This window comes from Girardinichthys multiradiatus, chromosome 1 (assembly GCF_021462225.1).
Source record: "Girardinichthys multiradiatus isolate DD_20200921_A chromosome 1, DD_fGirMul_XY1, whole genome shotgun sequence".
Lineage (NCBI taxonomy): Eukaryota > Metazoa > Chordata > Actinopteri > Cyprinodontiformes > Goodeidae > Girardinichthys > Girardinichthys multiradiatus.
Window position 1 is genome coordinate 8132605 of NC_061794.1, and position 72089 is coordinate 8204693.

The 72089-nt window shown below is 41.2% G+C and overlaps 1 protein-coding gene across 2 annotated transcripts; it reads right to left on the bottom strand.

The window, feature by feature from the left end:
* Positions 1 to 3353: 3353 nt before the first annotated feature.
* Positions 3354 to 24317, bottom strand: si:dkey-8e10.3 (serine/threonine-protein kinase SBK1). 2 transcript variants are annotated; one of them, XM_047377230.1, is made up of 4 exons: positions 24153 to 24317; positions 23223 to 23388; positions 6143 to 6345; positions 3354 to 4014 (listed from the first exon to the last, which is right to left on the bottom strand). In XM_047377230.1, the coding sequence occupies exons 2-4, from the start codon at positions 23383 to 23385 to the stop codon at positions 3427 to 3429; spliced, it is 954 nt and encodes a 317-aa protein (XP_047233186.1). In that variant the 5' UTR covers positions 23386 to 23388; positions 24153 to 24317; the 3' UTR covers positions 3354 to 3426. The 2 variants fall into 2 exon arrangements, with proteins under 2 accessions (XP_047233186.1, XP_047233193.1); XM_047377237.1 differs by lacking the exon at positions 23223 to 23388 and having other exon boundaries at positions 24153 to 24314.
* Between the last annotated feature and the right edge of the window lie 47772 nt (positions 24318 to 72089).

Sequence of the window (72089 nt, forward strand, 5' to 3'; positions counted from 1 at the left end):
TGCCAACCTGGATAATTTGTAAGTCAACTGTCCGCAATGGCTTTGCAGAGGGATTTACATTGGCTGTGTAAGTGTTTGCATGGCAGAGGTCAGGTGAAAGATGACCCTGGTTAGTATAATGGCTTAGAAACGCATTTAAAGCATGTGCAGGACAAACATGTTCAGGCTCTTGGCCAAATTTGGTTCTATTCAGCTCGGATAATGACCTGCAGAGAAAACACCTGTGGTGTCCCGTGCTCTGGGACAACTGATGCAGAACATCCATCAGTGGAGGGTCAGCTGCAACAAGTGTCAGGAGATTATTCTGTGAAAAGCTGCTGAACAAGGTCAGTGAAGTAGGTGAAAGGTGCCATTTAAAATGTGGCTCCTGGGGTAATGTCTCTAACTAAAAGTTAAATAAGATATATGTGACTCGGTGTGTAACAATACAACCAGCACATGAGGTGTGATTTTTAGCAATATTCTTTGATAAACTAAGAATAACCAATAATTTGTTTTTGCAAAAAAAAGCTTTCACAAATCAAAAACTGATCTAAGGAAGCTGTAATCAGTGTCCAATATATAAACGGTGAATTTTCCTTTTGGTGTAGTGCCAATAGCTACAAATTAGGTGCCAACTTTAGCATCATGAGTGGCTAATGGTTAGTCAGCAGCAGGATTCTCACAAATCATTATTTTGACTGTCACTCTGTCACAGTTTGTACCCATAATGCTGCCAGATAAGCTATTTAAAACAGCTAGAGGCTTCTTCTATGCTTTTGTACCCGGCTTGAGTGTTGTCAATCAGCCCCATGAGCAGTCTGCCGCCACAATTTGGCAGCAACTCTAGAATTACTTGCTTTTCAAATAAGAAGAACACTGATTCAGGCTGTCAAGTTTAAAGCAGTCGCCTTCACATCAGTGGATCATTATATTTACATTTATTTGGAAAGACGAAGCCTTATGCTCACAGCGACTAGACAGCGCCTCATGAAACAGACTTTGCTTTGACGAGAAAATACCATGGTGGTATAATATCATGAGACCTTGTGGCACAATCTGTTTACATCCCTATGTGACCACAAGGATAACACTTGGACAGATGAAAAAAATGTTTATTCTTTTTCTTGCATTTAAATCTTTTTATGTGTGAACATAGACAATACAACTGATTATAATGAAGTTTACAGTCAAATGACCCATGGTTAATTTCAAAATCATTCATACCATTTTAAAGCTATTTTAAATCTATCAAGAAGTTTCATTTATGGCTTGAGACAGAGACCAGACAGTTTATTTTTGGTGATCCAAAATTTTGAGGTTGGAAGGCCTCCTTGCCATAACCTTAATCTTTATCTTCCTCAACGGATTCTTCATAAAAGATTTATATTTGGACTCTAGCTGGGCTGCTCCAAAACGTTAATTTTACTATTACTCATAAGAAACACGTTGGTCAAATTAAAAGGTTACTTTGATCATAAATCTGCCCAGGGTATAAATGATTTTGGCCATAACTCCATGTTGTTTACATAGAAATATCTGTATATTACAAGAACTATACCAATAAAAATATATTCAAATTTTTTCACCTTTCACTTTTCGATCATATTTACATTTTTTTTCAGATGTTAGTCAAATTTATCTTTGCACTATCTTTTTAACAAAATGTAGGTCAAAACCTGCTGATTGTTTAGATGCTGCTGGCAACATGAGATTAAAAATTTGCTTAAACTAGTTTCACATGCTTGAGACTGCACACTACAAAATGGCACATACAGGATTAGACACCAAATACTCATTTAAAACAATATAATATTGTGATACAGAAATATACATCAGCTATTAAATGGAAGTTGGTTGCATGACCAGGTAATGTTTTTTCCAACAAATAAAACTTGTATTTGTGACATTTTAGAATATATATTCTATTTTTGATTTGAACACTGATATGTCATTGCACTTTTTAAGAAAATAATATTTTTTTATCTTCCATCCTGTCAAATTGCAGATGTTGTTCTATATGACATATGCTGACTGCAGGCTGAAAAACACTTCACTGCAAACACATCACTGCAAACCACATTCCAGGTCTAAACCAAAAGCTTTAATGGCCTAAAGAACTAAAGATTCTACGCAGGGTTCCTATGAAGTCTTGAAAAGTTCCATATTTTATATCATATTCCATTATCTAAAAGATATAAATGTGAATTTCTAAAAAAAAAAAAAAAGGTTTTTTACATTGATTTATATTTAAATGAGGACATTTAGTTTTGGTTTGCCACATCACAACTTGAGTTTTTGTCCAACTCATTGATTATTCTAGTTTTTGAGTAACTAAGAGATAAAAAAAACATGATCGTCATAAATTAAAAAGAATCATTTTACAGCCATTTTGGCTCATTTTCATTTTGGGTTTTAAACTGAACCCAAGGTTCTTTAACTGAGTTTGATTTAGATGCCAAACAAAGCCCTACAATTCCTACTTTTGGAATTCCTACTTTTGGAAAAAGAAGGTACTGGTCACAAACTTACAGGATAAACCAGTCCATATTTTTATAAATATGATAGATTTTAAGCTTGTCCAGATGCCAAATCTTTTATTATCATACGTCTGTAATGTCATAAGGAAACTGTAGGAAAAATCTAGAACACTGAGCATGGAAAAGTAAAACATTTTGAAATAGAAATAATATAGAAACCACATTTCATTATTAGCCTGACAATGCATTCATCATTCTGTGCGCTCAGAGAATCACCAGGATAATATTAAGTTGATTTTTTTTTTTTTTTTATATACCTGCTAATGTTAACAATTAGGACAATAAAACACAACGAAGCCGTTTATGTGTGCTGACTGTAAAGTAGCTAACAGATACTAACTAATCCATTTAGTTAGCTTGTGTCTGTTCACTTCTTCATTGGATTTTGCTTATAGCAGAGACATTTGTAAAAATTGTTTTGAGATTTAAAGGTTTATCTCAAAAAGTGTTTTACATTGTCTTACCTCAGACATTGTTCTGGATAAATGAGCATCATTAGAAGAGGCAGGTTTTCAGAAAAAGAAAAAAAAAAACAGCAACATCTTCATTCAGATCGGTAAATTCACCTAATTACTGATGCAGGAGATTTTTTTAATTTCACTTGTAACAATGTCCTCTTCTATGTTTCACAGTAAGCAGGCATTGTGCTACCTATTAGAAGAGACTAGTTCAACAATCTCTCTCAAATACGGTTCTTATATTTTAGACAATATATATATATTTTTTTTTTATTTCTTCTAGATTTTAAATTCTCGGTTGTTGGTGACAATATCTCTTTGGATTCTTAGATTTCAAACTTCTTAAAAATTGTTGCCATCGCTTTTTTTTTTATTATTTTATTTAATATGAACCATTTTATTTTTCCTCCAAATATTCCCAGAGGCCCATCCCATTCCTTTATCTAGAACTACTTGTTTCCATGGTCGTTCTTCAGCCAGTCCTTTTCCACAAACACTCTCACCTCTCCTACTGCAATCCTTTGTGATGCATCTGGAGCCAGAAGCTTACTGAACATCTCCATAGCTTCTGGAGTGAACCTCCTCCACAAAGGAGGGATTTCCTCCTCGATAAAAGGTTTCTTTTTTATTGTGCACCAATCTGCAAACTCCTGGTAGAAGCTGTCTGAGTCCATGCAGTGCTCCCAAGGGAAGTAACCAGTGAGGATGCAGAAGATAACCACTGCAAAGGCCCAGGTGTCCAGGCTTGGCTCGACACTCAGAGGAGGCATTGTTACTTCTTTCTGGTTATCCAGCAGAGCCACGTTGCAAAGTTCTGGGGCCATATATGGCAAGGTCCCTGTGATGAAGCGTATTAGGGTTCCTTTCTTCTGGGCGAGGCCAAAGTCTGCCAGCTTGACCTGACAACACTGAGTGTCCAGCAGGAGGATGTTTTCAGGCTTGACATCCCGGTGAACCAGGCCATGGCTATGGATGAACTCCAAAGCACTGGAGATCTGGAGGACACAGCGTTTTACAGATGATTCTGGGATTCCCACCTGTATCGAGAAAGAGAATACGCATTATTTTCAGCAGCTACAGTCGCATTAAATCTTTGGTTGTGAAGACACAAAACTCATATGTTTGGATTGAGAATCCAATATGTATTATAATTCATTATTATTTTTTATTTGAAGGTCAAAAAGCAATGCAAATGTCAATGTTTTATATGTTTTCCGTATTTTAACACAGCAACATATTTTTTTAAATGAATTTAATGAAAATTGCTATTTCTGTATGTACTGAATACAGTTTTTGTGAAATTGCTTGACTTTTTCCAGTCTGCTAAAACAAAGCGCTTCAGAGCTTTCTTCTTTTATTTGATTTTTCCAACAGTTTGTCATCATCCCCAGATCTTAAGGGTGTTAAAATCAGCAATCCATTAGTTTAAAAACAGAGCATCAGCTTCACCTAGAGGAGAAACTGAATAAATGCAGTATGAGAACATTCCTTTGACAGCAGTCATAAATACTTATGGAATAATACCTGTTTCTTTCAAAAGTGTTCACAGCTGTCTTAATTAGCTCTTTCTTAATGCCAATAATAAAACAAAAAGAAGAGAAAACATCCTAAGGTAAACTTAGCAATTGATACTTAAATATGGCAAAATAAAAAACTTGTATTCAAATGCTGCTTGTTTTACTGGAAATGACTTATGCTCTGTAAGTTACTGAAAACTGACTGAGCTTTTCACAAACTTACCTCATTGACCATATTGTACACTGGTACAGAGGTAAATGGTATAGCTCTCTCCCCTGTGTTCTGGTTCCCTGGGTTTGTTTACAGTTTGTTCCTCGTCTAGCTCCTTATGTTCCTGTTACTGCTAATTTGGTTCACCTGCCTCTCAGTCTCCTAATCTGTCCACACATGTGTCCTGTTCCCCCCTGATTACCTGTCCTATTGTTTCATGTCCACCTTTGTTTGTATTTAAGTTCATTTCGTCCTTTGTTCCATGCGGTGTCGTTAGTCTTATTTAGTCTGTCTGTTCTTGCTACATTGAAGTTTATGCTGCGATCCAGAAACCAGGACTGTTTATTCATGAACATTGTTACCTGGATCTCCTGTTAAGCCTGCAACGGCATTTGTAAGTTGGCTCACATCATTAAAGAGTGATCATCTCACCAACTGTTTCTGCTCGTCCTGCACCTCTGGTCCACCACCAAATTGAACTATGACACAAGTCTTTGCATTTTTTAAAGCAATGCCTCATGGGTGTATTAGGCTTCTACTTTTTTAACTTCCAGGTACCTGTGCTGCTTTATTACAGTATCTTGTATGTAACTAGAAACGAATGAAGATTAAGATTTAGCTGCTTATTCTTTTCAAATTCTTTAATACATGACACTAGTGGTACAGCTGACATTTTTACTAGCATCTCGGCTAAAGGCGGAATTCAATAATCCTTGCTGCTCCTTGGTTAAGTGTTTGGGTTTAGTAAGGGGGGTGTACATGCAGTTTGTGAAGAGGACCACAAAATATACGTTTTTTGTTCAGCATAATTTCTACGAAATGTTTTAAGTTAGATTAATCCTTATTGTAATCAACTTTATTTGGCCATATCCATCAGCTACCAAAAGGAGGTGACTAATGCTTTTGGCCCAAGAGTAAAAGTGAAATCAACCATCCAAAAAGCTTCAGGATTCTGGGGGTCTTTTTTTCCTCCTCTAATGCTCCTAATTGATGCTAAATGTGTAACTTTACAGGCTCTGTACTTAAGTTTCCTGAATACATTGTTAAGGCAGGAAAGCATTTAAGAAATTCTAAACACCACTGGATCTTTTTATTAAACCAAGGTCTTTGGTTCAGAGATATTGACTGTTTTAAATAGAGTAAGTGTAATATGTAAGAAGTGTGAGTAGGACTGCTCTGTTTTATTCAGAAGCAGATACAATTCTTGTGATTTCTGTTGTTTTTCAAAAACGTTCTGTCAGGGAACAGCACTTTCCATTAATTGCCAGACATCAAGTATAGTTATATTTATTTATTTGTTATTCTGAAAGTTTTAACATAAGCTGTATTACAAGCATTTTTACCCACAGTAAACATTTACCTCAAACTCCTCTGTGTCTAAATACGTCAGAACTCTGTGATCTGTCATAAATCCTGTTTAAACAATGAATGCCTCACTTTTGGTTTGATGACTGCAAAAAGATCCCTCCCAATGACAAGCTCCTGGGCAAAGCAGTAGTGCTCTTTGGACTGGAAGGCAATGCCAAAGAGGCCCACGATGCAGGGGTGGCAGGACAGGTGTAATGAGATGCAGTACTCTCGCAGAAAGCCTTGCAGCTTAGTCGAGGCTTTAGGCATCACTTTCAAGGCCATTGGAGTCCCTGCAGATCATCCACAAAATAGTTCTTACAATCTGCACGTATTATCTTTGTTTTTACCGAAACAAGCACTTTTCATTTCTGCTCCCTTCAGGTATCATAACTCTTAGAGATGTAATTATTGCTCCCTGGGGGAGTTTACAAAAACAGAATAAAAAAAATAAACCTTTAGAAACCATCGTTTGATCTAGTTTCCAACTATGAATCTCTAAGCAGAATATATGTAGGGATTAGGGGGGCTCTATCATAAATAACATCACTATAGAAAGAAAAAAACATTTTTATCATTCTTGTCAGAAATGAGAAGCAGGATGTTTTGCTAAAAAACAAAACCTAGTTTCAGGCACAGATTAGAGAGCAAATAAATATTAAACAAATGTTGATTATAAACTATTTATGCATTTATGTTGGTGCTGAGATGCCCATAATTGAACTGTGAACTTCCAATTACGTTTTACACTTTCATGGCTAATATTTGAACATTTTGTGAACAACGCTGATTAAGTCTACGAACAGTTTACAACCAGTTTGAATTCATCGAGGTGTTTTTGAGGTCATTATATATAGAATTTATAAATGTGCAATGGTGTTGGGACCACAGCCATGGTTACAACATGAAAGTCCGGTACGAACTTTTCTGGAACTTTCAAAATAAATCGCATTAACCTACTTCCAGGACACCCAGGAAAAGGGGTAACAGCGGACCCCCCGTGACGTCACTGTCCAAATAAAAGCACCACTCTTGCTACATCCCATCATAATGTTAACTGACCTGACCCACATGCAGAGAACAACCAGAGACAGATGAGATTAGTGAATGTTTATTTAAACAAATGATCCTGGGAACGGGAAACAAGACTGGAACCGTCTGGCTGCGAGAGAAGAGCAGAGTTACAAACTGGACCTCAGAAAATGCACCAGAACTGATTGTGCAGCTTACAGGTAAGCACAGGGAAACCCGCCGGGGGAAATGGTCATAGATCCAGTGGTGTAAGAGAGAGTGGCTCGCCTTGACCGCCGTGTTTGTTGAGACGGGGCCAACAGAAGGTGCTGGGAGGGTGGACAGGATTCACTTCGCTGGTGGCTCACATAAGAGTCAGCCTGACGGTTCAATTCGGGACTCGGTTCAGACCGATTCTTTAAATCGCTGGTCAACTCGGTCGGATCCAGAGGTAAGGCACCTGGAAGTGTCAGGACAGGCAAAATCAGTGCAAGTTTACAGAAAATTTCAGAAATAACTTTCAAACTACGAGAGTAGATTTCAGGGGAGGCCAGTAGCTGTACCGCAAGGGCAAAACGCTCAGGCAACAAAGTGCAGGCGCGGCCTCTTCATATACTGCCCAGTTGATAAGCCTGATGAGCTGCACCTGTCCCTTCTCCAGCACCTCCAGGCAATGGCACCTGGTGGTAAAATGGTTAGCGGCAGGCAGACACACCACGGATTCTGACACATCCTGTCTCTTCACACAGGTCCCTGCGGAGCTGGAAGGAGAGACACCGCACACTAATGTCTCTTTGCTGGCAAACAGATATAACTCTTCAAACTGGACCCAAGAGTGTCATACGATCATGCGACCATATGCACTAAGTTAAGTACGAATGAATTGCTGTTTGTGTATCCGGTATTCATTCATGAACGGGGGTAATTAAGGTACAAGCATGGCTTGACTTTTCTCTCTGAGGTCTACAGAATCAAACTGTGTTATAGAGAGTTCCCAGCAGAGACCCTGTCTCTACAATGCAGAGTGGAGCAGTTTTCCCTGTCTGAAGGAAGGACAACGGACCGCATCACCATGGTTACAGCTGTAATGTGCAGTTTGGCCAGCCGACAGAGCGAGCCCCACAGCTACGGAGGTTAGCTGCAGCTAACCCTTTGTTCACTGTGGATGTTTTCTTCAAACTTCGTCACCCTAGACAGCTTTTCCTCAGCACGGTTCACCTGAGAGGTTAGGTTTGGGCAGAGAGAGAAGTAGTTTAGAATTAAATAATCTAAACATTTATTTCATTTTATGAAGTTTGGTTTCGTTTGTGTTGAAACTCACCTATCTTAGTGCTAGCAGATTATATGCTCAGCACGTGCTCAGTTTGTGTGTTCTGTGTTTGTGTTATTTTTTTGTTAAAATTAAGACAAACTTTATTTAAAGGGTGATTTTAAACACAGAAGATCGGCCATAATGCGCCATCCATGCTTATGCATTTTAACCCCTTTTATTTGTGGTATTTTAAAAGTATATGTGTGATTCTGATAAGCTATACACCTCTTTTGTTAGCTTTAACCGCTAACAGCTAAGAACACGTGCTTGCCTGCTAAAGATCATTTACCCAAAAAGGTTGTTAGTTTTCAATCTAGTAAAATAACATTACCAAACTTGAAAACTAAGTAAGCACCATTAAGCCCCGTTTCTCCAAAAAGATTTGGTCCTTTTTCAAAATAATATTTCCTTAAATATTATAAATAAATATATAAATATAAATAAAGGCAGCTAACTAAACACTGTTGAGAATTTGTCATCCAGAAGGTTGGTTTTATTCAGCAGATCATTCTTTAAAACATTATTTTAATAAAACATTATTTTAATAAAATAATATTTTATCTGATCTTGCCTTGTGAATGGTTGTCTAAAGGTATGCCAATTATTGCCTAAGTTAGTTCCAAGACTAACTTCAATTCATTTCCAGATTCTTCAAGATAATCATTGGTTCTCAAACATAAATATTGCATGGTAATGTTGCATCACTCATTCGGTCATGATTTTCAACCATCTTTGATCTACTCGTTTATATTGTACATAGCCCATTAGTCTTCCTTCTTCTTTAATTCTGCTTGGTAGTTTAGTTGGATTGTTTTAGCATAGTAAAGAGTTTGTTGACTGAAATAGAGTTTAAATGAAAATTCAACATGGAAGACTCACCACCCCGTCTCGTCCAATCACTCCTCACTGGCTGCTCCAATCAACGGCAGGTCCGCACTCCTCCTCGGGCAATCATCTCCCAGGGCATCATTTTTAAAGATCTTCTGCATGGAAGACACCGCTCTTCTGCTGAGCTTTGACGATCAGCTGCGACTTGTCCGACTAGTTTCTGGCGACCTGCTGGTTCCTCACACTGTTTTGTGACAAATTCCACCCTCCTTCCTCCTCCTCCGGTTGTAGGAGCGTTCGACTAGCCTCTTGCCTTGATGGCCCCTTTTCCCCTCGTCTCAGCTCCGGGCATGTGGAAACGCCTTAAGATCTCCTCCAATCCTAGTCAGCCGAGGTCGCCCTGCCTTCACCCCGGCTCCCGCCGCCATGTCACCCGGCCCGGCTTCTTCAGTGGTTCTTCGATCTCGTCTCTCAAACTGATCTTCCCGCTCCCCAGGCTCCGACGTCTTCTTCTACTTCGGTCATTCCACAGTCTTCCCTGCTTCATTCATCTTGTCCATGGATTCTCTCCAGAGCTTCATATCTTCTTTTACTCAGCTCCTCCAGGAGTTCGCCTCCAATTCTGCCACATCAGCATTTCCTCATCTCCACTCCGCCAATGTTCAACCCGTTCCTTGGCCCCTCCCACTGGCATTTACGATCGCAACGCTCGTCTTGGCTCGTCTCTTATGGTGCGTTCACACCGAACGCGGATTCTGCGAATATTTCACGTCATTTGTGTGCTGTTGCTCGCTTCACATTCCGCGTGAACTCCGAAGCGGAGTTCAACGATTCATCAAATAGGAGGAGCTTCTGTCTGCTGCTTGCTGGTTTCAACTGAACATGACCTAATTACGGTGTTTTACCTGTGGAAAGCCAAAAAAGGCCGCCGACGTCGATGTCCCTGGGTTCACCAGATTCTTCAGGGACAGGAACATTTCAGAGAGTACCACCACCTGCTCCAGGAGCTGCGTATGGATGACGGTTGATTTCAGCGGTATTTCCGTCTATCCAGGACAAAGTTCGAAGATCTGCTGTCCCGCGTTGGGAGACAAATCGGCCTCCGGGACACCAGCGCTGTATCCCCGCTGCTGAACCCCTGTCAATCTGTCTTCGGTGAGTAAATAAATCTCAGCTCAATAAAAAAAACAGACGATTTTTAATGTCCACATCTCCTAAATATAAGATATTTGTTCCTAAACATAACCAGGTCAGGTCCTTTCTGTACTTGTCTCGGTAAAAGTAATTAGTTGAGTCACACAACTCTGGCTTGCCGCACACCGCCACTATGATCTGGTCCTCCATCTTCACTGTCAGCCGCTTCTTCTCAGCTGTGGTCTTTCACCCTACATCACAGACACATCCAGTCCCTGATTGGTTGACGCGACGCGAATTTAGGAATAAGTTCAGATTTTTCAACTCGTCCATCGCTCTCGCTCCGCTCCAGCTTTTATTGGCGCACTTTCCGCACCACGTCCTTCATCTCCTTCGCACCACCTCGCGCCGCTCCACTCCTGAATGCACCTCTACAAAGGGGTAACATGTAAATCAGCCGCTCCTATCGCAGAATCCGCGTTCGGTTTGAATGCACCATTAGGGTGAGATGTATCACTTCATTCTCCTTTCTCAACTGTTTCCTCATTCATATGGCCTTTAAGCATGCTGTGTTTCCCACTCCTCTTTTACATTCAGGTAGATCATATACTCCCATGCATTCTAACATCTCACTTAGGCTCTGCTCCAAATCCTGCAGGGGCAGCTCATTAATCTGGTTTCTCTCATTTTACTATCTCCCGAGGTTGACCACTGTATCACCCAGATAGCTTTAATGCTGTGTTTAAATTATCTACTCCCCACCTTTGTAAGAATCCTCTTTGGTGAGCTTTCGACCGCCTTTAAGCATTTTAGAAACGTCTTCTGCTCTGTTATCTGAGCATTGAATAAGCATGATACCTATTCCCCTCTCATCGTCGACCTACATTTCAAACATGGCTTCCAGATTTTTCTATCATATCACAAATCCTACTCTGCCAAAGCTGCATCCACACTCGCTCAATCAGGAGTTTGCCTAGACTGGTTTATTCTGACCATTGAAATTTTTTTTATGACACAAGCTACCTCTGATTCCTGTGGCTCAGTTGGCCTCATTTCAGTTCTTTACTGTCTGTACCATCTCAATTAAAAAAGAGGGTCTCTCAAACGGATGGTACTCAATCTTTTCGTTGTCAGAGCCTTGCATGTGAACACATCATTATATAAAAAAAAAATTTATATATATATATATATATATATATATATATATATATATATACATATATATACAGAATGTAAATACCTTCAATAACTCTAACAATGTGCTGCTTTAAATCTTTGCCTTATTATTTACCATAAATTGATTATTTACCTTAAATATTTACAACCCCCGTTTATCCTTGACAGTCTTTCCCTTGAGTGCTTTTACCACGTATATTTATTAAATTTGTAACCATTGCCTTCTATATTTTCTCCGTACAATAAATTAAATGCAACGCAAATTATTTTGTCTGTGAATTTACTTAGCTTATTATATTAAAACTAGTAAATCTTCATATTAGCTCCCTCTACTGGGGGGATCTACTTTTAAAAGCAACCTGTTTGCTCCATAGAATATCTAAATATTAATTTAAGCATTCGAACATTTATACCAACCTTCTTCCTTTATTAACCAGGAGCTAAGGAACCATTTACTGTTTTAATATACATCTTATCTATATCTTATCCAGCCTAATCGTGGAGCACACTTTCTTTCTGCATATTGGGTCGGCGCTGTGTTATTCAGTTTGAGACAATTGATTTACAGCACCTTTCCGGACTAAGTGTTTTCAAATTTAAGCATTAACTGCATTATTGCTGCAGCAAAATAATAAACTCTTACTAAACAATCTATGTACAGTCAATATTAGTAACTTCATTTCACGGACGTAGCTCTTACCTTCGGCGAATCCTGGCTGGCCGTAACTCATAACTTCTTCATTTCTGCCTGTCATGTTCCAGGTTTCTAAACCATTCGCTCATGTCCCGTCTCGTTTAAAATTTTGAGGTCTTCCGCCGTTTCTGTCCATCAGCCTACTTTTACCCTACTCCGATTATTCCTCTCTCCCCTTCCTCTTTCGCAATCTGCCAAGCACTGCTGTATCTCAGGTCTAGCTCTTTCTACTTTCAAACCTTGTTCCTTCGCCTGGCAAAACTTTGCAAAACTTTGAAAATTTTACCTTGCTACACGTCATCGTACCTGGTTTACATTCAGTCCTAGCTTTCATTACTCATTGTTTGAACACCATCGTTTTAAGCTCCACTACAGCCGCAGCCTTTTAGCAGGCATCAATTTTCATTGAAGGTTCATCTTTCTGAGCTCACTCCGAGCCTTTTCACTCATTACGCATTATCTTCTCCTCAAAGGCATCTCGAAACATTGCATTCCGCAATGCGCATAATTCCCCAAGGTCACTCCTTTATTTCTCACCTTTTGGATCTGGTTAATTCTGTCCCCTCTCAGCTAGATTCGGTTTGTTTAGATGAGGTTGCTGCTCTGACCTGTCTTTCTGGTCCTCTCTCCTGCAGAACTGGAACGGTATATCTTTCTTTTATGATGACGTCGTCACGTCAGCAGATTCCATTCAGTTTTCATGGATGCAGCTTCGTCCGTGGGTTTTGTGGGGATTTCTTCAGGGTGCATGGTTCGCTGGCATCAGGCCACCTTTCTTTCCCCAATCCGAATCATCAGCCTCTTATGAAATAAACCCCATCACTATTGCATGCTGTGTCTGGGGCAACCAATAGAAAAGAAAACGCATAGCCACTTTATGCGACAATGCAGCTATAGTCGAAGTAATAAATAAAGGTCGCTCCTCTGCTAGTCAATCACGCCCTTCATGCACCGCATCACCTGGCAAGCTGTAACTCACAATTTTATAATTACTGCCCGCAATATTCCTGGTCATCATAACTCACTTATGATGCTCTTTCTCGTTCAAAACTCCAGGTCTTCCATCGTCTCTGCCCTTCAGCCAATGTTCATCCAACACAGTTACCACCTCTCAAAGACCTGATACTAGACTAAACTCATCCCTCATTCCTTTACTCCAATCAGCCAATTATTATTGTAATTCATGCTTGGCTTCCTCCACTCTCAGGTCTTATTTCTTTTCTTGGCCAACTTTTCAAATTGATGTCGCTCATAGTACTCCTCTTTACCCCCTTTGCATTCCTACCATCTTTGCTTTTATTACTTATTGCTTTGATGTCCGGCATTTCAAACTCCCTTATATTAAGAGTTTCTAGCCAGCATAAAGTTATTTTCGAAGGCCACTTTTTGAACGCACTCCAAGCCTTTTCTCAAATCATCCATAAAACTTTATTCAAAGGTCTAAAAATCATAGCATTCCTGAGCCAGATTCCAGGAGACCTATCACTCTTTCCATCTTAAAAGATCTCCTCCTAGTGCTTCGTCCAGGCCCTTCTTCATCCTACCTAAAATGTCTTCTCTCCAGTGCCTGGCTTTTAGCTTTAATGGCTTTCTCAGAATAGGGGAATTTACTACCGCATCAAGCTCATTTGATCCTGCTAGAGACCTAACTATTTCTGATCTAAAGTTCTATCCCAATCATTTTAAAATGTATCTAAAACATTCCAAAGGAAAAGGTCCTTGCTTCATCTTCATTGCTCGTTTAAACGGTCTATTCTGCCCTTTTCATGCCATGTTTAAATTCACCATCAAACGCCACAAACTCTTCCCAACCTCCTTGCCCGTCTTCCATACTCCAGAGGAGTTCCCATGACTGCTTCTTTGTTCCTCAACCATCTGAGACTAATTTGAGTTCATGCAATCTTCCCCCGAGTCAGTTCTCAGCTCACTCATTTCGAATCGGGGCGACCCCTACAGCCGCCTCACTAGGAGTTTGGACAGCTTCGCTCCAACAACTCGGCTGCTGGTCCTCCTCAGCGTTCTCTTTGTATGTCCGTCCTGACCTCCTATCTGCCTTATTAGCACAACGATTTATCAGTTCTTAGGTAAGAACTCTCACAATTACTGGTGGTGGTCGGCCTTATCCAATCCTTTCCTCTGGCTAGATCAATTATTAATCATCCTTCTCTATTCCTGGTTCTCATATCTAACCTTTTAAATTTGCATATTTTATTCTCCTATTTCAATTCATTTACCATGTTTTTAGACAGTTTTATTTTTAGTTTTCTCTCTTTCAGATGCACCTGGATCTTCGCCACTGGCAGGCATATCCAACCAAGCCTTGTCATGCTCCTCATTCAGCCTTTTCAGGCCCATCAGTCTACGCTATTGGCAAGTGTATCGGAATATACCTTGGCAGGCATAGCAATCCTGCCTCTTTAGGCTCATCACTATCTACGCCATTGGCAAGCGTTTCATTCAGCCGTCGGGCTCACTCACGCCTTTGGCAGGCTTTTCATTCAGCCATCGGGCTCACTCACGCCATTGGCAGGCGTTTTCAAACATGCCTTGGCAGGCATCTCAATCCTATGCCTTGTCAGGCATTCATCTAGCCACCTTGACGCCTGACAGGTGCAGCCCATCTTTACCCGACCTGGCATCGGCCATCCACGCATCTTCAGTCATAACTCAGGTAAGCCCATTCAAGACTAATCCATTAAAAAGTTTTGGTCTGAGTTTTTACTCCCGGCTCATCTCAGATCATCCATAACTAATGTCCTTTTTCATTCAGTTCAGCCTCAGGCTGGCCTCGTCCCTTTTGGGGGAAGACGTACCTAATCAAACTCATTTTCATCCTCAGCGTTCACGTCTTCCTAAGGGGTCGGAGCGCCAAAGAAATACTCTTTCATTAATAAACTCTTAAACCGTTTTCTTGTTGTTTCTCCATTATGTGAGTCTTTCCAGGTTGAAATGGAGTTTAAACGAAAATTCAACATGGAAGACTCACCACCCCGTCTCGTCCAATCACTCCTCACTGGCTGTTCCAATCAACGGCAGGTCCGCACTCCTCCTCGGCCAATCATCTCCCAGGGCATCACTTTTAAAGACCTTCTGCATAGAAGACACTTGTTGCAGGAGTTGCCTGAGCTGTGTGTGGTTCGAGGCTCGGTGTGTGTTTTGTGTGTGTGTGTGGAGGATGTTGACGTTGCTCCTCCGGACGGAGGTGGCGCTGTGTGCTGCCGTGGCTGAGGGTCGGGAGTGAAGGATTGACGTTGGTGTTGTTGTGTGTGTGGGGTGGGTAGAGACGGCGACCGGAGCAGCGGTGTATGAGTCTGTAAGCCCTGTGTTTTACGTTCTGCAAAGTCATTAAAAAGAACCCCGAATCTCGTTAACAACTCAGTGTTTTGATGCAGTTTCTTCATGCTCAACTCAGCAATGTATGAGTGAGGGAGTTAACCCCGAGGAAACTAGTAACTTCGGCCCTGGAGAAAGCGTCTCCCCTGTGTCATCAGACTACGGTCAGGGGACAGAAACAGGAAAGGTTAACACTGGCGACCACGAAGGGACTCGTCACGTTGCTGAATGAGTGGTGAGCACTGAGTTGAACATAGGATGAAGTGGCTAACAGTAAAAGTAAACGGGAAGCCGACCGACTGCATAGTTACATGTGTTTTGGCTCGTAGTGGATAAACTAGTTCAAGATGGCTGCTGCCCGTTACCCCCGTGAAAACTACGGGTTTGAAACGTATTATTCCAACCCCTCTATGTTGCTGACCAATGTTTTTGAGAGTGCTGAGGGCATCAGGGAAGCTCATGAGGACGGAGCTGTGACAAAATGTGAACATTATAACCCGTTTCTGTGTGACGAAAATTGTGCTAACACACAAACTAATGGAAGGGAGAGATGTGTTCTGCCTAGCAGCCCTGCTCAGCCCCAGCCTTCCTGCAGAAACCCCTTTATTGATGATAAAAGTCGAAGTTGTCAGCAGGTGGGGACTGGGCACAGCTGGAGTCAGAATTATTCAGCTCCTGCTCTACAGACAACTGTTCGGTTTCCAGATTCAAACCCCTTTTCTTCTGCTCATGTGAGAAGCTTTGTACATAGTACACCAGCACCTTTTAGCTCCACAGCATGTACACCTGCACAGCATACACCCTCCCACGGTCTAAATGGAGCCATAAGCTACGGGCAAACCCCTGTACGCCGCCAGCCCCGATCAAAATTGAGCAAAACCTGTTTTCTGTCTCATCAGCCCCTATCTGACAGTGAAGAGGAGAGTGATCCCAGGGAGAGGGTCCCCACCTTAAGTCCGGGTCAATACGATGGCACCACACCATGGAAGGAATTTCTGCACAGGTTTGAGAGCTGTGCTGAAGCCAACTACTGGTCTGAAAAGACAATGACAGTTCAGCTAAAATTCTGCCTTGTTGGGGCGGCAGGTGCCATTGTTCACAGGAACCCTCGTTCATCCAAATGGGACTACCGCCGCCTGGTGGATGAGCTGGAAATTGCATATGGCCCTTCTTCTGATCACGCAGCTGCAGTTGCTGTTGAACTAAGGCAGCGGGTATGTAAAGCAGGTGAAGCCCTGCATACTTTCAGAGATGACATTTATGGGAAAGTGACTGTGGCTTATGGTGACAGAGCAGAAATTGAACAAGACTTAATAGCTGTTGAAGTTTTCACAAATGGTCTGGGTGATGCAGAAGTAGTTCAGAAGCTCTTAGAACAGCGACCAGCTACACTTGCCCATGCATATGAAATAGCTCACACTTATGAAACTACCAGAAGGGCAGCATCATACGTTACCAGTGCTATGCAGCCAGGAGCCCGTAATTTAGCTGAACGTCGCCCCAGAGCTGCGATGGTTAGGGCAAAAGATAAGACTGAAGCTATTACTAATGCTGCATCTGTAGCCAGCCCTTCATGTGACTGGTATGTTCCACGCACACCCTCAGCATCCAACAGCCGCAGAAATTTTACAAAAGGGGGAGTCCGCTGCCATAACTGTCAGGGTTGGGGTCATATACAGAAGCAGTGTCCTTCTCCCCATAAAATCACTAAAACATTGCCATTTGCTAGGACCTCTTGTGACAACCAGGAGCCCACCGTACTCCACCTTAAAGGCCAGAACCGAGAAATGAGTATTCACATGCGGCTCTTCGAGCTGGAGGTGTGTGCTGTGTTGGACAGTGGAGCACAGAAAAGCGTGTTGCCATTACATTACTATAATGCCATTCACCCTGACATGAGACCTCAACTACAGCCATCAATAGTTGAAACTTTACTTGGCGTAGGGCCCGGGGATGTTCCTGTGCTGGGTGAGGCTCAGTTAGCAGTCAGCATAAACAACCGACAAGTGGATGTTGATTTCCTTGTAGCGGACATAGCAGGAACTGAGGCGCTGCTTGGGTATCCTTTTCTCACACAGGCTGGAGCCCGCCTTGATTTTGGCAACCACCGCATTATCCTTTTTGGTGAAGAAGTGCCTTACTACCAGACTGAAACTAGCCCAAAGTCCCATGCTGTGAGAATGGCCAGGACTGTGGTGGTGGATCCGGGGCAGGAGTATTTTGTGAAAGGCCATGTGCATTTAGGGGCTGTAGCTCATGGGGGCATGATGCTTAGTCCCACCAAAGGGTTTGTGGAGAAGCACAAAGTACTCATTGCCAGAGTCCTGGTTGGTGCCCAGCCTTCTAAAGCTGTCCCTCTTCGCCTCTTTAATCCCGGAAATGAAGCTGTAACTATTAAGGAAGGATCCATGGTGGGGCTACTGCAGCCCGCTGAAGCCGTACAGCCCTCCCATGTCTCTCTGGCTATGGACTCACTGGCCAGGCCTCTTGTTGTCCCCCCGCACCTGGAGGAGCTTTATTTTCAGAGCTCCAGAGAACTCAATGATTGTGAAAAGTTCCCACTCAAACGACTGCTTTGTACTTATGGACATGTGTTTTCCGCAGGGCCGGCTGACCTAGGCCGAACCAGCCTTGTCCAGCACGACATTATAACCCGACCGGGTGTCCCAGTAAAACAATCTCCGCGGAGAATGGCAGGGGAAAAGCAGCAACACGCGGACCAGCAGATCTCAGACAGTCTGCAGAGCGGTCTTGCCAAGCGTAGCCATAGCAGCTGGGCCTCACCTATCGTTATGGTGCGCAAGAAGGATGGAACATACCGTCTCTGCATTGACTATAGGGCTCTCAATGACCGCACCATACTGGATGCATACCCCCTGCCCCGTATCCAAGACACGCTGGACACCCTTTCCACTGCAAGATGGTTCAGCACATTAGACCTTGCTTCGGGTTACTGGCAGGTGGAATTAACGCCAAGAGCACGCAAAGCAGCTGCATTTTGTGCCAGGACAGGCCTCTTTGAGTGGAATGTTATGCCGTTTGGACTATGCAACGCCCCAGCGACGTTCCAGCGGCTGGTGGACCGCGTTCTGGCTGGCATGCAGTGGGAGACCTGCTTGGTCTATTTGGACGATATTATTGTGCTGGCTAAGGACGTGCCAGAAATGCTCCAGCGGCTTGGCCAGGTGTTTTATAGACTCCAACAGGCTAACCTGAAATTTAAACCTGCCAAATGCTGTCTTTTCCACCGCCAGGTTGCCTATCTTGGCCACATAGTGTCTGAACATGGTGTGGCCACTGACCCCAGTAAGGTTCAGAAGGTTCAACTGTGGCCCACACCCAGGTCTATTCAGGAAGTCAGACAGTTCATTGGCCTGGCCTCATACTATCGCCGGTTTGTGAAAGACTTCGCTTCTGTGGCTGACCCCCTCCACAACCTCACTAGGAAAAATGCTCGTTTCCGATGGCAGGCCGAGCACCAGGCTGCTTTTGATGAACTAAAGAGTCGCCTCACATCAGCCCCCATCCTTGGTTATCCATTGGACGATGGTGAGATGATACTGGACACTGATGCTTGTGACACAGGCATCAGCGCTGTGCTGTCGCAAATGCAGGAGGGCGTGGAACGTGTGTTGGCTTATGGCAGTCGCAAGCTGGCAAAGGCCGAACAAAACTACTGCACAACGAGACGTGAACTCCTTGCTATTGTGGATTTCACGTCTCGTTTTCGCCAGTACCTCCTTGGACGGCCTTTCAAAGTGCGCACCGACCACAGCAGTCTGCGATGGCTTACAAAGATGAAGGAGCCGGAAGGACAATTAGCTCGATGGCTCGAGAAGCTTGCAGAATATGACTTTCAGATTGTCCACCGTGCAGGTCGAAAGCACACCAATGCTGATAGTCTGTCCAGGAGACCATGCCGCCAGTCATGCCCATGCAAAGTGCAGGACCCCGCCACACAAACTAGGGGCACCAGTCTTCGGGCTGTCCAGTGCGAGATAGACTCTGACATCTGCTCCCAGTTGCTGAGTCCAGTGGGGGTAGAGGGACCTACACCTACTACTATGGTTTGTCCAGTGGGGGTAAGTCAAAACACCTCTACCAACCCATACACTGCATCACAAACAATTCATACTCACACAAACAGGTTGCCCCAGAACATTCCCACTGATAAATGTACTATAAAGCTAACTGAGAAAGTATATCTGACTAAGACTTTTGATACTGCTTCTTTGTTTCATGGCTGGACCATGGGGGAGCTGAGCCAAGCCCAGGTGGCCGATGTGGACATTGCTCCCATATGCACCTGGATGGGGGCCAGCAATGAACGCCCCCCATGGACTACTGTCTCGCCATGCAGCCCAGCCACCAAGACATACTGGACTCAATGGAACCGACTTTATTTTCGTGATGGGGTCCTGGTCCGTCGATTCTATTGCCTTGATGACACCAAGTTCTACCCGCAGATTGTGCTGCCACGCAAGCTTCAACCAGAGGTGATGGGCCAGATGCATGAAGGGCCAGTGGGTGGACACTTTGGTGTAGAGCGAACCTTGGCCAGATTAAGAACTCGATACTACTGGTACCGTAGGAGGGAGGACGTTGCTCTCTGGTGCCGAACCTGCACCAGTTGTGCATCCAGGGCTCGACCCCGGAAAACACCACAAGCTCCTATGGGGACTGTGCGGGTAGGGGCTCCTATGGAGCGCATTGCACTGGACATTATGGGACCTTTGAATGAAACTGAACGTGGAAACCGCTATGTTCTTGTGATACAAGATTATTTCACGAAATGGACAGAAGCATTTCCAATCCCAGATGAGCGAGCGGTGACTGTCGCTGGTGTTGTTGCAGCTGAGTGGGTGTGTCGCTACGGAACACCCCAGGCGCTGCACAGTGACCAGGGATGCAATTTTGAGTCTGAGGTGTTCAAGGGGATGTGTAGTTTGTTTGGAATAAACAAGACTCACACAACACCTTTCAGACCCCAGTCAGATGGCCAGGTTGAACGTTTCAATGCCACCCTTCAAAAAATCCTGGCCTCCACAGCAGAACGTTGTCATTGGGACTGGGACCTGATGATCCCATATGCTGTCATGGCCTACAGGGCGACTAAGCACAGTGCCACAGGTTTCACTCCGAACTTCATGATGTTCGCCCGAGAAGTAAGTGAACCAGTTGACCTGGTTGCTGGCCTGCCCCCTGACTCAGACAATCAACCTTCGCCCCCTGAATACGTGCAACAGATGCGTGAACGGCTGGAGCTGGCCCACCTCATCACCAGAGAAGCTCTGGGTGAGTCAGTCATACGTGCGAAGAGACAATATGACAAAAACTGCTGCCACACACGGTATAAGATTGGGGATCCTGTGTGGTATCTCATTAAAGGAACACGTCATGTCAAGAACAAAGTCCAAAAGTTTCTTCCATCATATGAAGGACCCTTCTTCATTCTTGGACAACTGGACGACTTAGTTTACCGAATACAGAAGAGCCCAAGGTCCAGAGTGAAGGTCGTCCACCATGACCAGCTGAAGCGTTACCTCTGTCGTGAGCCCCTGGACAACACCTGGGTTCTGGACCAAGTTCAACAGTGGGAGCCTATGGAGGTCCCACCACCAACTTTAGAGGAGGAGCAGGCGGACAGTGATCTAGGTCTGCGCAGTTTGTTCTCCACTGATATCAGCCAAGGTTTCAGCTCTTTCCAGCCGCCTGTCCCAGTTGCAGCTAAACCCAATTCAGATGTGTTTGTCTCATCCTTCCCTTCCCATGTAAATTCTGAAAATGGTGGGAGGTTCACACCATCTGGGCCAGCTGGAGCGACAGTCAAAGCGTCAGCGCAAAACACCAGATCGGTATGGTGAATGGATCGCATAGCTTGGTTCAGCTGCAATGGACAGTTCCAATGGAAGCCACAGGTTTAGTTTAAGTTCTTGTAATTCCAGTTCTCTGCAATGTAGTTAAACGTGGTTTAACAAAGTTTTCTTTTTCACTGTTCATTTGTTGAAAAAAAATGTTTGAGGAGCCAATTGGTTTATCCGTAAGCACATATTTGTTTGTATTTCCACCCAGAGTCAGGGCGATGGGGGGTTATTAATGCCATGCCCGGTCGCCATAGAATAGTTACTATCATATAATTCCTTCTCTATGCTATAGCGCTTAAATCTTTCATTTGCACATAAAGTACACCTTAAATGGGCTAATCCTGTCACTTAGGTATGTTTGATGCTATGCCCCATATTTTCTTTTATGTAATAATGGTTGACACAGACATCTCTTGTGGACTTATAGGGATTGTGTACCAGTTTAAGCATTACAATGCTGGAGTGGAATTATTGTTTAATTGCCATCCAGAGTGGGGGTAGTGTTGCAGGAGTTGCCTGAGCTGTGTGTGGTTGGAGGCTCGGTGTGTGTTTTGTGTGTGTGTGTGTGGAGGATGTTGACGTTGCTCCTCCGGACGGAGGTGGCACTGTGTGCTGCCGTGGCTGAGGGTCGGGAGTGAAGGATTGACGTCGGTGTTGTTGTGTGTGTGGGGTGGGTAGAGACGGCGACCGGAGCAGCGGTGTATGAGTCTGTAAGCCCTGTGTTTTACGTTCTGCAAAGTCATTAAAAAGTACCCCGAATCTCGTTAACAACTCAGTGTTTTGATGCAGTTTCTTCATGCTCAACTCAGCAACGTATGAGTGAGGGAGTTAACCCCGAGGAAACTAGTAACTTCGGCCCTGGAGAAAGCGTCTCCCCTGTGTCATCAGACTACGGTCAGGGGACAGAAACAGGAAAGGTTAACACACCGCTCTTCTGCTGAGATTCGACCCTCCTCCATCCCTTCTCCACCATAGGCTCCCGACTCCTTCCATACCAAGGCCTACGCCACCACCAGGATCGGATCCCAGAGGGGGAAGACGTGCCTAATCATAATCATAAGATGTTTATTCAAACTTATTTTCATCCTCAGCGTTCACGTCTCCCTCAGGGGTCAGAGTGCCAACGAAATAATCTTTCATTAATAAACTCTTTAACCGTCTTCTTGTTGTTTCTCCGTAATGTGAGTCTTTCCAGGTTGAAATATGTTTGACTTTGAGTTGACTTATTTTTGTTAATAAATTCTTGTATTTTAAGAAATTGTGTGAATTCATTCCATGTGTGTGCAGAGTTTTGCTCTTCAATGTCAGAGCTTGGCTCATCCCTTTCGATTTTGTCCCAATACCATCGCCTTAATGGGCTGGTATTCACAAGACAACACTTAACAGGCCAAAATATTATTTAATAAAATATTAATGTTAAATATTAAATAATATATTCATATTCATAATTAAACAATGGCAATGTAATTATATAAATAATATATATATATATATATATATATATATATATATATATATATATATATATATACTTTTTTTAAGTATATATGTTTTGAAGATTGGAAATTTTCATTTACATTCATTTACAAGTGCTTCAAGTATATTTGCTAAACAGCTTTGAAATTGGTCAGTGATTATTCAGTTCAAACGAATTAATGCTTTTAAAGAGATTCAGAGTAAAAAGATCAAGTAATGGGTACATGAAAAAGCTTGTGCCAAATTTAACTGTTAAGAATGATACATTTTGTAATATATTTGCATTTTGATTGGAAGAAACTGCTCTCTGTTCGCAGAGGCTGTAATAATACCAAATCATACCCCTAAAACGATGCGTGACCAGCAACACTTTGCCATATTTTCCCCGGCCGATCTCCTTGATGATGTTAAAGTGTTCCTGGATTTCCAACTGGCCGATGCTCTGTGCCGTCAGCTCCATCAGCTCATCGATGAGGCTCCCATCAGCGAGACCCAGCTCAATCATTTTCTTTGAAAACCAACAAATGAATGATTTTTGTTTGTTCGCATAGAGGATAGGAGACTAAAAAACGTCTTGCTTGTCTATGTACACTTTTAACTGAGTGTGATCTCTTTCAGAGAAACGTCTCACTGAAACAAAACAAACATTTTCCTCTAACTTCTGGCTATACAAAATGAATCAGGCAGTACAACAATATTACAAATATATGAGCTTCATGTAAATCTGCTTTAAAGTGCAGGTTTTATTTAAATGATTAAAAATATTTTTTCTCATTATATACACTTACTGTTAATACTATTAATTCTGAATTCTGTAAGCTTGTACTGGGGGATGATGGATGATCATGTAGCCTACTTGGTGTCATGTACACAGTTGACTTGTTTTGTCCTATAATGCAAATATAGATGTAAATGCTTTACATGTACAATTTAAACTAATGACCTACAGTTAGGACTGATAATGATATTAGCACAAAATTATATAAATCTACAAATTTTTTTCATGCTGAAACTGATTCTGTTGATACTGTTAAATTAATGTGTTTACCCACTTAATTTGTTTAGTTTTAACATTACATTTCTGAATATTTGATGTTTTTTTTTTAACAAAATTGCCTTTATTAGTTGCATGTTTTAAATTAAACCCCACAGATTGGGATTTTTAGCACTTATCTTGTCAGTGGCAAGTTATCCAACTTTTAGCTGCAATTGTTAAATTAATGCTAACAGTGAACAAACAGTGACAATCACTCAAAACCTCTTAATGCTTACCTTTTCTCAAGACTGCTTCCAAACACAGTCACTGGAATCTGAATAGCAAGCAGTACAAATGAACAGAAAATATTACAGCTTACACTAACATGAGAAACTATAGCTAAAAATATACAAATGCTGTCCTCTTTGTGTGCTCTCCACTTCTGCTACTGCTGCTGCAAGATAGGATCTAAACGTTCTGTACTGCCCATCTCACTGCTGTGCTTTCAACTGCTGCGACACATCAGAGCCAACTTTAACAGCTGATTGCAAACTGGCTCTGCAAAGGACACACATACAAATCCACCCACACATACAGGTCCTTCTCAAAATATTAGCATATTGTGATAAAGTTCATTATTTTCCATAATGTAATGATGAAAATTTAACATTCATATATTTTAGATTCATTGCACACTAACTGAAATATTTCAGGTCTTTTATTGTCTTAATACGGATGATTGTGGCATACAGCTCACGAAAACCCAAAATTCCTATCTCACAAAATTAGCATATTTCATCCGACCAAAAAAAGAAAAGTGTTTTTAATACAAAAAACGTCAACCTTCAAATAATCATGTACAGTTATGCACTCAATACTTGGTCGGGAATCCTTTGGCAGAAATGACTGCTTCAATGCCGCGTGGCATGGAGGCAATCAGCCTGTGGCACTGCTGAGGTCTTATGGAGGCCCAGGATGCTTCGATAGCGGCCTTTAGCTCAACCAGAGTGTTGGGTCTTGAGTCTCTCAACGTTCTCTTCGCAATATCCCACAGATTCTCTATGGGGTTCAGGTCAGGAGAGTTGGCAGGCCAATTGAGCACAGTGATACCATGGTTTCCTGCACACGCCTGTGGATGTTTCTACTCCAGACTCAGTCCACTGCTTCCGCAGGTCCCCTAAGGTCTGGAATCGGCCCTTCTCCACAATCTTCCTCAGGGTCCGGTCACCTCTTCTCGTTGTGCAGCGTTTTCTGCCACACGTTTTCCTTCCCACAGACTTCCCACTGAGGTGCCTTGATACAGCACTCTGGGAACAGCCTATTCGTTCAGAAATTTCGTTCTGTGTCTTACCCTCTTGCTTGAGGGTGTCAATAGTGGCCTTCTGGACAGCAGGCAGGTCGGCAGTCTTACCCATGATTGGGGTTTTGAGTGATGAACCAGGCTGGGAGTTTTAAAGGCCTCAGGAATCTTTTGCAGGTGTTTAGAGTTAACTCGTTGATTCAGATGATTAGGTTCATAGCTCGTTTAGAGATCCTTTTAATGATATGTTAATTTTGTGAGATAGGAATTTTGGGTTTTCATGAGCTGTATGTCAAAATCCTCTGTATTAAGACAATAAAAGACCTGAAATATTTCAGTTAGTGTGCAATGAATCTAAAATATATGAATGTTAAATTTTCATCATTACATTATGGAAAATAATGAACTTCATCACAATATGCTAATATTTTGAGAAGGACCTGTATATGGAGATTCAAATTCATCTACAGACATTCCAGTTTGATCCTTTTGATACAACACAGCAAAATTCAGATTAAATTGCCAGTTGGTAAAAAGTTTTCTGACGAAGTCCAGCTGATTGCATAGAGATACTGTTTTGGTAAATCTTGAGTGGCGAAAGTGGAAAGGAAAAGCTCCTTCTTAATGGAAAGAAGCCTCCAGCACACTGATGGCCGATGGGTGCTCACATTGAGATACTGACTGAGAGTTTTTAACCATCCAATCTATCCATCTAGACCTGCTTATTCTTGTCAAGGGAGGGCTGGTCCCTATCTCCAGCTGTCATTGGTTGAGAGGCACTGAGACAGATAGATGCTGTTTGATTAAAACTTAACATAACAAATCTAACAAACTAATGTATTATATATATACATTAGGTTCCCCAGGTTGACACATTCTAGCAAAACTATTCATACTCCTTGGACTTATTCACATTTTGTCAAATTACATCTTCAGACTTTAATGTATTTTTTTTGTGAGACCAAAATAAAGTAGCATATACAGTAATTGTGAAGCAAAAGAAACACGATACATGGCTTCCTATATCTATTACACATAGAATTTTAGTTTAGTATGCATGACAAAGTTTAGTATGCATGGCAGCATTATGGTGTGGAATGCTTTTCTTCAACAAGGAGAGGGAAGTTGGTCAGAGTTGATGGGGAGCTGGATGAAGACAACATAGGCCAATCCTGGAAGAAAACCTGTTAGAGGCTTAAAAAGACTTAAGACTATGGTGGAGGTTCACTTTCCCATAGAACAACAACTCTAAACTTATAGCCAAAGCTACAAGTGCTTTATCAAAGTGTATTAATGTTTTGGAAATGCCTATGGTCCAGGCCTAAAACCAATTCAGAGTCTGTGAGACTTGAAAACTTCACAGATGCTCTCCAGCCAATTGGACAGAGCTTAAAATAAAAGTCTATATGCACAAAGTCTTGTATCACAGTGCTTTCACACCAAACGCTTTGTACCATGCCAGAATCCAACTTCTGTAGCGGATCACGCCGGTGTGAGCCCATCCCGGACCTTAAAACAGACCAGCAAACCATACCATGGCACAGTTACAACTGCTGGTTTCGCCATGTCTATACGGACCCTCGAGTGGTTTGCTTACAGTGTGAATGCATGCCATGCTGGCATACCAAAAGCAAGGAGAGAGGAGGCAACATAACAGCAGTGTCGTGAGGCGACATCTTTGGACTTTGTTGTGGTTTTATGTTTTGACTTTAGTTTGGTTTTGTAGTCATGGTTGTTTGTTTTTTTCCTGCTTCCTGGTGTTTGTTGTTTTCTCTCCCTTCGCTCCTAGTTCCTTGAGTGGTTTCTTTTCTATTACTTGTTATGGTTTTCTTATGATTATGACTTTTATTATGTTTGTTGTTTTTCTAGTTCCCTTGTCTTCCTTGTAGTTTCTAGTTTAGTTTCCCATTTAGTATATCTGTGTTTATTTATGTTTTGGTATTTGTTCACCTGTGCTCTTTGTTTACTAGTTTATTTTCTCTGTTCCTCCTTGTCCTGGTTCCCTTTCTGTGGTTTAGGTTTTGTTTATTTACAGTCAGGGTTTCTTTATGGGTTCTTTGTTAATTATTAGGTTTTGGTGTTTCTTCTATCCCCTTTAGTTTCTCATTTTGCTTTAGTTAATGCTATTCTAGGTTCTTATGTTTCTTTTGGTTTATTATCTTAGTCCATAGTTTTGCTTTGATCTGTTTTCCCTGATTTTTGTTATTTATAGTTTTGTTTTTGTAGTCAGGTTCCTTTGGTTATGTTACTGTCTAGCTTCCCTCATGTTTTCCCCTCTGGATTTATGTTATGGTTTAGATCTCGTGTTTCGTTTAGTTTCTAGCCTTGTCACCTTAGCAACTATTCACATTCCTTCAGTTCTCTACAGCCTGGTCCACACCTGAATTCCATCTCCCCTGATTTCCTATCTCTCATTCTCATTGGTCCATACTCCACTTCCCTCTTTTCATAAGCTCTCTGTTTTTGTTTGTTCCTCGCTGGTTCCTTCCGTTCGAATCCCTGTTCATATCTCCGTTCACCTACCTTTGTCTATGTACTTTGCCTACTATGCCCCTGCAGTATCAACTTTGTAAGTTTTTGGATTTCTTGTATCTGCAGTGATTTTCCTACATTCTTGCTATGTTGGAGAACCTTTGGATTATTCTTTGAATAAAGTAAGAAGACTCCTTTAAACATGCTGCTGCCTAGCTCTTGTCTGTGCTTTGGTCACTCTAAACCTCAGAACGCGACAAGCAGTGCATTTGAGTAGAAGAAGAAGTAGGAGAAAAGCATAGCAAGAGCACAAATCCAATAACAAAAGAATTTGAAAATGTCTCGTGGGGCTACATGGAGTAGTAAAGAAGTGCAGACACACAACTACATCTGAGTGCCAAAATAGCAACAGAAACCCCGATGAGACGGACTTTCTCCTTCGTGATTTTTTTTTTCTCGATCAGCGCAATACTGCCCCTGAAACAATTCTTTGCAACTAAATGACTTTGTTTGGTCCGGTCTAAAAACTCTGTGTGAAAGCAAACCGGGCCAACTGAAGGTGTGAATTTTCTCACTTTTACTGATCCCTGGACCATTCCCTGGGCCAGACCAGCCGTGTGAATGCATCCTTACAGTGAAGCTGTCACTGCAGTAAAAGGAGCAAAAACATTTAGAAAACGATGTATCCTTCACCTTCCACTTCACAATTATGCACTACTTAGTGGAACTGGGATATTTCTTATGCTTATAATTCTCTCACTCAAACTCACACATCTTGAAATGCTTTAATTGTACCTGGAAAGACCCTATTTCTTTTTTTCTGCTTCTCCAGAACATTTGACATTTTGACCAGTGCTTCAGACAAACACAACAAACCATGACCCGGGTTAAGCAGTGACAGCTACAGCTACTTCTCCTGTTTCAGTCTGCAGCATGGTGCGACATACCTTTACTTAGTTAGGCATTTTATTTCAAACATGTAAAAGAGCAGAAATAAGCTAAATAATCCCCCAATAAAAATAAATCGTCATAAAACCCAGTGCAAAACAAAATGAAAAACTGTAACAATATGGCTGTAGAAGGAGTGGGAAGAAGTACAAACTTAACATTTTAGGTCTTCCTTAAGTTCAAACTTCATCCAGTGTTGCAGATGATTCGAAACTTTACTCTGACTGTACTGTTTTATTGTAAATGACTGACATTCCCAACTTTCCCAACGATTCCAGCACCAGCTCAGAGAGATTATTACCTTCATCTGACTTGGATGCCGCGAAGGCACTCAAGTAGTGCCACTCAAGAGAAACAAATCCTTTAGCATGTCACCTTCATTCTAGGAAGACTTAATGGGGTGTTGTTGTACCACTGTGTGAGTGAAAGTGTGCGTTAATCCATGCTTGAATTGCCAGTAAGTCACTCAACACTGTGGCCATACCATAGTGGTTATTTTTGGGGGGGATCAAGCTTCTAAGCCAAAAAAATGATTCAAAGAAACGGATACATTGGTGTGTTGACCTTTGTAAGGCAGCAGAGGTTTAATGAGGAGTGAGGAACTCTTGGATTCGCTTCAAAGTGCAGAGGTCATTTTGTTGCAAATAACTGCTTTAATTTCTCTATGTTTTTGGACAAGAAATTAAAATTAAATTCCCTACTCGATGTAAACATAGAGCTTTCCCTATTTGAGATAAACAAAATGTACTGCAGCTAGATGTAGTGTCTCTTAAAACTCCTAATACACACTTCCAGCTACTGTTGCATAGGCTTACAGCAAGAGTGAGTAATTGTAGTCATGTAGTGGAGTGTGTTTTGAGATTTGTGATCATCAAGTTACGCTGTCACCACAGACATGGGTTAATGTCATGCTTGAGATCTTTTTCTTCCAAGATGGAGCTGAGCAGTCTTCTCGGCGCCAGAGACAGAGTCCGCATTCCAACTTCTTGTCTCCTGACATTACCACTTCTGTCCTCCTTGTCCCAAAGGATTTCAGTTACAGGGTTGTGAGAACTGAAACACCAGTTTAGTGCAGGCTGAGATTATTTATTTTGGTGACATTTTGAAATAAGTATTTATGTAAAGCTCAGTTCCTAGTTAATGAGTATGTGTGAAAGGATATACAAAAGTTCTGATGCACTTTTCTGATCCCTGATATGCCTCTGGGCTGTTAGTTGTAGTCAGCCAACGTTTTGAGGCAATGTGTGGAGCACACCACTAAGGTCTCTTCCAAACAGTATTGATGTGACTCAGCTGATTCCTAAACAGTAGTTTGTTGAGTGCAAGGACAGAGTCTTGCATCGCTGAGCTGCTTCACTTTGTGTTAATTACCAAAGAGGAACAGGAACGGCTTCACCAGAATATCTTTTTCGAGCTTACCAATGTAAATTCCCCAGAAAGTCTTTTTATTTTCCAATATCTTACACACCCAACAGAATGTTGCAAAGATTCCACTTCTTTCAAACCAGATACAGATTGTAACAAAAAAAAAAAAAAAAACTTACCAGAATGTGGGAGGTCTTTCTTAGATTTTTTGTGTCTCCCTTCCTCCTCTTATCCCCTCAGTTCCTAATATTTCATTTGATCCATTTCTGGTCTCCTGTTCTCACATCTATAACATCTGCTCATCACGCTGTGTAGCATAAGATAACCATCAGGTCTATTTGATATTACTATTACCTGTCCATGTAATCTACTTTCTCCTTGCTATGTGCCTACAGAATGGTTGTTACGTAGATTCGTAGTTAGCAATTTCTGGATCTCTCACCTGCGAAAATTGTTTAACCTACAATTAAGAAACCTTCAATAATAACCTCACCTTAAAGTCAGTTGAGGTCCTCTGACCTCATTCTTCCTTCCTCCAGGCATTTCGCTAGGATGCTGACTGAGTATATAGGCTCCACTGGTTAACCAATTCATTAGACAGATGCTGGGCAGTCAGGATGCTTAAATTATTTAATATTTAATTAAATTACCATTCAGTCTGTCAAGTATTGTCCTGGGAATACCAGCCCAATATGGCGATGGTATTAGGACAATGGATGAAAAAGTGATCCGAGCACTGGTATTATTGAACAGCAAACTCTGCACACATATGGAATAAACTCACAACTTCTCCCTAAAATATAAAAAAATATTAACAAAAACAATTCAACTTCAAGTTGAACATTTTCCAGTTAGTAAACTATTTACTTGGCTAGAACAATTCAACTAAAAGTTCCAAGCTAAATGAAGGAATTAAGAAAACTAATAAACTATTTACAAATGAAGAAACAAGAAAACCAATAAAATCGATGCAATATTACCATTCAGGGTTATCTATGTTTGAGAATATAGGGTTATCTTCAGGAATTCAGAAACAAGAACAAATCAGTTTTAGAACTTATTTCTGAAACTGAGTTGTTTTAAAATTAGTCTTAGAACTAATTAAGAACAATAATTGGTCTGTCTTCAAACAATCAATTTCAATGCAAAACATATTTTAAAGAATGATTTACTGAATTCAAAAATCAGCCTTTGGATAATTAATTCTTAATGTTGTTTAGTTAGCTGTCCTTTTATGGACATGTAATTCTCAATGGATAAGTGATTCTTAATGTTTTATCTAGCCATTACATGGGGTAATGGACTACTAAAATGGACTACAAGACAATGACGAGTCGGATGTAAATATTTGACCTGCCTGGCACTACCAATAGCCTTTAGCGGTTGTAGCTAAAGGAAGGTTTATAACACCAAGCGATCTAGCTTGTAACCCAGGCTCTGTGACCTGTTAGCACTCAAATGGTTTAGCTTAATAAACAATATTTCTGAAGGAGGTCCAACGGGCCCTGGTTTGAGTAGCAGAGATGGCCTGGTCCAGCCACATGGTGAGCCCAAATGTTGCAGTTACTCTCAGCAGCAGCTGTGGGGGGTATCTCTCACTACCCGAACTGGCACGATGGAAGAGTGCGATACTGCAGTTCCTGTCATCTCCTCTCAGGCATGCTTCACTCGGCATGATTAGAAATAATAACTCTGGCTCAGGTTCTTTTTCTGCAAAAGCTCAGAAAGAAAGGTTGAAGACAGGTTGTCTTAATTCCCCTGTTTGCATGAATGCTGGATTATTCAGACAGTAGATCATACTTAACTTTTTGGTTGCTCTTGATTGGCGGGTACTCGAATGAGATCAAAGTCAACTCTGCATCCAAGTTTTAAGAATCAATTTGGCTTGTCAGGAAGTCGGACATTCACGCGCATTTGCCTCCTTTCCCCCTCTCCACCCCTGGGAGAGTCGCATGAGAGAAGTGGAGCGGGCAAAGGATTTGGATATTAGCTGCATGACATCACTGGGATTCCAGCTGACTCCTCCTTCCTGGGCTGGGCTCGAAGTGGGTCAAAAACTGTATTTAAAGGTGCTGAGAGGTTCCTACTAGCTATCAGGATGTCCACAAAATGCAGTTAAAAGCCTCCATCTAATTCAAAATGCTGCAGCAAAAGCTCTGATGAAAATTAAAAAGAGAGATCATATTTCTCCTGTTTTAGCTTCCCTTCATTGGCTTCCTGTTAAATCCAGAATAGAATTTAAAATTCTCCTCCTCACATATAAAGCCCTTAATGATCTAGCTCCATCATACATCAGAGATCTGACTGTTCCATATGTTCCTAACAGAGCACTTCATTCTCAGACTGCAGGTTTACTGGTGGTTCCTAGTCTCTAGAAGTAGAATGGGAGGCAGATCCTTTAGTTATCAGGCTCCTCTCCTGTGGAACCAGCTCCCGGTTTTGGTCCGTGAGGCAGACACCCTGTCTGCTTTTAAGGCTAGGCTTAAAACTTTCCTTTTTGATAAAGCTTATAGTTAGAGTGGCTTAGGTTATCTTCCTTATTTTTTCCCTCCGCCTTCCTCCCTCCCTGTTGGATGGAGTGAAGGGGGGGTCAGGTTTAGCCTAAACCGGCTCAGTTATGGTTGAGGTGCAAACACACCCTCCATTTCTGCTACCTATATGACCCCTTCTCTTTTCCAGTGGTTATAATGAGTCTGACAAAGAGAGGTATCCCAATCCTTGTGGTTTTTTGTATAACAATGGCCATCAGTGGGCTCTAGATGGACAAACTTTATCAGTTTATTATTTTACGGGATGGCCGGGCTCTGGCACTCGGTGGTTTGGTCTGGCCTCCCCGGCGGCTACGCACCGTTCCGGACCCTTTGTAGGGTGCCTTGAGATGACATTATTGTAAATAAGCGCTATATAAATAAATAAACTGAAAGTATCTCTGTAGTTTTGCTGCCATAGGCTTAGGCTGCTGGAGGACATAATGACCACTTTCACCCTACATTCTCACACTACTCTCCAATTTTGCATCATTTGCTGTTATTTCAGTTTTTAACTTTATGTTCTCTCTCTTATCTCTTCCTAGAAGCGACACCTGGCCTGACTCTGTGTCTACCTGTGACACCTTTCTGGAGAGGGACATCGTCCAAGCTTCTGCTGGCAACAACTTAATGCTCACCTTCTACAGATGATCCATTTGGCCCTGTCTTTCAGTGTTTAACCCTTTCTCTCTCCTAGACATGGCAATTGACTGAGCTTTTACTTTGACTAATTATACAGGTCCTTCTCAAAATATTAGCATATTGTGATAAAGTTCATTATTTTCCATAATGTCATGATGAAAATTTAACATTCATATATTTTAGATTCATTGCACACTAACTGAAATATTTCAGGTCTTTTATTGTCTTAATACGGATGATTTTGGCATACAGCTCATGAAAACCCAAAATTCCTATCTCACAACATTAGCATATTTCATCCGACCAATAAAAGAAAAGTGTTTTTAATACAAAAAACGTCAACCTTCAAATAATCATGTATAGTTATGCACTCAATACTTGGTCGGGAATCCTTTTGCAGAAATGACTGCTTCAATGCGGCGTGGCATGGAGGCAATCAGCCTGTGGCACTGCTGAGGTCTTATGGAGGCCCAGGATGCTTCGATAGCGGCCTTTAGCTCATTCAGAGTGTTGGGTCTTGAGTCTCTCAACGTTCTCTTCACAATATCCCACAGATTCTCTATGGGGTTCAGGTCAGGAGAGTTGGCAGGCCAATTGAGCACAGTGATACCATGGTCAGTAAACCATTTAATAGTGGTTTTGGCACTGTGAGCAGGTGCCAGGTCGCGCTGAAAAATGAAATCTTCATCTCCATAAAGCTTTTCAGCAGATGGAAGCATTAAGTGCTCCAAAATCTCCTGATAGCTAGCTGCACTGACCCTGCCCTTGATAAAACACAGTGGACCAACACCAGCAGCTGACACGGCACCCGAGACCATCACTGACTGTGGGTACTTGACACTGGACTTCTGGCATTTTGGCATTTCCTTCTCCCCAGTCTTCCTCCAGACTCTGGCACCTTGATTTCCGAATGACATGCAGAATTTGCTTTCATCCAAAAAAAGTACTTTAGACCACTGAGCATCAGTCCAGTGCTGCTTCTCTGTAGCCCAGGTCAGGCGCTTCTGCCGCTGTTTCTGGTTCAAAAGTGGCTTGACCTGGGGAATGCGGCACCTGTAGCCCATTTCCTGCACACGCCTGTGCACGGTGGCTCTGGATGTTTCTACTCCAGACTCAGTCCACTGCTTCCGCAGGTCCCCCAAGGTCTGGAATCGGCCCTTTTCCACAATCTTCCTCAGGGTCCAGTCACCTCTTCTCGTTGTGCAGCGTTTTCTGCCACACCTTTTCCTTCCCACAGACTTCCCACTGAGGTGCCTTGATACAGCACTCTGGGAACAGCCTATTCGTTCAGAAATTTCTTTCTGTGTCTTACCCTCTTGCTTGAGGGTGTCAATAGTGGCCTTCTGGACAGCAGTCAGGTCGGCAGTCTTACCCATGATTGGGATTTTGAGTGATGAACCAGGCTGGGAGTTTTAAAGGCCTCAGGAATCTTTTGCAGGTGTTTAGAGTTAACTCGTTGATTCAGATGATTAGGTTCATAGCTCGTTTAGAGACCCTTTTAAAGATATGCTAATTTTGTGAGATAGGAATTTTGGGTTTTCATGAGCTGTATGCCAAAATCATCTGTATTAAGACAATAAAATACCTGAAATATTTCAGTTAGTGTGCAATGAATCTAAAATATATGAATGTTAAATTTTCATCATGACATTATGGAAAATAATTAACTTTATCACAATATGCTAATATTTTGAGAAGGACCTGTATGTGCTCTCTTTCAGACTCTATCCTTGAAAACTGGCTCAAAGTTTATCTGTTCTTTCTTTCTAGACAAAACTACTAAAGGAGCTACATCCACTAACATTTACTTTTCCTTCCCATAGAAAGTACTCCTGGATCAGTGCTTCTGTATTCTTTGTGTCTCTGCTCTGTTCTCTCAAACCCCCAGTCGGTCGTGGCAGATGGCCGCTCACACTGAGCCTGGTTCTGCTGGAGGTTTCTTCCTGTTAAAAGGGAGTTTTTCCTCTCCACTGTCACTACATGCATGCTCAGTATGATGGATTGCTGCAAAGTCAACGCCAGTGACTGTCCACTGTCTCTACATGCTCATCCAGGAGGAATCACTGCTACAAGTCTCTGACTCAATGCAATCTGCTGGGTTTCCTTAGATAGAAAAACTTTTTATCCAATTTGAAAACAATAGGAAAAATCTATTTGGTGAGTACTTAAAGCATCTCAAAGTCAAGACTGCCTTTACACTTAAAACAAACAATCTAAATCCAGCCTTGTTCGAATAGTCATAGAGGTCCTGGAGACAGTTAGGGAGCATAAACGGGTGTTTGAAGTACTATTCATACATATGGGTAAATATGGCTTAATAAACAAAAACAGGCAGATGTGAAATAACAAGAGCATATTGTTTTGTGCCCTGTGATCAAATGGCGACCCGTCCAGGGTGCACCCCACCATTCGTCCAATCACCGGTGCAGGTAGGCAAGCTAGTATAGACAGTGACGATGGATGGATGGATGGATGGATATTATTTAGCATCTTTTCTTCTGAGAAAACGTATAAAATATGACAACAGACTTAGTTTAATTCTCCTTATAAAAACTGTCCCCGATGTTTTGGGATTTTGTCTGGATTATGCACTTTTTCTTGACATTTGGTCTTTAAATGTTTTAAAGAAAGTTGTTGCTCGTACTTGAACCAGTTGCATATTAAAACATAGATATGGCATCAGACTCCAAGCATCACCAGCTGTTGTGGAAAAACAGATTTATTAATCATCAGAAGTGATTATGACTGTAATAAAATTCCTGGACATGAGAGACTCCTTTATAGTCAAACTCTTGGTGACAGACAGTTCGCCTTGTACCTTGGTAATTTATTTAGCACTCTTGCACAGACACATTAAAGTCCACAAAAAGGCATGAAAAGCATCCATGCAAATATTTTCACTCACAACTTTAACATTTCGAGCCGGATTCCCCAGCTGCTGATTACGTTTCCCGACAAACACCTGCCTTGCTGATTATTCACTAACAGTTGGCATGATGTTGTTTTTGTATCCATGACAACTATATAATCAGTTGTTTGTGAGTATAAAAAAACTGATCAATTATCCACCAGAGAATAACCAAGATTTCCATTTGTAAAACGAAGGATGAACTGAAAGACAATATCTTTCATGTAACATCTTGCCATGTCCAAATTTAAAGACTTTTGGAATTTGGCCTCAATTTTTGTCATGTGTGCAATATAAGGTCCAATTCATGGTTCACAGTCTCCTTGACCGTCCGCTCAACTATGATGCCAATGCTCTTTAGAAGTCTGCAAAGGTCCACTAGGTTCCTCTGGGGCTGACAGCTTACAAGCGCAGCACATTGCTGGCTGTGTACTGATAATACATGCACCATAAGTAAAAACCTTAGCAAAAAGAGAGAAGTTAGTTTTGTGGAAATTTTGGGTTAGGGTAGTTACTAGCATTTACGTTCTTTCATTTTATTATTCAGTAACATCACAGACCAAAAAAATGCCAATATGTAACATCATAACAACGAACATTTGAATCCACTCTCTGCAGTCATTCTCCAAAGCACAAATAATTCCTCTTAAGAAAATAATACTGCGAATACAGTCTGATAGGTAAACCAGTGGGACATGTGTGGGAGACCTGTGGTGCTCATGCCAACATGTCTGGAATCCATGGTGGCCTTTCTGATCAAGCTGTACATGCTACACCCTCAAATGTGTAATAATGTGATGTAGGGGTGTCATTTTCCTGCCTCTGTGTCTTTCCACAAATTAAGACACATATACAATCATATGACTGGAGTATTAACAATCTATTCTGATTTATCATCAAAAAAGGAAGAAAGGTAAAGTTGTCTGCCAGTATGACCTCCTGGAAGGATTTTTTTTTTCATCCCATGAAAACTAAAACTATATATTAAATATTGTAAAAGACTTGTGCTGTCTTTAAAATTTGGTTTCACATGAAACCGGCCTCTGATCTATTACTGTGACGAGTTGTTAGAAGGCCTCCTGAAAAATAAATTTCAAAACACTTGGACATTTCAGTGCTAGATCTATTTTGTTGTACTTTACTGAAAATTTAAGTCAGAATGAAGATCATCATAAGTTTACTAAGCCTATATGTGTCTACCACTTGTGTATGTAAAGCATTTTAATAGTCATAGGGAGGGAGGGGGCACTGAAGCTTAATATAGAAAGGTTAGTATGCGGATGGAAAAAAGGAATGGAGTTTACAACAGCATGAGTGTTGATAGAGAAGGTGAGGACAGCCTGTCTGGGTATGATTACAGATTGGCATGCAGCTTTATGGTTGGATCTGACAGGCTGATGGAGTTGTACATATGAACTCATAACCATTTGCTTACTGAAGGTTTATATTTTCCCCGACAGCAAATGGACAACATCCGTCACTAACTAACTAAGTAAAGTTATATTGCTCTAAAGCTATATTGCTCTAAGGTTTTTGGACTTTTAGCTTCTGCAGTGGAAAGTATTTTACAAGCCGTTTTCATATTTTTGGCCAAATTGTGAAACTAATGATAAATGATCAGATCTATTAAAAAGTAATTCTAGACTTAAATACCTTCTGGAGCCACTCATTGTTACAATTCTTTAAATAGATGGCTCTGCCTGGTGTGGGACTGACACCCAGCAGGATTTCTGGGACCTGTCTTCTCCTGAGTGATGTATAGCAAGTCTGTGATTCTCATGGTCATTGATCCAGACATTTGGGATGCTCTGGAACTTGGATGGAGCTGAAAGGAGGAAGTAATTTGATATCTGATTCACTGAATCACTTCTAAATTCAGAAATGGAAAAGACGGAGAAACATATGTGATGTCTACCTGCCTCTATATTTTTTGGGCTTTACACATTGCTTTACAACATTTTGTTTCGCAGATTTAATTTTACATTCAGTTTTCAAGCTGCAGTGGGTCCTTCTAGTGGGTCCAGATGTTACAGTGAACTATGGAAAAACATTACCTGAAGAGGATAGTTGTATTGGTGGGGACGTTTTAAAGTTAATGAAGACATTTGACACCATAGTCATGTTATCTTACTTATATCAACACCCTGTGATCATTCTGAACAATTAATTATTTGAAAAAATCTGATTTATCAAACCAAAAGCTAAGTGTGCTTGTTGATGGAATCAAATCCGGACCTGACTGCACTTTGGGTAATGTATACCTTGCATTTTATGTTTAATCATTTTCAACAAGGACTGAACAAATGGTAATATGCAAAGTAAGAGTAAATTTTACACATGCAAATATGTCCAAAAAGCATCTTCGAATTTCTCAATAGCACTGAATCAAACACAGGAAAAGCTTTTTAATTCTTGTATATTGTTGAATACCCATATTCCTGTGCTCAGGATATTCTTGAAAAATTCTATTCTAGACTCAACTTTATCCTTCAGAAGTCATACTAAAGATGCAAAGACTGTACCAGATAAGTAACAACTAGATAAGACCAAATTTAACAGTTTGTGCTGCATGTTGCATACTTATTTAATGAAATTTATTTCAAACTAATTATTTTATCACCACTTGGTTACTTTCCAGAAAGCTATGAAAGCATTTCATAAAAAGCATTTGCGATTTCACTATTGCAGCATTTTGCAGACACACATATAATGAGTTTTGACAAATGCTTGATATGCTAAACATGTTTGTTTAATGTATGAAACATTGATTCTCAAAGTCAAAGCACCAATTTTTTAAGTCATCCTTTCCTAGGTTTGAGTGGAACAGACCTGAACACAGAACAGCATGCTGATATTAATAATTACAATGATTAAAGCAAAGTGCTTGGTTTATAAAGTACAGTAAGGGAGCAATTCCAAGTGACACACCATTATTAGAACCACAAAGAAAATATGTTGTAAACCAAACTATAGCCTAGCACTATAGCAAACATTTCTCTGTGCAAAGATCTTTGAGATGTGGGTTTGCCTACTGATACAATTTTGTAGCCATATGTGATGAGTCAGTAAGTGTTTTAGCCAAATTTACTATTGTTTAAGGTGAAATCTTGTTTCAACATTAGGAGTTGGGACAGAGAAAGCTGTCAGTAATCTCTGATGGGCCAAAATATTGGTCACAGTCAAAAACAAATATAAAAATACAAATGTCCACTGACCATTATTACTGCTAACTGTTAGCAGAGCATACACTAAATTTCTGATGATGCAGTGCAATTTATAAGTTCATATCTAAACTGTTTTTATTTTACAAAATTGATTGTTTTTTTACTTTTACATTAAATGTGCTACATTTCTACTAAAAATCACTCTATTTTTGCTCTACAAAAATCATAAAATGAATACAAATAAATATTTTTATCATGATTTGCCTGCTCATCTGTGTTTATTAGCCTCCCTCCTTCCGTTGCCCAGCATTCTCCCTGTCCCTCCATGCTCCATATTTCTACGGATTAGCACCCCTTGTTCATTGATCCATTCTCCAACCATCCTCCACCACTGCCCATGTTTGTGTTTCTTGTTCCCAAGGCTCTGTGTAAGTTGCCAGTTTCTATTATTAAAGAACCAGTGCTTTCCTCATCTTCTTCGTTATTCCATACACCATACACCAATACAGATTTAGCTTAAACTAGGGCTTCTTCATAATCAAGATCACCATCACTAGTCGTCCCAATCATTCTCATCTTCTTGTGTGTTGAACTGCTGGACAGCCTCTGAAACAAAAGGTAGGATAGGAAGATATAAATAAACCTGGAAAGATAGCAACAAAATTATTTTGAATTTCATACTTGTGTCTCTTGCTAAATACCGACTTGATTTTGGTTAGGTGCTATTGGCTGTTTAATGCAAAGTCGACTTCTGCAGGCCAGGCAGGCTGCTAGAAACACCAGCAAGACCAGCAGCATGATTTCACTGGAGACTGAGGATATCAGCAGTAGTGAAGAGGCTAGGAAAAAGAACATTTAATCAGCTTATTGAAAAAACCCTATTAGATCAAGGTAAGTATGCTGCCATGTTACACTGAAATGAGCTAATAATCATCTGCTAATCAACTCCTCTGTTCTATGCCCAGTGAATTGTTAATATCAGACATTGATAACATTAGTAAGTACAAAATGTAGTTTTCAAATGATGATTTAATTTAGTAAGAGGAAAAAACTACCAGACCAACTAGCTCCACCTTCTTTGTTAAAATATGTACTTTACAAAGATATTTACTTTACTTTCACTCACTCCCAGGCCTGGCCTATATACCGAAAAAATCACTAAAATAAAAACCAGACAACACGAAGTAGGCTAAAAGATCTAAAATAAATAAAAGCTTTTGGGACTCCAACAAGCAAAGTGACTCTATCTACAAATGGAGAAAATGTGGAACCATGGTGAACCTTCCCAGGAGTGGCTGGTATACCAAATCAAAAAATCAGTTTTAGGCTGAGGGGGTAATTACTTTCCCACATGGAAATTAATTCTAAATTTGTTGAAGTTTTTTGTTTTCATTTTAATAATAAACTCATTTAAAAAATGCATTTTGTATTTTTTTGGTTATCTTTGACATAATGTCTTTGAAAGTGCAGGGATCTATGATTATTGATTATAAACTTTTATTCAATTCAATTCAATTCAGTTTAATTTATATAGCGCCAATTCACAAAACATGTTGTCTCAAGGCACTTCACAACAGTCAGGTGCATACAGGGGTTGGACAATGAAACTGAAACACCTGTCATTTTAGTGTGGGAGGTTTCATGGCTAAATTGGACCAGCCTGGTAGCCAGTCTTCATTGATTGCACATTGCACCAGTAATAGCAGAGTGTGAAGGTTCAAATAGCAGGGTAAGAGCAAGGTTTTGCTCAAAATATTGAAATGCACACAATATTATGGGTGACATACCAGAGTTCAAAAGAGGACGAATTGTTGGTGCACGTCTTGTTGGCGCATCTGTGACCAAGACAGCGAGTATCCAGGGTAATGTTAGCATACCACCAAGAAGGACGAACCACATCCAACAGGATTAACTGTGGATGCAAGAGGAAGCTGTCTGAAAGGGATGTTTGGGTGCCAACTCGGATTGTATCCAAAAAACATAAAACCACGGCTGCCCAAATCACGGCAGAATTAAATGTGCACCTCAACTCTCCTGTTTCCACCAGAACTGTCCGTCGGGAGCTCCACAGGGTCAATATACACGGCCGGGCTGCTATAGCCAAACCTTTGGTCACTCATGCCAATGCCAAACGTCGGTTTCAATGTTTCAAGGAGCGCAAATCTTGGGCTGTGAACAATGTGAAACATGTATTGTTCTCTGATGAGTCCACCTTTACTGTTTTCCCCACATTCGGGAGAGTTATGGTGTGGAGAAGCCCCAAAGAAGCGTACCACCCAGACTGTTGCATGCCCAGAGTGAAGCATGGGGGTGGATCACTGATGGTCTGGGGTGACATAGCATGGCATTCTCTTAGCCCAATACTTGTGCTAGATGGGCGCGTCACTGCCAAGGACTACCGAACCATTCTTGAGGACCATGTACATCCAATGGTTCAAACATTGTATCCTGAAGGCTGTGCCGTGTATCAGGATGACAATGCACCAATACACACAGCAAGACTGGTGAAAGATTGGTTTGATGAACATGAAAGTGAAGTTGAACATCTCCCATGGCCTGCAGATCTAAATATTATCGAGCCACTTTGGGGTGTTTTGGAGGAGTGAGTCAGGAAACGTTTTCCTCTACCAGTATCACGTAGTGACCTGGCCACCATCCTGCAAGAAGAATGGCTTAAAATCCCTCTGACCACTGTGCAGGACTTGTATATGTCATTCCCAAGACGAATTGACGCTGTATTGGCCGCAAAAGGAGGCCCTACACCATACTAATAAATTATTTTTGTCTAAAACCAGGTGTTTCAGTTTCATTGTCCAACCCCTGTACATTCCAATTAATCCTAACCACTGAACAGTGCAGTCGGAGTTAGCTTTTTATTCAAATTGGATACAAAATGTTTCTATCTAAGGAAACCCAGCAGATTGCATCCAGTCAGTCACTTGCAGCATTCACTCCTCCCGGATGAGCATGTAGAGACAGTGGACAGTCACTGGCGTTGACTTTGCAGCAATCCCTCATACTGAGCAGGCATGTAGCGACAGTGGAGAGGAAAAACTCCCTTTTAACAGGAAGAAACCTCCAGTAGAACCAGGCTCAGTGACTCTAGGAACCACCAGTATACCTGGAGTCTGAGAACGAAGTGCTCTGTTAGGAACATATGGAACAGTCAGATCTCTGATGTATGATGGAGCTAGATCATTAAGGGCTTTATATGTGAGGAGGAGAATTTTAAATGCTATTCTGGATTTAACAGGGAGCCAATGAAGGGAAGCTAAAATAGGAGAAATATGATCTCCCTTTTTAATTTTCATCAGAACTCTTGCTGCAGCATTTTGAATGCACCTAGCAAGAGAACTATACTTGGTGAACAAAATTGCAAAAAGGCATTACTTTCACAATTTTGAAACTGTACCTCAATGGTTCACAGCCCCGGTCCTCAGGGACCCCTTCCCTGTGAGTTTTAGATGTGTGTCTGCTCCAGCACGCCTGATTCAAATTCTGACATGACCTCCTATACAGGCATTAAGAATGGAGGGTCAAACTGGACAAAATTAAGACAATAAAATAATCATTAAATAAATAACTGTTGTGAAGTAAAAGTAACATGTAAGAAATTTAACATTAAATGTGCCATTAAATTAAAGGTACCATGTATTTATTTAATACATCATTAGAAACAATAAATGTACCATTATATCATGAAATGGACTATGATGCAATTAAATGTGCCACTGAATAAATAAGTATAATTTTAAAGGCGACATGACATAATTAGTGGTACACTTAATATTTAATGATGTATTAAAATAAATTGTACATTTAATGGTACATAAAAGTTTTTTCTATTTCACTACGTATTTATTTAATATCTTCCCTTGATGAAGCCTTTCTACGGAGCCCACGAGGGGACATGGGGAAATTTCCCCAAGCCATACTTTTGCGTTCGCTCGCAATACTTTTTGCGATCGCGCAATAGTCTTTGCGTTATCTCGCAATACTTTGTGGGATAGTTTCCAAACCAGATAACTGCAAAAATGGAACAAACACTACACCCATTTTTGAGATTTATTGAGTTTTATTTTGAAATCGGCCTTAAATAAAATGATCTTCAATCAGACTTAAAGACAGTTATTATCCACACAAGCTGTCAAACTACTGAACTCTGGACAATAATACTGCAGGAATCCACATCTGTGACACTTTATTTGCTTATTACTGCTGCATGATGTGTACTTTTTTTTTTCTTGTACGCCATTAGTGCTTTTGTTTTTATGGTGAGTTGAACGGTTCTTCTTATCCTAAGCATTTCATCGCATTGTTGACTGTATGTTAACCTGCATATGACAAATAAACCATATCAATGCCATATCAGTGCTGTTTGTTTTGTGAGCAGTTTGTCATCTGTGCTGCTATTCCAAAATGCACAGCTTTATCGAGGCGATTAACAACTTTTGCTAGCGAACGCAAAAGCATTGCGTGGGGACTCACGGACACGTCCCCTCACGGGCTTCCGTACCTTGCCTCTTAAATCTTTATTACACATGCAAGCAATTTTGTTGGTCAGATGAGAATTGACACATGATGGTACTTTTCATTTGATGAATGAAGAGATGCAGGGCTGATTCAATCCAAAATTTGCCTTACAAGTGTCCCTTTATCACTGGTGAACTTGATTACGACTAAACACGTTTTACAAGTAGCATACTGCGTGTTAACACCGCTGCATTCAACTCTCCTGAAGTTCGGCAATATTTGCGACTTTCCTGTCAGCTGTATGAGTTTAATAGATAACTCCTTACTTCTGACTTTACATTGCAAATCCAATTTTATCACGTCCAGTTCTCCACCTGTGTTGGCTCCCTCCATTCTGAACGCAGGTGGAAAACATCGATAGGAAGCACTGTTGGCTTGTGGGTCGTGTAGTTCGTTTGACTCGCATTATACAGGGGTTGGACAATGAAACTGAAACACCTGGATTTAGACCACAATAATTTATTAGTATTGTGTAGGGCCTCCTTTTGCGGCCAATACAGCATCAATTCGTCTTGGGAATGACATATACAAGTCCTGCACAGTGGTCAGAGGGAATCTAAGCCATTCTGAAGACAGGACAGACTGAATGATGGCAGTGTAGAAGATGACCAGCAGCTCCTGTGGAAGGTTGCACTTCTTGAGTTGCCTCAGGAAGTACAGTCTCTGCTGGGCATTCTTTGGAACAGTGTCTATGTGTGAAGACCATCTCAGGTCCTCAGAGATGGTGGTTCCTAGGAACCTGAAGTGGTCCACAGCTGCTACGGTGTTGTTGAGGATGGTGATGGGGGTGTATGGGGGTGGTGTTCTCCGAAAGTCCACCACCATTTCCACAGTCTTGAGTGGGTTGAGTTCCAGGTAGTTCTGACAACACCAGTGTACCAGCCGATCCACCTCCTGTCTGTATGCAGACTCATCACCATCCTGTATCAGTCCAATGACAGTGGTGTCGTCTGCAAACTTCAGGAGTTTCAAGGACGAGTCCGCTGAGGTGCAATCATTTGTGTACAGTGAGAAGAGGAGTGGGGATGGAACACACCCCTGGGGGGCACCAGTACTTATAGATTTGCTGCGGGAGAAGATGCTCCCCAGTCTCACCTGCTGCTGTCGGATCATCAGGAAGCTGTTGATCCACTGACAAGTGGAGGCCAGAACGTTGAGCTGGGTGAGCTTCTGGTGGAGGATGTCTGGTATGATGGTGTTGAAGGCCGAGCTGAAGTTCATAAACAGGATCCTGGCGTACGTCCCTGGGCGGTCGAGGTGTTGCAGGATGAAGTGTAGACCTAGGTTAACAGCATCATCTGCTGACCTGTTTGCTCGGTAAGCAAATTGCAGGGGGTCCAGCAGGGGGCCTGTGATGTCTTTCAGGTGCTTCAACACCAGCCGCTCAAAGGATTTCATGACCACAGACGTCAGGGCAACAGGCCTGTAGTCATTTAATCCTAGGATGGTGGGTTTCTTGGGCACCGGGATGATGGTGGATCATTTGAGGCAGGAGGAGACCTCACACGTCTCCAGTGATTTGTTGAAGATCCGGGTGAAGATCGGAGCGAGTTGATTTGCGCAGGCTTTCAGGCATGATGGGAAGACATTATCAGATCCTCCAGCTTTCTTTGTTTTCATGCGCTGAAAGAGCCTATTTACATCTTCCTTGGAGATCTTTAGTGTAGGCGGAGGATCTGAAGGTAGGGGGTTGGTTGTTTTACAGGTCAAATTTGTTCCTGAATGTGATGTGGAGGAGATGGTTTGAGGTGTGAATGGCTTCTTGTCATGTCTGCAGTAGAAACCATTCAGACGGTTGGCCAGGCCAGGATTCTGTTCAGGAAGGGTGGGGGGCCTCCTGTTGGCAGTCAGGTTTCTCAGACCAGTCCATACAGCTGAAGCATCACCAGTAGAAAGGCTGTTCTTCAGCTTCTCACTGTAGCTTCTCTTGGCTGCTTTGATCTCCTTTGTTAGTTTGTTCCTGGCCCGCCTGTATCGCTCCCACTCTCCACTGCTGTGAGCTTCTTCCTTGTCCTTGCACAGATTCCTGAGATGTGGAGTAAACCATGGCTTGTTGTTCCCAAAGGTGCAGAATGTCTTGGTCTGCACACACATGTCCTCACAGAAACTGATGTATGATGTTACCACATCAGTTAGTTGGTTTAAGTCTCGAAAACAGTCTAGTCTGTGCATTCAAAGCAGGCCTGTAGCATCTACTTTGATTCCTCAGTCCACTTCTTAACAGTGTGAACCTTGGGTTTGAAAGCTCTTAGTCTCTGTCTGTAGGTTGGGTGAGGTGGATAAGAGAATGATCCGAAAAACCCAGAGCAGCTCTGGTAACAGCATGATATGAGTCCTTTAAAGTTGTGTAACAATGGTCCAGTGTGTTTTTGTCTCTGGTGGGACACTTAATATGCTGTCTGTATTTGGGGAGTTCATTGGAGAAGTTTGTACAATTTAGTTGTACAATTTGTATTTTATTTTTTTTTGCCATGCAATTTCTCACATCGTGATTCACAGACGTTCACATCCAAAATACAAGCTCGGATGTTTTGAAACATATCTACCTTCATAAAGACTGGGTCTTGAGAGGGTGTTGCGTTCAGCTGAGTGCATCATTCAAGGCAAGCTCTCTGACCTGCAGTCCATATACAGGAAACATTGGTGCTCTTGGGCCATAAGGATAGTCAGACACTAGTCAGCCCAGTGATTGTTTTTTTCTGTTACCATCTGGGAATAGTTTTCATGTTTTGAGAACCTAAACAGAGAGAATGAGAAATGGCAACCATGTCTACTTTATACAATGTATTTATATATAACATGTATATTTTAGATCAAATGTATAGTTTGGTTCCTTTTAATTGTGGCAGTTACAAAAAGCATTTTCAATGCCAGTTGTACAATATATGACTATGCATGTGACAAATATACTTTGATTGGTTAATTCAGATGATATGTTTGCTACTAAAATGCTAGTTTACTCATTGCTTTTAATTCAAATTCAATTCAATTCAAAAATACGTTATTAATCCCAAAGGGAAATTAAATGTTGTTGTAGTCCATTATGCAGGTTTCTTCAAAAAGCGGTTGTAGATGCTGATGAATGTGGGCAGGAAGGATCTCCTGTCGTGGTCTGTCTTAGAGAAGATCTGAAGTAAGTAAGTAAAAGTTTATTTATATAGCGCCTTTCACAGACATTAAATGTCACAAGGTGCTTTACAGAAGTGCACAATTATACATTAAGATAAAACAATAAAGGCACAAAAAATGTAATAAAAACCATCACTATGAGGGTAGTGGTAAATATAATAGTCACAAGCCTATAGTAGCATAACTACATCCAATGCACTGGAACTGTTAAAAAGATTTGCAAAAGAGATAGGTTTTAAGTTTTCTCTTAAAAACTTCCACAGAATCAAGAGAACATAACGAGAGTGGGAGATTGTTCCAAAGCTTTGGCGCAACGGCCTGGAAGGAATGATCTCCCCTAGTCTTAAAACGGGTGTAAGGGACCTTAAGAAGATTCTGATCCAATGACCTTAGCCTTCGAGAAGGGATATACGGACACAACAGGGCTCTAATGTATCGGGGAGCCTGACCATGGAGAGCTCTAAAAGTCAGAACCAGGATTTTGAAATTAAAGCAAAAAACCACTGGAAGCCAATGGAGAGATTTTAAAATTGGAGTAATATGAGCTCTTCTGTTGGTGCAAGTCAGCACCCTAGCCGCCGCATTTTGGAGCTTGGAAGGAGCCTCTGAATGAAGACACTCTGTTGTTGTACAACAGTCTCACAAAGAGGATGCTCAGGGTTCTCAATAATGTTCTTCATTTTATAAAGAATCCTTCTTTGCACAAAGATCACACTCCTTGGGACACAGAGGCTCCCGAGGAGTCCCCAGAACAGAGCCAGCCGTCTTTATCAGTTTGTTGAGCTTTGTTTAAGTCACTGGCCCTGATGCTGCTACCCCAGCAGATGATGGCAGAAGAGATCACACTTTCCACAACAGACTTATAGATAATATGCAGCATCTTGCTGCTAACACCGAAGGTCTTAAGCTTCTGCAAAAAATACAGTCTGCTCTGTCCCTTCTTGTAGACAGCTTCATAGTTGCATCTCAACTCCAGTCTGTTGTCCAGGTGAACACTGAGGTATTTATACTCCTCCACCCCCTCCACTTCTTCTCCCTTAATGGAAATAGTGTTTGAACTATTCCTGTTTCTCTTAAGATCTACAATCATCTCCTTTGTGTTATTCAGGTTCAAGATGAGTTTATTGTTTCCACACCATGCCACAAAGCGGTCCACCAGCTCCCAGTACTCAACTTCTTTATCTCTGATCCATCCCACAACTGCAGAATCATCTGAGTATTTCTGCAGATGACAGGAGTCTGTCTGGTACTGCAAGAATGAGGTGTACAGATGGTGAGAGTACAGTCCCCTGTGGTGCTCCTGTGCTGCTGACTACCTGGTTAGACTCATAACCCTTCAGTCTCACAAATTGTGGTCTGTTTGTCAGGTAGTCTTTGATCCAGGAGATTGTTGAGGCCTCCACCCGAGTCTCTTCTGGAGTTTCTGACAAAGCAAATCAGGTTGGATTGTGTTAAATGCACTGGAGAAATCAAAGAACATGATCCTTTCAGTGCTGCTGGCTTTGTCCAGATGACAGTGGGTTTGTTGAAGCAGATGTATGATCTGCTGGCATCTTCAACTCTGCAGCGATAACCAAACTGATGAGGATCTTCATAGTTTATTGTTTGCTTATTCAGGTTGGCCAACCGGAGTCTCTCTAGGACCTTCATGATGTGGGATATCAGTGCAAGAGGTCTATAGTCACTGAGGACTGATGGGTGAGTTTTCTTTGGTACCGGAACAACATAGGAGGTCTTCCACAACACTGGAACCTTCTTCTGGGCCAGGCTAAGGTTGAAGAGGTGCTGCAGAATCCTATGGAGCTGTTCTGCACAGGCCTTCTTGAGACAAACAGGTGAAAGGGGGAGGCAAAGGGAGGATCAGCATCTTCTCATTTGGTTGAAGGCAAACATTTAGAAACAGAAGAGTCCATGGCTGAGGTGGAAGATAAAACACTTGAGGTGTTACTGGACAGCTGTGGGTCCTGTGGGTCAAAGGAGGGTGGGATGTCTGTTTTGCTGTAAGCATGAGAGGAAAATGCTGAGCTTGTTTCTGAACTGAACCTATTGAAGAATGTGTTTAGTTCATTGGTTCTGTCCAGACCCCCATCGTCTGATCATCCTTCTGCATGAAGCCTGTGATCTTCTTCATCCCTGACCACACATCTCTGATATTGCTCTGCTGGAGCTTGCTCTCCAGCTTCTTCTTGTACACCCCCTTGCTGTCTCTTATCTTGACTTTAAGTTGCTTCTGTAAACTCTTCAATAATTCTCTGTCTCCTTCTCTGAAGGCTCTTTTTTTCTTGTTAAGCAGGTCCTTCAGGTCACTGGTGATCCAGGGTTGAGGTAGCATCTCTCCATTCTAGTGGGGATGGTGTTATCCACACAGAAGTTTATATAGTCTATGACACACTCAGTCACGGCATTGATGTCATCTCCATGTGGCTGGCACAGTGCATCCCAGTCTGTAGCCTCAAAACAACCTTTCAGGGCTTCTTCAACTTCCTGTGACCATCTTCTTACATTTCTTTTTATTACAGGTTGCCTCTGAACAACAGGCTTATATTTCAAGAAGAAAAAAAAAATTGTGATCTTTGCCTAGAGGAGATCTTACTTTAAAGACTTATGAGCCCTTGACATTTCCATAAAAAAAATCCAACATTTTGTTTTCTCTAGTAGAGCAGCTGCCAAACTGCTGAAAAGTTGGAAGTGTAGCAGAGAGTGAAGCATGCTTAAAAATAAGATATTGCCTCAAACGCATTGGGGTGTGTGGCTGTAGTTTAGCAACAACTGAGCTGATGGCATCACATGCAGTGTTGGCAACAGCTAAAGGTAGAACGTAAACTGTTGGTGAACTAACTGGTGAACTCTCTGGGTAAATAATATGGATGAAAACCTACTGCTAACAGTTCAATATCTGGACAGCAGAGAAGACACTTCACAGTAACATGTCCTGGATTACACTATCTGTTGTTCACAAGTCTTGCCAGTACACCTCCATCTCTCACCTTGTCTCTCTTCTCTTTGCTCCTGCTCTGCATCCATGGTGGCTCCATTTCAACTCATCAGGGATTTGGGGTTGTAGTTGATGTATTATTTGAGCTTTGCGATATTATTCAGCTATTCCCGGCTGTACAAAAAACAACCCTGTTGCCATGGTGGCACATTATAACAAATGTCCAAAAGTGAAAAGGTATCTGCTAAAATCCTTACAGCTGCACAGCATCCGACACCGGAGAGAATAATCGACCAAAAAATATCAATTTTATCCACCACAAGAGGAATTTGTGTTGTTAAAAAGAAATAATCAGAATAAAAAGTAACAGAGCCACTCCAACCTGCTGGCCCCTTAAGCGGCAGGATTCTAGAAGAATTGTGCCGTTCAAGAAGTTATCAACCTGCATCAGGCCAGAGTCTTTGCTTTACAACTGCATAGTTAATTTACAATAATTACTAAACACTGATTAACACGGGTCGGCCAGTCCATCCGCAATGGACTGGTGACCTTTCCAGAAAAAGACTGACTGACTGACTGATTAACACATGTATTTTTCTTTTACTATCATAATAATCAGGTAAACTCATATTAGATATCTACAGCACAAACAGAAAATGTATTTAGTAAAATGTTATTTAATAGTATAAATAATCTCAGATAATCAGTCTGAAAGTTCAGGGAATTGATACCTTGACTGTCTATATAAAGCCCCTGGTTCGTGTAGAAGCCAGACCGGTCTGTAAACAGAGCTCTGCTGCTGCCAAAACCTGGAAAGCACATTTGAAAGTAGGCTCATAATCTTGATGAGCTGACTGAACAAGAAAGTTTTGATGTATACTTTGTTTTGCTTAAAAAGGGTAGTACAGATATATATTAATATTACATAACATATGGATTTAATTCTTAATTCTTATTTAAAAAAAATTTTGCAAAACATGTTTAACATGTGCAAAACATAATCCACAAGGAAATTTAAGAGCACAAAGGGGACAATTTCCAAAACCAAAATACCATTTTCAAACAATTCAACCGGATTTTATTGAGCTAAATCACAGTGAAGGGAAAAAGTTCTGTTTAGTCATTATAGACGCATTTTCTAAACGAATAGAACTATTTCCAACTAAACATTACAAGCACCTTCAGGGCTAACACCCTATGAAACGTTATTTGGAAGACCATACAGATTACCACAGTTACAAAATAAGTGGGAGTTAGATGAAGAAACTAACCTAGCTGATTATATGAGGAGTATGTTAGAAAAGCAACAGAAACAAATTCAAACTATTGAGGAATGTTCTATTTCCCAGCAGGAAAACCAACTAGTGGAACCAGGAGACTGGGTATTATAAGGAGTGTAGAAAAGAAACATTGGTATTTCACCTAAGTGGGAGGACCCATATTAGGTATTACTAACCACTCCTACAGCAGTAAAAATAGCTTAGAGATCAATCTGGATACACCTTATACATTGTAAAAAGGTAATTTTGGTTGAAAGCTCCGCCAGGGGAGGTGATTTACAGACTGATAATAGGGTGGACCCAGACATTTAGAGGCTGGAGAGACCCGAAAGTCAGTGAAGAAAATTAAGACACTGGAACCACTTAGAGGAGTCAAAATTTCAGCCAAAATGACTTTTAGATGGATGAACAATGCTTTTCGTTGCTGGGTATTTTTTTTTTTCTTTTCTCATATTGATTTTTTAATTTTTCTGGTACTTCTGGGAACCAGTCAAGATAACCTAACTATGTGTACTAAACAAACTTCTTATACTTATGGCATTCAAGTGTGCGTGAAATCTAAAACCATAGCTGTGGTGCTGATCCACTCATTAGCTTGACCAAATGAGGAATGAAAGGGCAGGATTATAGAAGTTATAAATGGTACTTAACTAATGACAGAAGAGACACCTCATGGTCCACGATAGTAGCTGATGAAGGAAACAATTGGACACCAGAGTGGGGCACTACTGATTATGCTAGTCATCAAAAGAAGTTGTTTAAGCTCCATAAAGCTGATAATGCAATCCAGGTAACAAAGCGAAGAGAGTAAAAATTATGTTAGGAAACTTAACCACAGATGACTAGTTCCAGGTTATTACTGGAGTATCAGGAACAAATAATAACTGGTCATTGATGGTAGAGCAAGCGGCTAACATGACTAAAAGAGATTGTGTTGTGTGTATGGGTCCCAGGCCTTTGTTACAAATAATTCCAGCTGTGATACCACAACCCTGTGTGATGGAAGTAATGAATCAAACTAATCCTAATGAAATGTGTCAGCACTGGGATTCTGTTTTTCCTGTAACTACAGCAGATAAAAACAAAACAGTATTCCATAAACGGGTCACCACTGGAAACTACACATGTATAAATATGACAGAGAGAGGCAATAAATTGGGAAATCTCATTGCAGTATGGTGTACTACAATTGTAAAATTAAATAAGTATTTTAAACCAGTCTCTAGAGGAGACATTTGGTGGTGGTGTGGTGACGACAGGTTGTTTGATCGATTGCCTTCAAATGTAACGGGACTCTGTGCTCTAATTACTTTATTGTTACCAGTTTTAGTATTTTCTATGTTAGTAGATGAAGTAACAGATGGACTATCTAGTGTAAACCCACACGATTGGCGTAATAGAAAGTGCAGAGCAGTAGCTTGGCAGACTGAGGGAGACTCTACGTACATAGATGCTATAGATGAAGATAAATTAACTGATCAAGTAGCTGCAAGATTTGAATCAAGTATGTGTAAGTGGTGTACAATGAACAAAAATGTAGACAGGATCAACTATATTCACTACAATGTGCAAAAACTAGGAAATTGGACAAAGCGGGTTTGAAACTGTCATGACTAATTGGCTTCAACTTCCCTGATGGCATTCCAGAATAGAATTGCTTTGGACATGTTGTTAGCTGAAAAAGGAGGAGTTTGTGTCATTTTTGGAGAAGAATGCTACACATTCATACCCAACACCACTGCTGATGGCAGCCTAACTAAAGCCATAGAAGGTTTGAGATCTCTAAATGGCAAAATGAAGGAGCATTCTGGAGTAGACACCTCGATGTGGGACTCCTGGCTGGATGTGTTTGGGAAGTATAAAATTTTAGTATCATCAGTAATAATTTCCTTTGCAGGGTTTGCTGCAATTTTGACATTGTGTGGATGTTGTTGTATTCCCTGCCTTCGTTCTCTGCTTAACCGTCTTATCACCACAGCTATTTCTCCTATGGAAGACAAAGTTACCCAACTCTATCCGTTATTTAAACAGCAGGATGATGAAGATGATGAGGATGCGACTGACCACTTTTCTGACCTGTACCCAGATCCATATCTATATGAATCTGTGATTTAAATGTCAGTAAGTACCTCTGACCATAATTGTCTTTGTACACATGAAAATAATCTTACAGTTAAAAAAAATCCGAAAGAAGTGGCTGTTTAAGTGATATGAGAATATGAGCAAATATAAGACAAACAGTGGGGAATTGTTGGAATAATTGTATATAGTTTATATCTTTTATCTTATATTTTTCCTTCTGTTTCATTTGACTATTTGATTTTATAACCTTTCATGATGTTTGTGTGAATAAAGGATGTATGAGTTGTCTGCAGGCAACCATCAAAAGTGCAGCTGAGGGGGAAGCAGTCCGCAGCTGAGGAGGTCATAAAAGATGAAGGCTGATCGTGCTGAACGGACAACGCACAGATCCTAAGATTGGAGGAGACTGTGGAAGTGTGTTGTTAAAAGATAATGGTGTTTATGACCTGTTTACGATGCAGCTGTTTTTCCCATCCTTAGAGACTGTTAGGGTTTGAAAACTTTTGTATTGTTTATCACTCAAGTCTGCTCTAAGTGCTTTTCCCTCCTACATGCCACAGAAATGGATATGGGGGAGACGAGTGAGTTATGCTTTTATCAGCAACATCTAAGGGCTGTTCGTACCAAGTCCTCACTCCCTCTCTGTTTAAAATCAAGACACATGAACCCTAATTTTTCTAAGCGCTAAGATAAGAAAAAGTCGTTCGTAGTGTCTCGCCGTAAGGAGACAGCAATTGGGTCGGTTTTATTTCGCCGGAAGGAAATAGCGATAAATTTAGGTAGGATTTCGCGCAAGGAGACCAGAAACGACTAGGTAATTCCGTCGTAAGGGAACTGGATAATTTGGTTGGTAGCATTTCGCCGGAAGGAAATGAAATTAAATGTTGCATAGTAAGGGAGCTCATAAACTAAGCTAGGTCGACCATACATATTGCTGAAGGGACATACATACAGGTCCTTCTCAAAATATTAGCATATTGTGATAAAGTTCATTATTTTCCATAATGTCATGATGAAAATTTAACATTCATATATTTTAGATTCATTGCACACTAACTGAAATATTTCAGGTCTTTTATTGTCTTAATACGGATGATTTTGGCATACAGCTCATGAAAACCCAAAATTCCTATCTCACAAAATTAGCATATTTCATCCGACCAATAAAAGAAAAGTGTTTTTAATACAAAAAACCTCAACCTTCAAATAATCATGTACAGTTATGCACTCAATACTTGGTCGGGAATCCTTTGGCAGAAATGACTGCTTCAGTGCGGCGTGGCATGGAGGCAATCAGCCTGTGTCACTGCTGAGGTCTTATGGAGGCCCAGGATGCTTCAATAGCGGCCTTTAGCTCAGCCAGAGTGTTGGGTCTTGAGTCTCTCAACGTTCTCTTCACAATATCCCACAGATTCTCTATGGGGTTCAGGTCAGGAGAGTTGGCAGGCCAATTGAGCACAGTGATACCATGGTCAGTAAACCATTTACCAGTGGTTTTGGCACTGTGAGCAGGTGCCAGATCGTGCTGAAAAATGAAATCTTCATCTCCATAAAGCTTTTCAGCAGATGGAAGCATGAAGTGCTCCAAAATCTCCAGATAGCTAGCTGCATTGACCCTGCCTTTGATAAAACACAGTGGACCAACACCAGCAGCTGACATGGCACCCCAGACCATCACTGATTGTGGGTACTTGACACTGGACTTCTGGCATTTTGGCATTTCCTTCTCCCCAGTCTTCCTCCAGACTCTGGCACCTTGATTTCTGAATGACATGCAGAATTTGCTTTCATCCGAAAAAAGTACTTTGGACCACTGAGCAACAGTCCAGTGCTGCTTCTCTGTAGCCCAGGTCTGGGGAATGCGGCACCTGTAGCCCATTTCCTGCACACACCTGTGCACGGTGGCTCTGGATGTTTCTACTCCACTCTCAGTCCACTGCTTCCGCAGGTCCCCCAAGGTCTGGAATCGGCCCTTCTCCACAATCTTCCTCAGGGTCCGGTCACCTCTTCTCGTTGTGCAGAGTTTTCTGCCACACTTTTTCCTTCCCACAGACTTCCCACTGAGGTGCCTTGATACAGCACTCTGGGAACAGCCTATTCGTACAGAAATTTCTTTCTGTGTCTTACCCTCTTGCTTGAGGGTGTCAATAGTGGCCTTCTGGACAGCAGTCAGGTCGGCAGTCTTACCCATGATTGGAGTTTTGAGTGATGAACCAGGCTGGGAGTTTTAAAGGCCCCAGGAATCTTTTGCAGGTGTTTAGAGTTAACTCGTTGATTCAGATGATTAGGTTCATAGCTCGTTTAGAGACCCTTTTAATGATATGCTAATTTTGTGAGATAGGAATTTTGGGTTTTCATGAGCTGTATGCCAAAATCATCCGTATTAAGACAATAAAAGACCTGAAATAGTTCAGTTAGTGTGCAATGAATCTAAAATATATGAATGTTAAATTTTCATCATGACATTATGGAAAATAATGAACTTTATCACAATATGCTAATTTTGTGAGATAGGAATTTTGGGTTTTCATGAGCTGTATGCCAAAATCATCCGTATTAAGACAATAAAAGACCTGAAATATTTCAGTTAGTGTGCAATGTATCTAAAATATATGAATGTTAAATTTTCATCATGACATTATGGAAAATAATGAACTTTATCACAATATGCTAATATTTTGAGAAGGACCAGTATGTCAAAATACTAACTGTGTGAGTGCTGTTGTGTGTGTTTGGAGGACCGAGCATTTTGGAAGCATCATAGCAAGATTCTGCTAGTCCTGTGTTTTCTTTTTCATCCGACCAATAAAAGAAATTTTTTTTTAATACAAAAAACGTCAACCTTCAAATAATCATGTACAGTTATGCACTCAATACTTGGTCGGGGATCCTTTTGCAGAAGTGACTGCTTCAATGCGGCGTGGCATGGAGGCAATCAGCCTGTGGCACTGCTGAGGTCTTATGGAGGCCCAGGATGCTTCGATAGCGGCCTTTAGCTCATCCAGAGTGTTGGGTCTTGAGTCTCTCAACGTTCTCTTCACAATATCCCACAGATTCTCTATGGGGTTCAGGTCAGGAGAGTTGGCAGGCCAATTGAGCACAGTTATACCATGGTCAGTAAACCATTTAATAGTGGTTTTGGCACTGTGAGCAGGTGCCAGGTCGCGCTGAAAAATGAAATCTTCATCTCCATAAAGCTTTTCAGCAGATGGAAGCATTAAGTGCTCCAAAATCGCCTGATAGCTAGCTGCATTGACCCTGCCCTTGATAAAACACAGTGGACCAACACCAGCAGCTGACACGGCACCCCAGACCATCACTGACTGTGGGTACTTGACACTGGACTTCTGGCATTTCCTTTTCCCCAGTCTTCCTCCAAACTCTGGCACCTTGATTTCCGAATGACATGCAGAATTTGCTTTCATCCGAAAAAAGTACTTTGGACCACAGAGTAACAGTCCAGTGCTACTTCTCTGTAGCCCAGGTCAGGCGCTTCTGCCACTGTTTCTGGTTCAAAAGTGGCTTGACCTGGGGAATGCGGCACCTGTAGCCCATTTCCTGCACACGCCGGTGGCTCTGGATGTTTCTACTCGAGACTCAGTCCACTGTGTTTAGAGTTAACTCGTTGATTCAGATGATTAGGTTATGCTAATATTTTGAGAAGGACATGTAATTTGAAGAATTAGTTTTGCATCCAGAATCATTGGTGATTTATTAGATTGAAAGTTTTCCCTGGTGCCATTAAGCTAACTGACAGTTCAAGATATGCCAAAAGTAAGGAATATATTTTTGATAAAGAATCAGAGTTATGATTTCATACTTGACAGGAATTATTTATTAGATTAAATTTGTAGTGTATGTGTCAAAATTACATTGGATTTCCATTAATCTAATACTTATCTTCATACAAGACAAATCAGGATGATATGTGACTTAATTCTAAGTAAGATATTGATGAACTGTACAATGACTGAAGTTTGTGTTTTGTTGTTAATGGAACTGAATTGCAGTTAAAAACATCTGGATTTTATTTATGTTGCTTTCGTTAAATTCATAGAGACACATAGTTATGTCAGAATTCATTTATTTGGTTCTATGTAATGTGATCTTGGTTACTACAACATTCTTGTTTAAACCTTTTGCTGGATTGTCACATGGGTTGGAGCCTGCGCCAGAAGAGGAGAATGTCAGAATAAAGTAACATGGACATATTGCCAAGATCATTTTCTTCCACATCTTTGTGTGAAGGTAGGATGTTGTTTTACTGTCAAAACCTGTCCACTGTGTTTTTTCAAGTTTCACAGACTGTGAAGGCTGCATTACCAGAAACAGCCACTTCCACCCTCCAGCGCTGGAATGGCCCATGTCAGATCCTACTAGTCACCCAGGAAAGCTGCAGGAAAGCTCCAGCTTCCCCAGCTTCATCTGGCTTCCAGGACACAAGTCATCTTCCAACTGGATATTCCACGGACCGAAAGGTGTGAGGACAGCGCACCACCACAAGACAAAGAACTGTAAGCTGATCACTGGCGAGTGATTGAAGAGGTGGTTGAAGAACACTGTTTTTACAAGGGCACAATCTCTTGGGCAGTGCAACGTTATTTCAGAATCTACTTAAGGCCATTGCATTGCCTGAAAGTTAGAAATCATAAGGTCATTTGCCTCACTGCACACACACCACAGTGAGAGACACATAGGAAACATACAGGGAAGATCTCTACACATTGCACATAACCTTTCCCTGGATGATGGACTGGCGATGTCTGCAACAGAGAGACAGTCAAACATGCGCCATGATAATATTATCCTTAATTTCTTAACATTTGGTGGCTACTAGGCACTCCTTTGCCTGGACAGCAAGGGTCAGCCAAATTCTTTTCTCCCGCTTTGACAGCAAAACTAACTCTGAGGAGGAAATCTCGGATATTTTTACCTAACTGTCATGACACCACACTGAACCCAAACCCAAAGATGACTATGAAGACACAGAAAGGTTTATTTTACCGAGCTACAAAATAAAGACCACTACTCCTATGATGACATGTTGTAAATGAAAATATATTTGACGCCTGAGTGTACTCATAACTAACTCGCCTCCCACATATCCCTTTCTGTGGCATGTAGGAGGGAAAAGCACTTAGAGCAGACATGAGTGATAAACAATACAAAAGTTTTCAAACCCTAAGAACCTATTGAAGAATGTTGTTCAGTTAATTGGTTCTGTCCAGACCTCCATCGGTCTGATCATCCTTCTGCTTGAAGCCTGTGATCTTCTTCATCCCTGTCCACACATCTCTGATATTGTTTTGCTGGAGCTTGCTCTCCAGCTTCTTCTTGTACACCTCCTTACTGTCTCTTATCTTGACTTTAAGTTGCTTCTGTATACTCCTCAATAATTCTCTGTCTCCCTCTCTGAAGGCTCTTTTTTTCTTGTTAAGCAGGTCCTTCAGGTCACTGGTGATCCAGGGTTGAGGTAGCATCTCCCCATTCTAGTGGGGATGGTGTTATCCACACAGAAGTTTATATAGTCTATGACACACTCAGTCACGGCATTGATGTCATCTCCATGTGGCTGGCACAGTGCATCCCAGTCTGTAGCCTCAAAACAACCTTTCAGGGCTTCTTCAACTTCCTGTGACCATCTTCTTACAGTTCTTTTTATTACAGGTTGCCTCTGAACAAGAGGCTTATATTTCAAGAAGAAAACAAACCAAATTGTGATCTTTGCCTAAAGGAGGTCTTGCTTTAAAGACTTATGAGTCCTTGACATTTGCATAAAGCAAATCCAACATTTTGTTTTCTCTAGTAGAGCAGCGGCCAAACTGCTGAAAATTTGGAAGTGTAGCAAAGAGTGAAGCATGCTTAAAAATAAGATATTGCCTCAAACGCATTGGGGTGTGTGGCTGTAGTTTAGCAACAACTGTGCTGATGGCATCACATGCAGTGTTGGCTACAGCGGAAGGTGGAACGTAAACTGTTGCCAAAATAACACTGGTGAACTCTCTGGGTAAATAATATGGACGAAAACTTACTGCCAACAGTTCAATATCTGGACTGCAGAGATGACACTTCACAGTTACATGTCCTGGATTACACCATCTGTTGTTCACAAGTACTGCCAGTCCACCTCCTTTACATTTGCCGCTCCTCTTTAAATCTCTGTCTGCTCGTATGGTTAAAAAGCCCGGCAGAGAGACGCTGGAGTCGGGGATATGATCCTGCAGCCATGTCTCAGTAAAACACATAATACTGCATGCCTGGTACTCTGGCTGGGTCCTTTGTAGGGCTTGGAGTTCATCCAACTTGTTTCCCAACGATCTCACATTGCCCATCATAATCGACGGAAGAGATGGTTTGAACTTCCTCCTTCTCTCTCTTCTCTTAGCTCCTGCTCTGCATCCACGGCGTCTCCTTTTCAACTCATCAGGGATTTGGGGTTGTAGTTGAAGTATTACTTGAGCTTTTGAGATATTAATCAGCTGCACCCAGTTGTAAGAAACAACCCCGTGGCCATGGCAATGCAACATAACAAATGTCCAAAAATAGAAAGTATTAAAAAAAATCCTCCAAGCTGCACAGCATCCGACACCGGACTGGACAGTCATCCCAAAAAATTCAACTGTATCCACCACAAGAGGAATAGTTCCCAAAAAAAGAATAAATCAGAATCAAAAGTAACAAAGCTACTCCAACCTGCTGCTACCTTGAGCGGCACAATTCTAGATCCAACAGGATTAATTGTGGACGCAAGAGGAAGCTGTCTGAAAGGGATGTTCGGGTGCTAACCCGGATTGTATCCAAAAAACATAAAACCATGGCTGCCCAAATCACGGCAGAATTAAATGTGCACCTCAACTCTCCACCAGAACTGTCCGTCGGGACCTCCACAGGGTCAATATACACGGCCGGCCTGCTATAGCCAAACCTTTGGTCAATCATGCCAATGCCAAACGTCGGTTTCAATGGTGCAAGGAGCGCAAATCTTGGGCTGTGGACAATGTGAAACATGTATTGTTCTCTGATGAGTCCACCTTTTGTCAGGATCTGTGCTTTGTCTGTTTGTTTGGTGCTGTTACTGTGCTTAGCCCCTAGATGGCATGGAACCTGGAGGAGAGGTGACAGGTGTTCATCATTCCTTTGATCACCTCCTGAGGAGTATATTAGGAGGAGGCTCACTGCCAGAGTGTTGTCCCTTAGTGGTACAGCTCAAGCCACATTACCTTGTCTTGTTCCTTGCCTTGACTCTTAGTAATTTGTACTTGTTACCTTGCAGGATTACCAGAACCTGACCTTGTCTTTTCGTGGGGAACTCTGCCTGGATTTACCACTTCTGGAAAGAAGCTATCAAGCTCCATGAACAAAGACGCAAACCTCTTGGACCTCACTGGTTGGCAGCCTCCTGTATTCTTCGCTCCTTGTATACCATTCAAGAACCCTGTCCACCCTCCTCCTTCCACTGTACCTACTTCTGAAAACCCTGGACCATCTTATCATCCTGGCACACCATTATCCACCATCATCTGTCTCACGGGTAAACAACTATTTGGTCTCTCTTTTACAGTTGGTTTCGCGGTTCCACTTTCCCTGCCCACGTCACTACACTGTAAATAAACACCTTACCGTAAAACTCTGTCTCCTGAATTGCTTTCTGCATGTGGGTCAAATCCGTTAAAAACCATTATGACACCTTTACTGTTTTCCCCACATCGGGGAGCGTTACGGTGTGGAGAAGCGCCAAAGAAGCGTACCACCCAGGCTGTTGCATGCCCAGAGTGAAGCATGGGGGTGCATCAGCAATGGTGTGGGCTGCCATATCATGGCATTCCCTTGGCCCAATACTTGTGCTAGATGGGCGCGTCACTGCCAAGGACTACCGAACCATTCTTGAGGACCATGTGGATCCAATGGTTCAAACATTGTATCCTGAAGGCGGTGCCGTGTATCAGGATGACAATGCACCCATACACACAGCAAGACTGGTGAAAGATTGGTTTGATGAACATGAAAGTGAAGTTGAACATCTCCCATGGCCTGCACAGTCACCAGATCTTAATACTATTGAGCCACTTTGGGGTGTTTTGGAGGAGCAAGTCAGGAAACGTTTTATTCCACCAGTAACACGTAGTGACCTGGCCACTATCCTGCTAGAGGAATGGCTTAAAATCCCTCTGACCACTGTGCAGAACTTGTATATGTCATTCCCAAGACGAATTGACACTGTATTGGCCGCAAAAGGAGGCTCTACACTATACTAATAAATTATTGTGGTCTAAAACCAGGTGTTTCAGTTTCATTGTCCAAGCCCTGTATGAAGAAGTAAGAAGTGAGCAAATCCACTTTCAGAAGTTCTAATTGATTATGTAGGCCATTGTTACCTGACAGACTCCAAACATTATTGAACTTTGGAAACAGCATTCCCTGCAGGGTCCAATATGGGTCCAACTGTAAATATGCAGTGGTTTGGCTCATAAATAGCACTCTGCACCACATCAAACAATGCAGGGTTCACACAGAACCAGTTTATTAATTTGGATTGTATCATCAGATTGAAATATATTTGTTTTTTGTGCCTACATACTTCCTTTGCTTTTATGCGTCTCTACAATTTTGTAAAAGTAGGCATTTATCACCTTGGGGCAAGTAAATTAATAATATTTAGTTTACTATATTAACTTTAAAATGCTTTATAGTGCAAAATGAGTGAAGAATTATATTACTTAATAATTAAACCTACCTCACTCTCAAGTTCCATATTGGAGCTTGTCCTGTTAATGTCCCAGTAAAACAACTCTTATGGTCCAATTCTGGACAAAAGGACATGGACAGCTTTGCCCTTCCAAGCCTTTCTAACCTCTTGAAAATAAAATCTTAATAAATTAGGTTATTAAACAGCAGTACATACATTATGTGGATGAGACAGTATAATATGTCATTAAAAATTAAGTAGTAATAATATGTAAAATGTTCATGATGATTAATCATTATATTTCTCAATAAGATGACAAAGGAGTGATCAATAAGAGCTTTCCTTTTTGACACGTGTCTTACGTAATAGTACTCCACCTATGGCTATGAGTTGAGTTCATCCTTTCCAGCTGCTAACTCAGAAAACAGCTGAAAGATCTAGCACAATGCAGCATATGCACACAGGTTTTTATGATTTAATCGTCTTGAAAAAGTGGAAAAATGAACAATGTGTAACAAGTCTGTATCCTCCTGATTACGATTACAGTATCTTGGAGAGTCTATGATTCAACAGGTTTTTCTCCAACAACAGCCGTCATAAAGCAACCTAGAACTTGGAATGGTGAAGAAAATGCCCACTGATTGCAAAACAAAATTTGACTGGCTAATTAAACCAGAATTTACAGGAATCAAATCATAATTCACATCATTATTCAGTTTAATGTTGAAGTCACTCAGACAAAAAACAGAATATCTCAAAAGTAAATAAGCCCTGCCCAGTCCCAGTCAGACTGGTTTCTGGTTGGCTTATTTTTCCCCTAAAACAAAATCACGGTAAAGTGCTGATCTCAGACAGAAAACTCAACTCACGCTTATTTCACATCATTATATTACAGAGACAATTCATTTTAATTGTTTTATTTTATTTTTAAAAATTGGTGACATAACTCATTTTATTAATGTATTATTACACGTTATATTGTTGTTCCTATAGGGCCGCTTTGGGGCTTCTCTGAATACCATGAAGGCCCTCAACTGTCATGATTTGTGAATGAGAAGCTGTCCCAAAACACAGACAGAAATGTGGGAGCAGCACGGTGAGTAAAGTATTTCATGAACATAAAGACAAAACTTAAAGCTCACCATGAGGGAACAGGATGTAGAACACAGGAAGGAAAACTGGCATGTAACATGGGAGAGCAATGGAAGTCAACAGAATAATCCAGCAGAGAAAAATAAAGAAAACATTAGCTTATATACTGAGGTAGGGGAGGAAAAATGGCAAGCAAACCAGAAGTTCAATCAGATGAGATGTGGAGCAGCTGTGGCAGAGAAGCTGAAGGTGGAAGACTAATTAACACAGATAAGCTGAACAGAGATACAAGGAAGCTACACATCAAAGGGAAAAGATAAACATAGATCTAACAGGAAAAATTTTAAATGTAAAAATACTGCTGGAATAAACTGCAAAATAATTTAATAAGTAAACACCTAACAATAATAAGCACAGAAAATGAACTGAAGAAGGCAAGATCCAAAGAACATAATAAACATTAAGGAAACAATCAAAATACATGCAAATAGAGGCTCGAGTGTGGGCACCCTCAAATACCACCTTGTCTTCACAGAATCATTATTAGTAATTAGAGTAACTTCCTGTGATTTGGAGGTTAAGATACAGTTTTAGAGTATCCTACCAAGTATCTGAGTGCCTTTGTGATATGATCCTTAGAAGTTTGGATGCATGGGTTTCTTTGGTGTCTCTGTTTTCTTCATTTTATGCTATCTAAGGTGCTACCATTTTAGTTCATTTCTTTGTGTTTAGTTTCTTAGTTAATTCTTGTGTTCTTTGTACTTTTAGATTTATTCCCGTTAGTTCTCTGTAAGATTTTCCTCGTGGGTTTCTGGGTTTCTCTATGCATCTGTGTACATGGAAATGAAAGCTGTTACAAGGAATTTAAGCTTTGTTCACTTTCATTAAATAAATTGCTCTTATTTTGAACACAATTGTGAAACAGTAATGGATGAGACTTGTACTTTTTACTTAAAATATAACCAGTTGTCACGTCTGTTTTATACACCTATTTAAGAGCTTCTCTAACTCCATTCAATGAACTTCCTCTTCTTCTTGTGAAGAGGAAGTTCATCTTCTTCTGCATTATTTTCTATGTTTTTTTTTTACTGCACTAGTGGTCTTCATTTTTCTAATTTCCTCGACAGCAAGCTGACAGGAAAGGGGTGGAGAGAGGGGTAAGACATGCAATAAAAGTCACTGGGGAGTTGAACCTGCAACAGCTGCATTGAGGACCAAAGCCTCTGAATATGGGTTGCGTGGTTTACCCCTGTGCCACCACTGTGCCTTTCTTCTGCAAAATATTTTATCATAGTTTTGTTTTCTATTTGCATTAATAAATGGGCTGTGTCAAACCGCTCAAATCTATGGTGACTGGAATGGAAACGCTCTTGGAATCATGTATACACACCCTCTATTGTATCTGGTTTTGTTGGTGCATATGTTGCCTTTTTAAGTTTAAGCAAATGCTGCACTTCAGTGGGAAATCCATCCAAGTCTTTGGGCATGAGACCCCTGATTAGTAAATTCACTTAACTACCTTGTGGGTTCCTTTGTGGGTTTTTTAAACTAATTTCTTTTCCTTTCTTGAATAAATCTTCTCACAGAAAAAGAAGTAGACATCTTGTCTACTACAATCAGTACTAGTTCAGCCGTTTCCATTACTATGTTGCTTTACTCACAATATAAAAAAGGTATATAACTGTATTTTTACTGATTTTAATAAGACATACAGTACTGACCAAACGTTTGAACACACCTTCTCATTCAAAGAGTTTTCTTTATTTTCATGACTATGAATATTGCAGCTTCACACTGAAGGCATCAAAACTATGAATTAACACATGTGGAATTATATACTGAACAAAAAAGTGTGACACAACTGAAAATGTGTCTTATATTCTAGGTTCTTCAAAGTAGCCACCTTTTGCTTTGATTACTGCTCCGCACACTCTTGGCATTCTGTTGATGAGCTTCAAGAGATAGTCACCTGAAATGGTTTTCACTTCACAGGTGTGCCCTGTCAGGTTTAATAAGTGGGATTTCAAGCCTTATAAATGGGGTTGGGACCATCAGTTGTGTTGTGCAGGAGGTGGATACAGTACACAGCTGATAGTCCTACTGAATAGACTGTCAGAATTTGTATTATGGCAAGAAAAAAGCAGCTAAGTAAAGAAAAACGAGTGGCCATTGTTACTTTAAGAAATGAAGGTCAGTCAGTCCGAACAATTGGGAAAACTTTGAAAGTGTCCCCAAGTGCAGTCGTAAAAACCATCAACCGCTACAAAGAAACTGGCTCACATGAGGACCGCCCCAGGAGAGGAAGACCAAGAGTCACTTCTGCTGCGGACAATAAGTTCATCCGAGTCACCAGCCTCAGAAATCCCAGGTTAACTGCAGCTCAGATTAGAGAACAGGTCAATGCCACACAGAGGTCTAGCAGCAGACACATCTCTAGAACAACTGTTAAGAGGAGACTGTGTGAATCAGGCCTTCATGGTAAAATAGCTGCTAGGAAACCACTGCTGAGGACAGGCAACAAGCAGAAGAGACTTGTTTGGGCTAAAGAACACAATTAATGGACATTAGACCACTGGAAATCTGTGCTTTAGTCTGATGAGTCCAAGTTTGAAATCTTTGGTTCCAACCACCGTGTCTTTGTGCGGCGCAGAAGAGTTGAACAGATGGACTCTACATGCCTGGATCCCATGGAGGAGGAGGTGTGATGGTGTGGGGGTGCTTTGCTGGTGACACTGTTGGGATTTATTCAAAATTGAAGGCATACTGAACCAGCATGGCTACCACAGCATCTTGCAGCGGCATGCTATTCCATCCGGTTTGCGTTTAGTTGGACCATCATGTATTTTTCAACAGGACAATGACCCCAAACACACCTCCAGGCTGTGTGAGGGCTATTTGACCAAGAAGGAGAGTGATGGGGTGCTGCGCCAGATGACCTGGCCTCCACAGTCACCGGACCTGAACCCAATCGAGATGGTTTGCGGTGAGCTGGACCGCAGAGTGAAGGCAAAAGGGCCAACAAGTGCTAAGCACCTCTGGGAACTCCTTCAAGACTGTTGGAAAACCATTTCAGGTGACTACCTCTTGAAGCTCATCAACAGAATGCCAAGAGTGTGCAGAGCAGTAATCAAAGCAAAAGGTGGCTACTTTGAAGAACCTAGAATATAAGACATATTTTCAGTTATTTCACACTTTTTTGTTAAGTATATAATTCCACATGTGTTAATTCATTCAGTGTGAGGCTACAATATTCATAGTCATGAAAATAAAGAAAACTCTTTGAATGAAAAGGTATGTCCAAACGTTTGGTCTGTACTGTACATTTAGATTTATACTAATTTCTCTGTTTTAAGTTTGCGTACCCTATCTTTTTACTTTTGTACTATAAAATATAAAAAAGGTAAATTGATAAAAAATTCAGTAAACATTGCTTAGATTTAATACAAAAATTCTTTTTACATCCTTTAAATAGTCCTGTTCAGTATTACAAGTTCAGTTTCAAAACCTCTTTCAAAAATAGTCCACCATACTTTACTGTATTATTATGGTGGCCTATTAAGACACTACAGACCATAAATACAGCCCCATTAGCCTCTTATAGCTCTTACATTATATATATATTATCACACACAAACCACATAGAATCAAAAAGACCTCTCAGCACAGGCCCGTAACATAGGGGGGTTCAATAAGACCTTCAATAGTTGTGCACTTATGGAAGTAGCCTCATTATCAAGTTGCATCCATTACTGATGTTAAGAACGATACTGTTAATTCCAGTGTAAACTGCCTCCAGTAGTATAACCTGTCGCACAAGTAAAATATTACATAATTACTGGTAACTGTATTTTAGTGAGGACTGCTGCCCCTGTCCTCACTAGAACTAAGAAAGTGGAGCACATCACCCCGGTTCTAAAGTCCTTACACTGGCTCCCTGTAGTTCAGAGAATAGACTTTAAAATACTTCTGTTAGTCTATAAATCCCTGAATGGCTTAGCACCAAAATACATTGCAGACTTGTTGTCAGTGTATCAACCACCCAGACCTCTCAGGTCTTCTGGCTCAAATCTACTCTGCACACCCAGAACCAGAACCAAACATGGAGAAGCAGCTTTTAGTTCTTATGCTCCACTAATCTGGAATAAACTCCCAGAAAACTGTAAAACCGCAAAACCCTAAGTTGCTTTAAATCAAGATTAAAAACTTATTTGCTTAGAGTGGCCTTTGAATGTGTTATCTAAACATTATTAGTTATGTTTTCAGTCCAATTTTCATTTTGTTTTCTTATTCATCATTCTTTTCTCTTTATTTTTTTAAGTACCTCTGTTGTTTGATTTTCTGTATCATTGTAATGTTTTTCCTTATGTACAGCGCCTTGAGTGCCTTGTTGCTGAAAAGCCCTATATAAATAAACTTGACTTGACTTTACACAAGAAGATTGTTTTAGTATATTGTGCTATGGAAATCTATTATCAATAGAGTGAGATACTACTCCAATAAATCGATTTCTCCCAAGACCGGTCTTCAGAGTGTTTATTTCAAAGGCTCACTGCGTTTGAAAGGCACAAAATACAGTTCAGTGAAGGCAGTCTTCAGTGCTCCTTTATACATTACAAAGCCTAATAAGAAACAACTTCTGCAAAAACAACTCCCTAGTTAGAGACAATAGAGTGTTGTTTTCACAAGGCCATCACCTCCTGTCTGAAACTGCTCTGGCAGTTTTTACTCCTTTCTTCTACAAATCTCAGAACAGATTCAACAAGGTTATGAGAACATTTTAATTAACTCTTTTGCATGCAGCTGTTGGTTAACACAAAATCATTTCTTCATACCTAAAGCATAAAGCATAAGACAATTTTTCCACTACATTTCCACTCTTTTGATTATTCATTAATCACAATAAAACAAAAGAAAAATTGACAAACCAGAAAAAGATATTTGTACAAAAAAACACAATGCAAATCATGTCAGCATGACGTAGGCTTCTCCACAAGGATAAGAGGCCTTCAGCACTTTAAGATCAATGTTTCAATAAATCATGGACATTTTAAGCAATGTAATATTCATCATCCTCATTGTCAATGTTTTCTGCAGAACTCCGAGGCAGGTTTAGAGAAAAATAACATGTTATATTGTACTCTATTCTCAATGGACCGCATCACAAGGCCTCTGACACAGGGAATCACTCAACAGCCACAAAGAACTAAGCAACCCAAAACAGCAAAAATTGAAAATATGATAGAGATTATTACTCCCTTCCATGCTCCAAAAACAGTCAAACCAATCAAAAGCAGATGTGTCCACTCCAGAATTCTCAGCTAATTCATTCATAAGACTTCTAAGGCCATCCACTGCTCTAGTCACAGAACCATCCGAGACAGTTTTATTTGGGATAAAAGTACAACACATGTCTCCAAACATGGCGCAAACACCACCTTTCTCAGCTAATAACAGATCCAAAGCCATCCTGTTTTGCCAAGATGTGAGAGAGGCTGCAGGTAATTGCTCAGCTAATCCAGACAATGCATCATAAGTGCAGTTAACAAAATGTTCTTGATTGTTATACAAGTAATTTTTCCAATCTACATTTTTATTCATTGTGGACCATACAAACGCTGCTGCAATTTGATTCCTGGCCTTAAAGTCATCAGGAACACCTCTTGGAACACCAATAGAATCAATGTAAATGGTACTATCAAAGCTACCCAGTGGAGTAGCTGTTCTCCGTTTCTGAATACGACTTGCTGAAACAGGTGGAGTTATGCTGTGTGTAAGGGGTGTAAAGGAGGCCAGCATAACATGAACACACAAACCAGTGTGATTAGCAGGAAGCGACCATTTCCACAGATCCAGTATGAGTCGGAAGCGGGCTTTGATGCATTCATTAAGGCATCTCTAATGGTCAGTTCAGTTACACACGACTAGTTTAAACTCATCAAGATACTGCCATCACTTAGAAAAATTGATTTATTGGCAGAAATGCTACAGTAATTACCCAGACACATCAATTTTAGAGAGCAATGTAATGCACACACAGAACACGTGAGTCCATCCTTTTCAAAAGTTGTCATCTGAAATCCATACTTTGTCATGTTCTCAGAGGGATTAATGTCCTGGGGATCTGAAGCATTATAACAGGATGACACACAATCCATAATCTTCTTTTCTCCTGGGACAGCAACATTAGTAGAGGGGAGATGGTGTGACATGCAGATAAAACAGTTTTCTGCTGTTGTAGTTTTAGTTGAAAAGTTTGCAAATTGATACCAAAGTTCCGTTTCACCCATGGTGCCTCCAAAGGATTTTGCACTGGCCTTATAAAAGCTCTTCGTTCCACTCAACCAATCGGAGGGCCAGTGGAAAATGTCATGAAAAAGGAAGAGGGCAATAACTCCCAGCAGGGTGAAAAAAACTTTAGCCATGATTTGATTCCCCAGGTGGTTCTACGCTGAGCAGCTTGCAATGCGATGCGATGCGTGGACCCACAATCAGAAAATTAGGCCAACATCATATTTATGGGCTGACCATAATGTGGAAGGAACTGAAGCCAGACTGTGAGTTATGTCCACCAGTTGAACTATGCGTGCACAGTGAAAAGCAGACGTTTAAACCTTTTTATAGACTTGATGTTTTAGTGAAAACCAAATGGTTGGGTCAGAGGTTACTACCCAATCAGAAATAAGAGTACACTTTAACACAAAATTCCCCACATCTCTCCTCTCCATTCCCACAGCTTTTGACATGGAAACATGAGGGGATGAGTTATCTACTGAGAAAAACAGTTGTGTCTGAGACAGGTTAACTTGCAGGGCAGCAGCGTAATTATTTCAAAAGAGAGAAACCTTGTGGAGCCAATCAGAAGATGTATGGAAGAATTTTTGTTCATACAATTCATCCGGTCTGTTCATCACATGAGCAGTGCAGTGCAAAGCATCAGGACTCATAAGTCAGCATGTGAAGAGACTAAGTTACGCGTAAGCGTGATTAAGTATGACACACAAGGACAGGTTGGAAGCTTCCATTGGTAGCTCTTTTGCATGCAATTATTATAACTGTTGGTTAAAGCAAAATCACTTTTTCATACCTAAAGCATAAGACAATTTTTCCACTACAATTGTTTTAGTATACTTTAACTAACTTTAATATGGCTTCTCGGAGAGAGAAATTATACAAAGTAGGCCTAAATTCAGATGACGTTTGTTTTATGATATTTCTGGTGCTGCCAAATCTTGGCAGCACGAGAAGCAATGGGAAGGGAATCACGGTGAAATCCATTCCATTGTTTGGTTCCAATATCAACAACCACACAGTAGTTTTGTTACGCTTACAGCATGCCATGCGGTCCATGTTAATTGAAGTAATTGTGTGGTATGAGCCTTAGTCACTCCCTTGCATGTCCAGTTATTCCTATCAAGGGGTAACATGGTGGCACACATACAGGCAACAGGGTGTTGGATATGTATCCCTGCTCAACACAGATGCCATAGATCCAAAAGGATTTCCATGTTGCTGGTTACGGTGTGTTTTGTTTTGTCAACAACTACTGTTAGGTTAGAGCTCCCTCTTTTCTGGTGTGCTGGATCACTAAGAATAGCTCGCTGGTAGCAGGTATTACGTGAGGTCGGCTCACAGATATGTGGAAATGCTCAGAGGGAGGTGGCAATATAAACAGAGGTCTTAGTGAGATGTGGATCAAAGAGGATCATGAAAAACAACATATTTCCTGAAACTAAAACAAAAAACTTATCAAGGTCATGTTCTTTGACATTAATGATAAGCTCTTTCACCATTTGAATTTCTGTAGAGGTTATGTAATCCATCCTTTTTCTATGCCCCTTAATCCTTATCAGGGTATGGGGTGGTTTGGTCTCTATACCCATCTCAGCAGCCAACAAACAAGAAATGATATAGATTTTTACAATTGTATTATCTATAACGTTTATTTATCATTTTGATTTTGTTACTTAGACTTACGTAACAAACAAAATTAGTTTTTGAAGTGCTTATTGTGAGGAATATTATACCTTTTGTGCCACTCTGCTCTTTATAGACTAGCACAAGCAGGACTGGCTCAAAGTTGTATGGGGCCTTAAGCAGAAAATTATCTGGAGCCCATTTTTCTATTAATAACATCCCGACCACTAACAGTGTTCAATCCAGATTTAGTGAAATATGGGGGAGGGGATCAAGCTAAATTGCTGAACTTAAAAGCAATCAGATTAGTTCTTATTTGCTGAGATGTATTTGTTAACAAACTGAGCTCAAACAAAAAGTAAAGATTAAACTCATAGCACCAGATTGTTATTATGTTCACTCGTACTCGTCGTCTTCCGCTTTATCCGGGACCAGGTCGTGGGGGCAACAGACTCAGCAGAGACGCCCAGACGTCCCTCTGCCCAGACACCTCCTCCAGCTCCTCTGGGGGGAGCCCAAGGCGTTCTCAGGCCAGCCAAGAGACATAGTCCCTCCAGCGTATCCTGGGCCTCCTCCCGGTGGGACGTGCCTGGAACACCTCCCGAGGAAGGCGTCCAGGAGGCATCCGATATAGATGCCCGAGCCACCTCAACTGGCTCCTCTCGATGTGAAGGAGCAGCGGCTCTACTCCGAGCCCCTCTGGATGGCCGAGCCCTATCTCTGTCGGGCAACCCTACGGAGGAAGCTCATTTCAGCCGCTTGTATGCGGGATCTCATTCTTACAGTCACCCAAAGTTCATGGCCATAGATGAGGGTAGGAACGTAGACCGACCGGTAAATCGAGAGCTTCGCTTTCCGGCTCAGCTCTCTCTTCACCACAACGGACCGGAACAGTGACTCCATCACTGTGGCAGCCGCACCGATCCGTCTGTCGATCTCCCACTCCATTCTTGCTTCACTCGTGAACAAGACCCCAAGATACTTGAACTCCTCCACTTGAGGCAGGAACTGCCCTCCAACCTGAAAAGGGCAAGCCACCCTTTTTGGGTCGAGAACCATAGCCTCGGACTTGGAGGAGCTGATCTTCATACCAGCCGCTTCACACTCGGCTCCGAACTGCCCCAGCGCATGCTGTAGGTCTTGGCTACAGGGGGCCAGCAGGACCACGTCATCCGCAAAAAGAAGAGACGAAATCCACTGGTCCCCTAACCAAACCCCCTCTGGCCCTTGGCTGCACCTAGAAATCTTGTCCATA

Coding starts and splice junctions, on each gene's coding strand:
- si:dkey-8e10.3 (XM_047377230.1), bottom strand. CDS start 23,385: ATGATTGAGCTGGGTCTCGCTGATGGGAGCCTCATCGATGAGCTGATG. Junction 6,346..23,222: donor GGTCACGCATCGTTTTAGGG/GTATGATTTGGT, acceptor GATGATCTGCAG/GGACTCCAATGGCCTTGAAA. Junction 4,015..6,142: donor TTGCAGTCATCAAACCAAAA/GTGAGGCATTCA, acceptor TTCTCGATACAG/GTGGGAATCCCAGAATCATC.